Source organism: Pithys albifrons, chromosome 4 (genome assembly GCF_047495875.1).
Source record: "Pithys albifrons albifrons isolate INPA30051 chromosome 4, PitAlb_v1, whole genome shotgun sequence".
Lineage (NCBI taxonomy): Eukaryota > Metazoa > Chordata > Aves > Passeriformes > Thamnophilidae > Pithys > Pithys albifrons.
Window position 1 is genome coordinate 88727374 of NC_092461.1, and position 72089 is coordinate 88799462.

At 38.7% G+C, this 72089-nt stretch overlaps 2 protein-coding genes across 3 annotated transcripts; one reads left to right on the plus strand and one right to left on the minus strand.

Annotated features, from left to right (window-relative positions):
* Window positions 1-23020: 23020 nt before the first annotated feature.
* On the minus strand, window positions 23021-48543 carry FBXO15 (F-box protein 15). Its single transcript, XM_071554915.1, has 10 exons — window positions 48510-48543; window positions 45414-45527; window positions 43481-43585; window positions 39016-39258; window positions 38545-38754; window positions 36326-36455; window positions 33927-34009; window positions 32708-32853; window positions 27140-27264; window positions 23021-23332 (listed from the first exon to the last, which is right to left on the minus strand). Exons 1-10 carry the CDS (start codon window positions 48527-48529, stop codon window positions 23063-23065), a joined length of 1446 nt encoding a protein of 481 aa, XP_071411016.1. The 5' UTR covers window positions 48530-48543; the 3' UTR covers window positions 23021-23062.
* A 1460-nt stretch (window positions 48544-50003) lies between these two features.
* On the plus strand, window positions 50004-56306 carry TIMM21 (translocase of inner mitochondrial membrane 21). Of its 2 annotated transcripts, none has more exons than XM_071554917.1 (6): window positions 50004-50455; window positions 51700-51762; window positions 51861-51958; window positions 53347-53420; window positions 55592-55697; window positions 55790-56306. In XM_071554917.1, exons 1-6 carry the CDS (start codon window positions 50200-50202, stop codon window positions 55880-55882), a joined length of 690 nt encoding a protein of 229 aa, XP_071411018.1. In that variant the 5' UTR covers window positions 50004-50199; the 3' UTR covers window positions 55883-56306. The 2 variants fall into 2 exon arrangements, with proteins under 2 accessions (XP_071411018.1, XP_071411019.1); XM_071554918.1 differs by having other exon boundaries at window positions 55768-55882.
* Window positions 56307-72089: the final 15783 nt, after the last annotated feature.

Consider the following 72089-nt stretch of genomic DNA (forward strand, 5'->3'; position numbering starts at 1 on the left):
TAACTGACAAATCAGCTGGAAAACTTGATAAAGCAGTCATGAATGGGAAGGCCAAAGAAACAACTACCTTCTCTTTCAAACAGTGGTAATGTCAGAGACAGAGGTGGGTCACTGTGGAGAAATACACAGCTACCATCACCTGCTGTGCCTGCGCTTCATTAATGAGTTTCAAATAGATTTTAAATACTTTAGCTAAATAATTTTTTTTAGAAGACAAGAAAAATGGGAGGTGTAAATTAGCAATTCATGTTCTGATGATGATCCAGGTAGAAAAAAAAATAAGTCCTTTCAATTTGTATTTAATTGCAATTAATTTGCTAGGAAAAAGCAGGGCTATGAAATCCTGCTAGTTGTGCTGGTTTAAAGGTGAACCAGCAGGGGAAATGAACTCACCACAAGAGAGATTATAAGTCAGACCTAAAATTTATTAATAATATTACAATAAATACACTGACACACAAGGGAAATTGCTTTCAACTCACAAAACCCCAGCAGTATAACCCAGTGTCCTGGGGCACAAACCCAAGGGGGTTTGTTTGCCCTTGTGCTGAGACCCCTGTGGCCCCCTCAAGTCCAGAGCAAAAGGAAATGAAAAACCTGTTGGTGCAGGTGAGGGCTGTGGTCTGGGCGAGAGCGGTGATCTCCTCCTGTTGAGGTCCTGCTGCTCCTCTGGATCCGATGAGAAGTTCCAGAGGTCTTCTTACCCACCACTTATGTACCCTCAGGGAGCACCCAGTCCCTCCCCCTGGCCGAGGACTCACACAATGGGTGATTAACTCTGGGAGCCAGGGAGTATTGAACTGTTGATGGCCCATTAGCAGTCACACCCCCCCTCAGGCTGGGTGTGAAGGTGATAATGACTCCCTGGGCAGCTGCTGCTAATGGTCCATTGTCCTTGGGGAATGAATAGAGGGGGTAGAATACACAGCTTTGATCACCCCACACACAGTGTTAACTGGTCCCTCCTGCTGAACTAGGACACTAGTGGTGATCAGGGAAATAACCAATTAAGGTAAATATCTGATCTGTCTGAACTAAAACGTTTGTCTGAAACATTTAAATCAACTGTGTTCTAAAGAGAAATACATACCTTAAAAAACTCCTATTTTTGTAAACAACAGCAACGTGTCAACATGTATTTTAATACTCCTTTCACTGACATTTCTTTCCCCATACCAGTAAGCAAGTAAGCAGCTGTGTAGCCTTTGGGGTAAGATTTTATTTGTTTTTAAAGAATCAGTAACCATCATTTCCTCTCAAATAAGAGGTTTCAGGAAAGAGGAATGTATGCCATTTTCTTTATAGATAAGCCCAAAGACTGGCTAAAATTCACTGCAATCAATGTTGTTCTTGGAACTATTTGAACTCCAACTACTTAAGTTATAATTTGCATATTACTTCAAATAAATAAACATAACATTCTAGAATGCCACTAATAATGAGAAAATCAAAAAATCATGGTCTAAAAACTAATTGATTTAGACACATTTTTGGCTGTTAGAAAGTGCATTGTTACCTCGTATCTTCCCTACCAACTGCAGTGATCTGCAGGATAATGAATCCAAGTCAAAGATGGTTCATTTATTTCTAGACTAGCAACTGAATGGTTGCCTTGAGCTCATGCAAAACAGCTTTCAAAGGAAACCCCATTGAAGTGGAAGATATATTAGTTGTTCTTACATATTTCTAGCAACACGAAATTCTAAGTTACAATGCTGGCTTTAAAATGATATATTTCTCATGCTTCCTTCCTCCATCTCTCACAGCTTGTTTTGTAAGGCTAAAATAATCCTATGCTCAGAAAAGGCAGGAAACTTGTAAATTATTGCTAACCTGTAAGTGAGGTTATCTACAACTGCTTTCAAAAGATGCTAAGTTTTCTCTTTTCCAGCTTTTTCAGGAAGATTTCCATTTTACTGTTTAACCCTAGTGATACATAGGGCCTGCCTTTGGCACTATACAGATGCCAGATTGCATCCACAATACCTTCCTGGAACCACTGAGCAGAAAGATTTAGGTTCCCATCCAGCCTTTCAGAAAATGAGTAGTGCCATTAACAGACAGCCTGTGTGCTTAGACATGGGCATGAATATGTTGTAAAATCAGACCACTAGTCTACTTCTATAATTTAAAAGTAATAAACTCCTTTTTTATTTTATGTATATAAGCATCCTCACAGGGTAAAGACAAAAAAAATCCTCAATCCACTGCAGTAGTGCATATATTAATGGCACTTATTATTTAGAGACGGTAACTTTGGAAGACTTCAATACCAAAGAAATTCAAGTATCTGTTCCCCTTCCTAAATTTAAGTATTTTTGTCATTCTTTTTTCTCCAGAAAGAGAATTAAGTTTAATAACTCAAAATGGGATTCATTCTTCTTGAAACTGCTGACATAAGGCACACCAAGTATTTCAACCTTGCTCTACTTGCATATGGCATACAATTAGATACTACGATAAAGAATGACAGAACACGAGCACCATACTGCATGCACTGCATAATTCATTGTTTCACTGTTCATTCACTGTAAAGATGTTTTTGAGGGTGTTTACTGTTATCTCTTTCTTCTCCATTCATTGGCATATGTACTGATATCATAAGACTCACAGGGGAGGCCTTAAATATCAGAGGAAATCGGGTTGGTGTCATTTTCCTCAGAGAAGACCTGAAACCAGAGGTGATGGGAAATACTGCTTGAGCAATTACTCCCAGGTTGCACTGGAGTGAGAGACTTAAAGAAATCTGCAACAGAAGGCACAATGACAGTAGATCCTCCATAGACAGTTCCCTGACAACAAAACAAGCTATTAAATGAATAGAAACCAAATTCAGCTTTAGAAGTCCTACAGTGAAAATGGTTAGCAGGTGGGAGAAGGTTCTGTCACATAACCATTCCAGGCTTGCTCTAGTCTTCTGCTCTTTCCAGAGCTCACCCTTTTAGCCACTGTTGAGGAGAAAAAAAATAGAAGAAAAAAAATAATTCTCAAAGACAGCCTGCTGAAAAAGACTTGGACTGTAGCCAGACAATTCACTCCATGACCATCACCCTAATGTCTTTAAATTCACATCTTATTATTTTCATTTTCTTATATTCAGAAATTATTACTTTTGTAATAGATGCTGAGCAGGAACACAAATTCCACCTTTGGCTGCCACATTCTAAGACATTAGACTTGTGCCTTAAATATTATGGTACAAGTTTATTAAAATGGTAACTGAGGTCAAAGAGGTTGTTATTACAATTTAACAAGTATTATAATAAAAGCTGAATAAACAAGCAACACTCGCACAGAGTACATCAGGACTGCATAGTAAAATATTGTGATGCATGTACAAGACACTAGTAATATGATCAGGAAGTCTAGATACCAGATAAATGGGGGGGTTGCATTAAGCTGTTTAAATTAAATACAAAACCCGCACTAGACTCTTTAGTTCAACTTTACATAAACTGATGGGAAAAGAAAGCAAACTCAAGAGGAAAGAAAGCAAACTGGAGATGAAAAAAAGCAAACTGAAGAAGCAGCAATGCAGTTTAGGAAGGTGTGAGAGAAATTAGCAGAAAATAATTATTTACAGGTTCTAAGTATTGTAGGCCCTAAAATAAGTATTTATGTGCTCTAAGACTCAACCAGACTCAGACTAAAGTTCAGCCAACCTTACAAGCAAGTTCTGCACTTGCACTTTTATTGGTAAGAACAGCTGAGAGTCTCATCTACAACTTTATAAATGGCAATCCTTCAGTCCTCTTCCACCACAAAGAGGTCCTACCACAGTGTCAAACAACCTTCAGTTATCTGTCTGCCTGCTTACATATTGCTTTCACTCCACTGGTTCTCCTATATTTGAATGGTGCTTGAGACTCTAAATGCAGCAGAAATGCTGTCACCACAGTGAGTACCTTCCAAGGGCTGCAGGAGGCAATGATTTAGGATATGCAAGGCCATTAACTGATTATTTTACATTTAGCTCTAGTAGGCAATTGCAGCTACATGCTGAGTCACAGTAGTCACTTTCCAAGCAAATACTTCCTTAACTGAATACCCCTATACTTTCAAAAGTAACAATTTCTGGTTTAATAATCTTTTAAAAGGAAAAGTTGTTTCTTCTTTCAAAAACTATTTCTAGCTGTGAAGATGTGACATGAATTATAAATTCACTGGTACAACTACTGCACACAAACCATCCCATTTCCATTCATGTTTGAAAATATTACCAGCTTCTCTGTAGGTGCTGTTTCCAAGTACTAAAACAAATTCACAAGGCAGGCATCTTTTGCTATGAAAAAAACTCACCTTGCTTGTAAGTCTACGTCAAGGCTTCTCTTTGTGTTTTTACAATTTCTTTTAACTTTTAAAAAGTATAATACTGCATTTCTATGATAAAAATCTTAGAATAATGTAGGCTAAGTTTTCATTAAAAAGTCCCACAAAAAACCAAAAAACCCATTCCATAAGCTATTATTTTGACTTTAATTTTTCAAATCCAGCTTTGATAATTTTGAATGTATCTCCCCCAGAAATTTCCATGACTGAGCTGTCATGAAAACCTGTGGCAAATTTGCATGTCGCAACTTTGGAATTAACAAAGGATATGAATAGTACATTTCCATCACTTCTACATCTGCAGTATCCTGGTACATCCAAGTTGTCACTCAGAATGCCACTTTTAATCCACTTTACTCTGTCACAAAGCAAGCCAAGCCAACAAAAACTCAACTGGTCAAGTTCACAGAAGAAAAATACATGCATGTCTAAGCAGCTGTCATAGTGCTGGGCATTTAGAATGTTTCTGAGTTGAGGGAGTTTCAAATAAACTCTTGTGACAGCATCTCCTGTGGGGATAGCTGCTGCTTCCACATTCTTCATTCCTGGTTTTATACTTAGTTGCTAATACAACATATTTGATCTCACTTGAACAATGAATTTCCAGTTTACAGAAGAGGTGATGAGAAATTTCACAAATAAGACTTACCTGTGATTTTTACAAAAGCTGTACAGCAAGCAGGTACTGCAATCCCATAGTACTTACAGCTTTCCCACTTAATCAGGTTCTGTAAACTACAGGGTCCAATCACAGCTGATCCTATAGAAGCTACACTTGCTTACTTCACCCTTACTAGACAAAGTTCATTAACAAAGTTGGGATGGGAAACGAACACTATGCACCCTCCAGAAAATACTGAACTTTACTCTGAGAAAAGTGGAAAGAACTTTGATCTTTATATAGAAAAATTAGCAGACCTTGGCTTTCTTACAGACTTATTGTTTTATATAAAGTTTTGATCAAAGCAATATACTATAGGTGGCATTTAACTATTTATTACTTTGATTGTAATCTCTTATACTTTATAATGAGAACATGAGAAACTTTGTCTTTTCCTTGAAAATCCTCCTTCAAGTGAGATCAAATATGTCGTATTAGCTACCAAGCATAAAGCCAAGAATGTGGAAGCAGCAGCTCTCCCCACAGGAGACACTTTGAAATCTGCTATAACTGCAGATTAGAAGTAGTAAAGCACCAAATTAGAAAGGGTAGCAATCTTCTTTTCTGTTGAAGTGTTTTAATTGGGAAGGAGGTGAGGAAGGGATATAAGAGAACAGGAATGGTTTCAACACTCAAAGTTTTAATTTAGTCTGGAGCTCAGAAATACCAGTGGTGTGAGTGGACTTAAACCTAAATGGTTTCCCTGAAATTTCAGGAGGTATTTTTGTGTAACCTCTGTGACCTACTGAATCAAAACCATGAATTAGTCTGGTCAAAAAAAGCAAATTTTCTATTTGTGCATGAGAAAGGGAAGTCTCCTTATTTTTTCCTAGGCAAGCAGGGGAATACAAGCACTAAGACCCTTGTTTCACTCACGATGTACCCCCTACCCCTTTATTATCCAACAATATGAATGACATGACATATAACAATTTTAGCATATAGTCCTCAAACTCTCAATATTTGTGAAAATGCCTCTGTAGCAGAAAAAAAGATTTGAAATCATGGTCCAAATTTTAAATTTTCCAGGTGAGATCAGAAACTACAGACAAATAAGCCTGACATCGAAACTTCTTCAGAACAGCCTTAATGGGCATGTGAATCAGCATGACCCACCACAGAAGAATTGGCACAGCTTTTGCCAAGGGCAGTCATAACTCCCAGATTTCTACATTTGAAGAAAGAATCAAGGAGCAAATGGACAAAGAAGACCCAGCTGACAACAGTCTACTAGAATTGCTGAAGACCCTTCAGAAGAATCTGTAAGGAAAACAAACAGCCATTAGATGAATCATTTACATAAAGGTGGTAATAATAAATAATCATTAAATGTTAAAAGACAAAGAGCAGCCATTTCTTTGCCTACTGTAATACCGAGGTGGAGGGAAGGACCTGGCAGTCCCATATATTCATAATTAACCTAAGAAAAAAAGGAGAGCCTAGGACAACCATACACAATTGGGATATGCTTCAGTTTTGTGAATTTTTTCCAGCTGTTTATAAATATTTGAACTCTGAATCAGAGCAAGCATAGAAAAATTTGAGGAAGATAGGATATTGTGCAGGAAGGACACACATGAGAAAAAACATCTTCCAAATGTTCAGTGAAAAAAGTGGCAGTGAAGAAAAGGACCGAAACCAGAAAAAAAAGCAGCCCTCTGATGTCCACTGAAAAAGACACCCTTCCAGTGCTGAAATAAAAACAGAGAAGAGAACTAGGAAAGAAGGATTGGAGAACCACCAAACAAGGGATAAAAATTTTGATAAGAAACTAAAGAAAAAAAAACAAAACAGCCCCTCCCCCCAAAAAAAAAACCACAACAAAAAACCCACCAAAACCCCCAACCAACCAACCAACCAACCAACCAACCAACCAACCAACCAACCAACCAACCAAACCTTCACAACTTTCTTTTAGCTCTCGCATTCCTTAACTGAAATTGCAGTAGTCCTGATGTGTTGTTACAGTAAAATCAAAAGTGAGCAATTCAGATCTATAGAAAACCCTGTGAGACTCAGCTATCAGCCAGAAGCAGCAAAGAGCTCAGCTGCTGCTGGCTGATAGGCAGGAGGTTACTCCCCAAGAATTCACATAGTAGGAATTCACAGGACTCTGCAGGGGCACGAAAACAGTCAGGATGAAATAATATAAACATGGGACTTGTGAGAGATAGGCTTTAACCAATTGAAGTACCCGTCGTGGTGGTGTGTTAACTCTTTTAGCCAATAAGCTGTAGTCCAAACCCTGTATCAGCTGTGTGCTTTGTGTAATAAAAGGTCTTCACTATAAACTTCATAAGCTTGTTGGTGAAGTCCAGTTCCTCCGCCGTTTATAAATTGTTTACTTTACTGATGCAAATCCCTTTGTATCCAAGAAAGCAACCAAGAAAGATAGGACAAGCCATTATACCTGAAATATATGAGACTGTGGGAAACTACTACCAGGAGAGAGATGTAAGGAAGGCTGAGGGAAGAGAGGGAAATCCACGAAGGAGAAGAGCAACATAATACAAGAATCATCACAGCATTTTTCTTCATTCTGTAGGTTCATGATAAACACATGCTGGCATTTTTCACAGATTGGATCTTCAGTGAGCTTCAGGCCCAGTTTAAAACCTTCAAATACTTCCAGAAGTCACTGTACAGATTGAAATAAAACACAGACAAGCAGATGTTTGAAGCCCTCATTCAAAGAATGGTGCAGATTTTAGTCAACATTTAAATCTGAAGTACAATTTAGCACATATCAGTACCTTTGTGCAGTATAGGAACTCAAGAAGACAGTGATCAAACCCTTCATTCATCTGATGCACTGAGACGTAAGATGTTTTTGCAGCCATCACCAGTATAATCTACATTGCCCCTAGGCAATGATATATCAGTGCCATCTTACATTTTTTATACAGAAATTATTATATTATTAATATAACCCAAGAATTATTGAAGGGAAAAGTCATGATGCCTGAATAATGAATCTGCTCGGAAATAAAAACTTCTCAAATTAGCGCAGCAGTTTTTGAGACTAAAATTCTGTTTTTCATAGGAAGAATTTGAGTCCCAAACTATAACAATTTTATTTTGTTTGCCTTTTTAAAGAGGTAACTTCAGGCAGAGGTTCACATCTTGCTCATACTTAACAAAAGTTTTATTTGTTAAACATCAAAGTTTCAGTAGGTCTTGGTGGTATAAACGAGAAAGAAAATGTTATTAGAAGTTGAAAGAACTGGGAAAAAAAAGCAGTCCCTACCAAAAATACCAAAGAAACCTCCATTTGCATACAAATAAGATAATGCAGGAACACTTATCAATATTGAGAACAAACTTCTAATTCTGCTGGAAGATTCTGCTGAAACAATAAGATCTGACAGAAAAGGTCAGAGTTAATGAAATAATAAGGCCTCAAGAAGGAAATAATAAATAATATACAATTTTATACATTATGCAGTTCTGTACAATATGGCACTTTGTAGGAAAATTGATTATGACACTACATGAGAAAGTCATAAACTATCAATCTGGCACAAAAATGAGAGATTATGATTTATTTTAAGAATATTCAGATGTCAGCCAGATAAGCATTCTGGGAAATGTAGTATAAAATATCCCTCAGCTAAAGTCTTAATGCTGAGTTGAAAGTCACGGAAGTCATTCTGAAATTCTAATTGGCATAAAGATGATGATCTGCACAACAACCTTTAATCTTTGCAGTTACTTCTCATTCTAAAAGCCTTTGCATAAAATACTGCACTGAAATATGTAACTTATCAATGAGCATTTCCACAAGTTCACTCTTTCTGCTCAACTATTACAACAGGATAATGACAAACAGAAGAATGAATCTGTCACCTGCCTCTGTCAATGCATCACTCCTGCAATTCAGTTCTAAAACCCACAACGTATTAATCACTACAAGAACCTATCTCCATTCAAAGCCCTGATTCCCTGCCACTGCTAAAATACTCATTTTAATTGGAGACAACTGCAGGAAATGCAAATAGAGGGTCACAAATAAAAGCAGTAAGAAAAGATTTAGTTGCATTGGTGTCATGTACATTGTACTAGATATAGATGATGTCTTTTTTTTTCCCCTCCAAGTCAGACTCCTTAGAATCTATTCATCTTACCAGAGCAGATTTTAACAGTTGAGGGTTTTGAAAGTCTTAATTAAGTTGACCTTCTTGTATCAAAGTATTTTTCTGTTCTGACCACCCACATTTTCAAAATGTCAAAAAGTACCTGCTTGACAATGGCTTTCTCTTTTTTTTTTTTTTTGGATGGGCGAGGGAGCAATTATTTCAGTCATTTGATTGTAAAGCACCTTGTAAAAACAAAAAGGCAGAGTTGAAAAATGTTAAAAGAAACTCTGTAATATAAACTTCTGTCTTAACATTTCAGAAAATGGCAAATTTTAAGAAGTGGCAACTATCACCACCAACTACTCTTTACAAAACTATCTGTTTGAAAAATTTAGGAGAACTCAGGTGTTTTCTTTGAGGACACCATAACATCTTGAAGGCATCAGCATCAGAAATGTGGTAATGCAGAAAGAGTTAGCCTTCAACAGAGCTGGCCACTTGATGCAGTGATCAGATCCGAACACTGCAGTTATCAGAACCTTGAACTACTTTCCTTCTAGAACCATGCATTACTACTTTCTTAGGAGTTAACTGCAGATCAGCTTTTATAAAATAATTTTCAGTCATCTCCAGCTTCATCATGCCTCTCAAGGAGATCCTTTCCTCCCACAGATCCCAGAACAGAGGGGACAAATGCAAGGACCAAAATCAAGAATTACCTGCATTCAGTGTGTGAGAAAACTGCACATCCACTATTATTTTAGAGGTAAACATTACTAAACACAGCTCCCTAGATAAAGAAAGCTTTCCAAAAAGTGGAAATGGGATATTATTACTCTAAAATAAGAAGGCAGTTCCTCTTTCCCTCTCTAGTTTTTGCCAGGTGGGGAAAAGACTACAAAGTACACTAAAGAAGATGCACTATGCATTCACATTCTAAAGAAACATGACAATTGCATAAGAGACTTGCATTATCAGATTAACTCTTTTGAAGCAGTAATTTTTCATCAAAGAAATGACAAATTGAGTCACCCCCTACCCCTGATGAAGTTTTTTGTTCTTTGCAAATACACGCTTTCCCAGTTGGCCAAAGAGTTTGCTTTGTGCTGCAGTTTTATCTTTATTCCCTGCAATGCCTGGCAATGGAGCTTGAGACAATATTCTTTACAATGACTCATGTAGTGCAGAAAATTATGAGTTTGCATGAGTCTGTGTTGTCCATATCTATCCATTTATTTAAATACATACCAAAACCAGTAGGGTGCACTTACAAGATCCAACTGAGCATACAAGAATGTTATTCTACCTCCCCTAGAATAAACATCTACTGCTGTGAACAATTCAGTCTTTAAATGCCATCAGCATGCAAGAAAATAGAAAATTACAAATCAATGTATAACACAGACTTAAGTGCTTTTCCAGCTGCTAAAATAAATTACTCTCATATGCACAACTGAGAACATTTGAAACAAACTGTGCCATGCAAATGCCTGATTAAAACTATCTCCATTGAGCAAAGCATACAGCATGCAGTGAGTCCCTAACACTAGAACATTGAATATGTCATTTTTTGAAGCAGTGCAGCCAAGCAACGATTATAATTTACTAATAAACAATGAAGTTTATAATCTGTTCTGCAACCAGATCATTTTCTGTAGCACCATAATGAATTATCCTCAATTATCCTTAGTAAGTTTCCATTTTATTAAAACTGTTGTTACAAGGCACATCTTGCTTCTTACTTCAGGAAAGCATTTATTTCTTGCTTTACTGCTAGAATCATCTTTCAGCTCTCACTGGCATTGCATACTACTTAAGCTTAATCTACTTACAGCAAATAACATCCAATTGCATATTACTGGACTTCAACACAAGCTGAACTATCCTTGTCCATCAGGTGTAAGAAATACTGTACAATTGTGTCACATTAGGGTTGTGTCTCGTTCCACCTCATCACATACACAATAGATTGGTTCTTGGCTACCTTCAGATACTGAAAATCAATTTCAGAATCAGTGTATCCTGTACATTTCATTTTTTTTTGTTAATTCAGGAGAAGGACATTCTGATAAATCAGAATGTTTACAGACTTTCAGTCTTAGGGCTGCCTTTCCTTTTTTTTTTTAATCAAATAATTTAACATTTTGTTGTGTGCTATGCAGAATAATTCAGAAGAATAGCTGAGCTAACACCATGGTTCTAGTTCCTGAATAGTATCAACACAGTCGTATATGAACATATTAACTCTGTGTTGCCATAGCTATATTTTTCTTTGAACATGCAGATAGTGCTACAAACCTACACTAAGGAACCACCTTACCAAAGGTTGCACTGTCAAAAACATAATATAAATTATCAGATCTTCCAAAGAATATAATAAAAATAATATGTGGGATTACTCCTTAAAAACATCGCCTTTTTGAGGCAGAACATTTCTGAATCTATCAGGCTTCATGTGGTACAGAAAACTGAGCAATTCTAAGGGAGAACTAGCCAAAATACTGTTATGATATCAAAGACAAATATATAAGTCATTTGTAGAGCAGGGGCAGTGAAGAGTTTTAAAATCTATATGAATTATTGCTTCTTGGTTCCTTGATAAAAATCTGCTGGCATAAGAAGCATTTCAAAGCAATCTCTTGCTTTGGCTTAGCTGAACAATTATGTTTCAACCATACAAATTACCTAAGAGGAAGTGAAATACAAATCACTTTCTATGCAAACCTTAGCAACAAAGTCCAACTCGGACTCCACTTACACATTTTACAGTGGAACCATCCTGACTCTTCCACTCAAAGAAAGTTACTTCATATACCCTACAGAAATTAACACAGGAGGATATAGAAACACTGGAATTGACTCAGGTGTAACAAATATAAGGAGCCTGGAACAAAATTCACCGAGGAGACAGGAGCTGCTAGTTAGGAGCTGGATTGCTACTGAACAAACAGTTGGTTAGAGCATAGTGCTGGTAACACCAAGGTTGCAGGTTTGATCCCCGTATTGGCAATTCACTTAAGAGTTGGACTTGATGATCCTTGTGAGCCCTTTCCCACTCAGAATATTCTGTAAAATCTGTGAAAACATTATTCAAGACAAAAAGTGAAGAAGCCCCAAGGTCAACAATGATGATGAACTAGAACTGCATACTCATTAAACAGCTCTTCAATGAGTGACTGTAGGGCAGTGATAACCAAGCACGTATCATTAAATGAATCCCAACCTACAAATTAAAGATTGCGCATCAGTGCGACCTCATGGGGAGACCAGTTATGTAACCACATGGGGAGAGCAGATACTTGGAAAGGACATTTGCGTGACTACTCCCAGATTTACTGCCACATTCTCAAGATACATTGGCTGGAAAGGGGAAAAAGGAAAGGACGTGAACTTCACTTTGCTCAGCTAACCCAGCAGAACTGGAGCAGCAGTTCAGCTACTTTTAGAATTCTTTTCAGCATCCATTTCCAATCACTAATCTTCACTTTTAGGGGGAAAAAAGTGTGTTTTTCAGAGACTTTACAAAATTGTCTTTCTCACACTAATCTGATTATGAAGCATTACAAGGAGATGCAATTTACCATTCATTACATTACAAGACTGCAGGTGCTTCAACACAAGATCAGTGCTTCCAATGTAATGCTAGAAAGACATAGAAAGAAATTTTGCAAAAAGCACAGGGTTACAACCTTCTCAAAATCCAACAAGGAAAATGTGAACACAAAAAGTAAATTTTGTATTTTTTGCCTAAAACTGAGGGGAAAACTGTTCAAGGCAATATTATCTGGGTAAAGCAGAGAGTAGTTCTTTACTGAAAAGCTTTTCAGGTTCACAAAGTGCCCTGCCCCCTCTGATGGCCTCATGTTTCTTCAGGTGGGATCTGTGGGTCTCCATGGCTTGCCTGGGGGAGGAAGAGGGATCCGTTCCAGCTCCATCTTCCCCCAATCTATGGATGTGCCAGCATGCAAGTGCAGACAGTACATGGGTGTACACAGCAGTATAGGGGTATTACAAATTTATGACTACTTAATTACAATAACTAAAGGTTACATCCAATCCAAGACCCCCTCACCCATCATACTGCTCTAGTACCATGCCCAGAACTGCCCTGGTGAAGCACCTCTATGGTGCCTGGGTCCTCTATCTTGACTACTATATGTATTGCTATTCTAGTCCTGGTACATATGTCCCAAACAAGATGTTCTAGTTGCTACCTGACCCTCAACACAGAAATTCACAGGAATGTAGCACAGTGACAGAAACTGTTAGCTACTACCTCAAATGTGAGAAGCTATACAGCTATATAAAAACCTACAAATATATAAAATCCTAAGGCATCATATTGACTGAACATGCAAATTGCAAATGTATGCTCACATGTTTAATTATGCTTAGCACTTAAGTCCTGTTGGGATTAAACCCTTTTCTGCAGATATGCTTCTGTCAATATTCTCACTGAAAGAGAATCTGGGACTATGGGAGAAGCAGTGGTGATTTTATTCACAAAAACTCAAATTAGATGTATGTATAGATACTCAATGAGAGATTTTGTAGAAAGTACCTTTCAAGTCACTGGTTAAAATTCAGTCAAAGAAATTCAACATAGCTTTCTTTCTTTATCAGATAAGATATGCTACCTTATAGACTTCAAGGCAGCAGGATAAGATCAGCCACGTAACTGAAAAGCAGGCAACACAGACAGAAACTCCTTGCATGTCAAAACATATTTCTCCCTGTATTTAACTGAAGAAATGTGAAAGTAAGGAAATTGTAGGTTTATGCTGCTGCAGGGTGGAATTTCTGGATGATGCTGATGCTAACTTGCTGCATCATCCTTAGTATCTCTAGAGGAAGCAAAGCTGAAAGGACATGACTGCAGAGCTACTTGCCTGTGTCTGGAGGTGACATTCCCAGGGTAAAGTTGCTGATGCACCCTGCACCATTCTTGATCTACTTAGAGTATCTCTGCCTAAAGGAAGTACTTTCCACAGTCTTAAATTCATTTAAAATGCAAACTAGGAAAAGCATCACCTATAATATCAACAGGAGTTTTCTAAACCCAATGCATAAGATTACCCAATTTCAGTGCAAATTACAAAAGTCCTTTCAGTTTAAACTAACTCATTAAACTCACTTATGTGCTTTCATTAAATTCCCCTTTGTGCTAACATTCTTCAGTGGCACAAACACATACACACACACACACACACACACACACACAGATACACAGAGGTCCAGAGAAGTTCTGGACCATCAACATGCATGACCATAAGCCCCAACCCAGCCAGGTTGTACACGGCATCCTGCCCAAAAACCCCCTTGACTGTGGTTTTCCTGGGAGCAGTGGTCTGTGAGGGAAAGGTCTTCCCTTGAACCTGGGATGCCAGGCAAGTACAATTCCTGGGACTGAGTGCCCTCAACTCTCCTCCTGAGGGAGTGGCTATTTTTCTACTGGACACCCTTGAGTGATCCTTTCACTCTGTGGGTGAAGAAAACTGATCTGTGTTCCCCTGAATGGCAGTTGGTAGTTGGGGTGGATGTAGTTGTTCTTGTATTTATAATCAGTAAGCTGCCAAAGAAGTTAAACTGAACATGTTCACAAAAGGACCCTCTCTTTCTCCCCCTCCCTGTTTTACACCCTGAAAGTTCTGCTAGCTGAGACAAATCTCAAATGCCTCTGTGACTTATCTCACTGCCTCTCATAAAGTTATGGGAGTGTAATGTGAAAATGAGCATTAGTGAAACTGGCAGGGGAAAAGTGCTGGTTTATGATTTATGTCCTTTAGAGAATAGATGAGTAAAAAGTTCACTAAATCCCTGTTGCCAGATTGTAGCTACGATACATATTAAATTAATGCTGCAGTTCACATTTTTCTTACAAATGGCTGAAACTTTTCAGTTCTATAACCTGTCCAGTTTTGCCAGTAATAAGCAGATGCTACCCAAGAGACATACTTTACTGTTTTACAAGTGTATATTATACTGCAATCTTCTCTCAGTTGCTGTAATGTACTGGGCAGCTACTGTCGTTTTCATCTAGAACATCAGGATTTGCCCCACAACTGTGTAAGACAGTCAGCTCCATATTTGTGGGAAGAGATGAAACAAGATTTGTGGTAGTCACTATATGGCAAGACAATTTGCCTGACACTGATGAGGGCTGAAAAAGCTAAGCCAGCTCCCTGCAGCAAACCTGCCAAATACTCAGCAGATAAATTAATCCCTCTACGATCCCCTCTATGAATACACCTTGGATTATAAGAGAAGGGCTGCATCTGATGTAAAGCATGGGAAAAAAAGTTAAAGAGGCAAAAGCAACAGAACAAAGTAAGAAAAAGAGGTAGAGGTTGAAGCCTGAAGCATAAAATTTTTTTCCACCTTCAGCTGCAACCCTTGTATGGGCTGTTAACGCACAGCGACCTGTTATCTTGTGGTCTCCTTCTGCAGTTTCCAAGATGTCAAGAGCACCGTTTTTTGGCTACATTTGTTGTACCAAATGTACACTGCATTTTCTGAACCCTCGACAGTGGTCCACAGCACAGGAGACTGGTATCATAAGTAACACAACTACACAACAGAAGGGCTACTCCAAAAAATCCAGTAAATTATTGTTCAGTTAACTGCTCATGGGTACACTTTGCATTCAAAGAGATATCCTGGAAATAAATGAAATTCACCTCTCCATAAGAATTACAACAAATCAGTGGGTTCCATGGGTAATCCAAAATTACTTTCTGCTTCCACCTGAACTCCATTGCTCTTTCGGGACTTGTCTCTATAAGCTCTTTATCTTAGTCCAAGAAAATCCAAGACTAGAGCTCGAAGACTTTAGATTTATCTCACCTGCTTCTATGCACCTTAGCAAGTTCCTGAGGGTAGGAATCCTGTTACTACAGTCACTTGCTACCTTCATGTGAAAGGAATAGGTACATGAAGGAAGCCAAGGAGGAGGAAGCTCCAAGAGAGCAGAACACTGGAACTTGAACTCTTCAGTTCAAGTCTTAGCCTGCCACATGGAAAACACTGGTAGCAACCTGTGCCTAAAAGTTAGCAGTTGTTGCCTACCCTACACTCCCTTAGTAATAAATTTCTTTGCTTTCTCATACAAACACCTTCACATGAAATAAATATAGCAGGGAATGAAAGGAGAGAGCAGGCAAGCATCTGCAAGACAAAAACATTCAATGAAAACAGATTACAAGGATGGCCACACCACCAACTATTTTGTTGTCTTGAGAAGAAGCACCAGTGGTACAAAAAATGAATGCTTAACTGCAGGTGACCTTGCAGATGCCACCTTTTGCCCGTGTCAGACCCAGAGTGAACTGTCATGGGCCATTCGCTATGAGCAAGACTTTAGATGCAAGTTAGTGTATGTTATATATCACATTGTAACAAGATAAAGGAAATTAAAGAAATGAAATTGCTCTACATGGGAGCTGCCTGGAATGTCAAATGCCTGGTACTTCCACATGATGAGGAAAAAAATCATCAATGGAGCAAAATGAGAATTTGCTGCAATGATGTGACAGAGGCCTCTAGAGATAAAAGAAGAAAAAAAGAAAGGTAGGGCTAGGGAGGAGACAGACATCTAGGGGCTTAAAATCACATCTGTATTTTGAACAAAACTTCCAAAAAATCAATCCTTAGAAACAGATTCAATTGCAGATGTAAAGGAGACAGCAAATTATTCACAGGTAGAAAAAATTTACGATGACCTGCTAAGTAAGTTTTCACACACAGATAGATGCATACGCTCTATTTAGATGTCTATATTACAAGTAAATGTAACAAAAGCTTGGCAAAAATATTATATATTTATTAATTAGGGGTACATCAGCTTCTGCTGTTCTTAACTGTAAAAGGGAGTAAATTATTTTTTCAAATAAGAATCTCAGAAGGAGCTACAGTAGCTGCTGCAACAGCTGAATAGTGTGCAATATTTTCAGTTGACTAAGCAGTCATAAATTTGGCGCAGTCTGATAACATCTGAGAATTAGTTTCTATATAAATTCTAGCAAAAAACCCTGCAAGAATCAGAACTAGTTTTATGCAACTACTAAAGCATTAGTTGAAAACAGGTCATTTGCTTAAATTGGACTTTTAATAGTCAAGACAAAACCATCAACACAAATCAGAAAATATAAAGCTTTTTCCTCTTACTGAATGTAATTCTGTCCAGTTTCACTACTAGATAATTTAGTTCAGCTCTCACAGAGATATGAGATTATAAAGAACATCTACACTGCAAATCCTTACTGAATTAGGAATAAACATAAAAGAGCTGAGCTAAAACACCAACCCAAACTCCAGGTAAAATAAATCCTGGAATAAATGTCCCATGTAACACAAATATGGATATGTATCTGACTTGCAGATAGAACTGTCTTTGGACTCCAAAACTTTTAGGCATTTTCCTCTTTGCACTGCAATATTACAGTACACAATTTGCACAAAATTACTGCAGGTGAAAAATGAGAGACCAAGGCACAGCAGAAGAAATAAAAGAGTGCTCTGTGAGAGTAAATTAAAATTCCACATATAAATGCATTGAGTAGCTTAAATGGAAGGCCCCATGTACACTAGAGATTACAGTGTACTTTCAAACAGTGATTGTGGCGAGATGCCAGAAAAAAGCTCTGTCTCTCAAAAGTGATAAACTTTGTAGGAGATTTTTTTCCAGTTTTGTTTGCTGGCTAATGAGAATGAGGCAATGTATAAGTGCACTCATTGGTGCATTCATGTTTTTGATAAAGACCACCCTGCAGGTTGGCTTTTAATAAAATAGAGATGCATAAAACGATGTCAACTTTTTCATGTGACTCTTGGGGATGGTCCTGTGCAGGGCCAGGAGTTGGACTTGATGACCGCTCTGGGTCCCTTCCAACCCAGCATATTCTGTGATATACAGCTCAGCAACAACCTAGTTAATTTGCACTTCAATTCAAAAGAGTACCCTAAACCAACCCACATGTAGAGGTCTCCAGCTGCATGAAACTAGAGTCCCAATCCTTGCCTTTTGATCCTTCAGGAATACTGAGTAAAATGGGCAAGAAACCCTGTGCTCCACGAATTGCTAGAGTTACAAAAATCAGGGGAAATTAAAGGCTGTCAATTACTTCCACTAAGTCCTAAAGACTGTATTTCAAATTCAGTCTTTACCATATGTTCTATGATATGTGAAAGCAGAAGCAAAACCTGAAATTAAAAAATTACTAAGTAACCGCATTATTCCATTAAATGTTCATTAAATGTCTTTTCAGGAGAGCAGAACACTCATGATACAAAGTTCTGTCCTTCCTACCACACAAATATTCTGCCGAATACTCTACAACAGAATTAAAACTGTAATTTTAAGACCCTTATTTGTGTATATCATTAGAACAAAAAAATGGTGGACATATGCCAGTTACTATGGTGAGGTTTTTTCTCAAAAACATTCTTTTACCTAACATCTCATACAGGTAGCAAATCTAGAATAAAATTATTTTGTTTCAGAGTACTTTGACTCTCTTTCAAGGTTTCTGTTAAATGTTTTTACTCTTTGGACATTTCTATCAGAAAAGTGGAAGTTGTAAATCAAGGTGTTAAAAAACAAAAATTAACAAAGAACTACAGATGATCACAAATAAGAATACTTACTTTATTCATTATTTTCAGATTTTTCCAAGCATGGAAAGCTTCCAGTAAATTTTCTAAGGGTTTGGTTTTGGTTTTGTCTTTAAACATTATTTCCAGATTCTTCTGGATATCAACAGGGGTTTTTTTGCTCTATTTGTAAAAATGTGGTTTGTATCTTTGGTACAGAAGACAGACATGATACTGAACTCTGATATGCTAAAAAGCATTTGTGTTAGCTTGAGGGGTTTGGTGGTGGTATTTTTGTTTAATAGTTAAATACAATAACTGCAGATTAAACAGATTTATAGTATTTCAGGGAATAAATAAGACATTACCTAGCTATTACATTGTTCCCTACCTTGCATTTTTTCACATAAGTTTTCATCAAAACAGCTGAATTTAACTATATGCATAACAGATTCAGGAGGGAAATAATCGTTAACACGTATTCTAAGTGGTCTTTATGCTGAACAAAAGTTATTCCATCTACCAAGAGATAATGTCTGACTCATAAGTGCATTTCCCTTCAAAAAGTTCATCTCTCTTCAAAAGAAGATGAACAACTTAAATAAACCCCGACAAAGTAACCTCGGTTTTAGTTTTTGGTGTGTTTAAAAGCCCTACAGTTTTCAACTTCATTATAAATACTTCTACAACTGAAGCAGCGTTAATACTAAATAGTATTATGTCTTTTTCACAAACATTTTAAAAGAGGCACAGCATGAAAAAGTCTCCTAAATAGTTTATAATTTGAAGAAAGAACAGAATATGTAATGCTTTGATAAACTGCTCAGCACACTCAACTCATGAGTTATCCTTGTTCCCACCATTTCCCCTTCTGATTTATAGTGGATGCAAGAGACAGAAAACAAGGACAGGACTTAACTTTTCATATTAATGTCCCTAGAACTCACTACACACAAGCAGAGATTAAAATCCATTGCTTGTTCTCATTTTAACTTCTTGAAACACTGTTTTACCTGTGCAGTTTCAAATACAGCTATGTTTGAGCTCAGATTCAGTTATCAGTTAGACCATGTGTATCAGCTGAGCTGTACTAACTGCCAGAAAGGTAGAAGAGCAAATGGTTTTACCTAAATCTCCTTCTAATCGTTTGAATGTGTTAGATCGTCTCATAAATACAAGGTGGGCTATTACATGGCTATTGCTGGACAGGCATTCATTAAGATATAAAACTTAATCACTTCTCTAGGTTCTTAACATGAAACAGTATTAAACCATTTCAGCTCATGCTGTCCTTATACCATACATATATTTTTGCTAAGTACTCAATCACTAGCATCAAATAGCCATGTAGCTGAATAAAAAAGAAAAAAAATTAAGAAAGACAGTCCTTGATTAAAAAAGCAAGCATATGACAGTGAGACCAGTTTCAACCAAATCAAGACCATACCTAAATATCTAATGGATGAATGCAAATCAAAACATACCTGCTAACAGAGAGAGAGAGAGGCCAGGCAAGGAAAAAAAATCTGTGATGAGACTACACACCACACAACTGCTTTCTGTATTAAACCATATGTACCAAAACCACACCAGAACAGAAATGCATTGTGAAAACAAAGATAGTTCTCTAATAGAAATTGCAAAAAGTGAAGAAGAAACAAAACATCTGAAAGGCCAATTTGAAGAAAAATACTGTGATTACTCGCCTACACGACAAAGACTCCAGAAATATATAGCTGCTATTAGCTCCCCACTAAAGTAAGCTAACTGCAGTAAAGAGCAATGATTCCTGAGTGGCAGTGTTAAAATTAAAGACAATTGTTCAGATGACAGAAACCAATGCAGTTCTCGCTTGTATCAACGGAAGATCACATTACATGCCCAAAAATATTAATTGATTTCTGACTGAAGACATTTTCTCTTCTGAAACATCTCTTAAAAAAACATATAAAAATCAGGAACACAGAATATGGAAGCATTTAGGCACACAGCAGGCATCCGGCAAAACTAGGATAAGTGACAGGACTAATATTTACATGTAGTTCCTTTAGAAAGACAACTCCTCCACTGTTGGAATAATCTCATAAATACCATTTCATTAAATCACTTTTTCATACTGATTCCTTTCCAATGCAATTTAAACTCATTATGTTGCATGAGCACTATATATTTGCAATAAAATATACGTAAGTACTCTTTTTATGCTTGCCGACCGGGTAAATCACCCTTTAGAAAATATTACAGTTCTGTCTGCTGCAGACTACTTAAATATACACATTTAGAAGTTGTTAGGGGCTGCTCTCCTTTTAACTGGAGCATTGCTACCTGAAGCACACAAATACAAGTAAAACCTTTAACTTCTATTTTTTTCCAATTCCTCTCACTAAGGCATTAAAGGGAAAACGTGCTTTAAGGCTTAGTGTCACAACCAGCTGTGTATTTTGAAGATCAGATTTCAAGTAGTGCCTCCATTTTTCCTGTTTGTTCTAATTGTCTTTTATACAGCTAAAATCCTTTATTGCAGAATGGAAGATGTAATTCATCTTACTGCCTTTTGCAACATTCATATAAAAGGGGACTTAGAAGATTCTATGAAGATATTATCAAAACATGTAGCCTTTTGAAACAGATATCTTCTTTCATGGAATGGGCCAGCGCAGTTACCTAATGTAATCCCTTTTCTTTCTGAAAGTTCAGTGTATCTCCTTTCTTATACAAAGAATGCAAGATGTTGAAGAAATGCAAGTTTGAGTGAAGGCACATATAACTTTCCAGGTTTGATCATGCAGGTAGTCACTACTGAGTTTATTTCTGCTGTGCAAATTGAAAGCAACTGTCAGCTGAAATCAAAGAAGTGTTCATGTGACACAAATACTAAAGCAGGTTTAGGTCTGTCTAAGGCCTATCCCAAGACATAAACAGGGATTATTAACCTTCGTATCTTCAGAAAGGACATGACTACGGTCCTTTCCTTCAGCAAAGATGCAGGAGAACAGATCTGCAACAGTTGGGTCCATTTTCCGAGATCTTCAATCAGTTCAAAGGACCCCAGGCACCATCAACACTCAGAAAGAAAGGAGATAAAATGCAGCTGATCATGCTTGTTAGACTGAGTAACAACCAAACACAAACACATTTCTTCTTCAGGCAAACCAGAACTGTATCAGCTTCAGCTATAATTTTGGAAAGTTACATTAAGAAACAACTCCATGGTCATGGTATACATTCCTGCTGTCTCTGCAGCATAGAACACAAGTGCTTACATAAGAACATGGCTTGTACCAAGCAATTAATGCATGTAAGCAAATAAAGAGAGACTTTATTATTAAGGAAATCACTACTGTAATAAAGTCACAGCAGTCAATAATATAATTGTCCTTTTTTCTTAACAGAATATTGTGAAACTGCACAAATTTGCTGTGGTTTGTAACATGATGGGAAATGACAGTGAAGTACCAATATCATGTAATAATTTTTTTTAATAAAGCAAGTAAAACATTTGGTCCTAAAGTTACTTCAAGGAACCTGAAAGATCAGGCACACACATTTGATTTTCATACAAATATGTATTGTTAGACGAACAGTATCAGATATGCATTGTTTCCAAAGAACTGCATATGTTTACATACATATTACATACATTCAGTAACAGCAGATATCAGCACAGCTGGGCTGATAACTGGGACACATTCATAAGCCAATATGTGAGGCAAGTATCTAGGCTCAAATCAGACAGAAGGTTAGAACAAGGGAAAACAGAACAAACAGGAATTTAAAGAAATGTCAGAACAGATATTAAAAGTGATTTTCTTGACAAATGTCTTGACTGCCATATTGTTCAGATCTGTGACTTCCTATCTACCTTTTCAATCCTTTACTAGAATATATTTAAGCATTTTCTGGGGGAAAAAAAAAAGGAAGTATTACTGCATTAAACAAAACTTGTCATTTACCAATAACACTCCAACGAACCTGAAGGCAACAGCACACATGCTGTTTTATTACTATGCATAAAAGTCAATGTTCTCAAAAACTGCAGTTTACATCATGTAAGGTATCTTTTAAGTGTGGCTCTCAAAAGAAGAAATTCCTTAACCATAGTAACAAGTATCTACAAAATGCATAAAAATAATTTCAATATATCCAGTATCAGAAACAGACTAACAGAAAAACTCTTGAGTTATATCAATATGTACCTTTGATCTCTCCAATGCCAATTAAAAATGATGTAGTTTCACTTGTTACTGAAAAACTTGCAGGAACAGTTTTGCTCATTGGTGTCAATCTTAAGCATCAAAGGTTTAGTGTGGGTTTGTTTGGGGTTTTTTTGGTTTTTTTTTTTTGGGGGGGGGGGGGCGTGTTTCTTTGGTTTGGTTTTTGAAGCAAGAAAATTAGTGACCTAATTAAGTCAGTAATTTGTTCTATACCAGTTATTTACCTTTTCAATGCTCACATAAAGCACCAAACTGACTATAACATACTTCTTGGTTTCTTCCAGCCATACCAACTCAACACAAACTTTACCCTCTGAATCTGCGTATTCTGTGGTATAGATATGACCTATGTAATCATAAAGGCCAGATGTCTTAGAAGACAGTTCCATGTAGACTGGGGCACTGAAACACCAGAAGGGCTTTCCAAATTCTTCCAAGAGAGTAAGATCCATCACACAGCAGTCCTACAAACACAAGCAGAAGAGAACATTTCCCTGTGCTGTGGCACAGTAAGTAGACCTGTCCCTGATTTTAGCAGAAGTATCAAGGGTTCAGAGAGTATTTTGTATGAAAGCTAAAAATTCAAGATGAAATTGATAGTGTTCTGCTGATTGCTGCAAAGCAACGAGCACTTATTTAGATGTTTTCTGTAGAAATCACGATGGCAACCTACAGACATCAAAAACTGTGCTACCAAAGGTAACAGCCAATCCAAATCAGACATTATTTCTTGAACATTCTTAAGCCTTTAATATCTGCATTTCTCAATTATTAGTTACCTTACCATGCAATCAATGACAGCCCTTTCAATATCAGAAAGCAACTTAAGATTAAACTCAGGCAGCAACGTTTGCAAAGATACTCAGAGACAACCCCAAGTGTACACACACACAATTACCCTTAACATCTCAGCTCTAAAAAGTATATAGCACTTTTTGAATGGCTCCAAGATTTGGTTCCCAAAATGGTGATACTACTATGTCTTTCTACTCTCCATATAATTCCTCCTTTTACAAATCATTGAAAATGTTTCCTTAAAATATTACACAATTAGATCATTTTATAATACTGATGTCAGGAAGTTAATTCCTAGGCACTTGCAAACTCATAATTACACATGTCACTCAAAACCATAGGAGTTGTGTGTCACTGTTAGTATCAGCTGTTACTTATTGTCATAAGTTGTAAATCACTAAAGTAATCAAATTATCTTAATTATGTTGTATACATGCACTACTTCCAGGAGTAATGCTCCAAAAGAATAAACAAACCAGCATCCCATATTCCATGCCAAAAAAATTATTTGGAATGCTTTATTTCTCTGTACTACATAGTTGTGCTTCTGTTGCTTTAACACTGTTTTCAATATTACTTTATTTCAATCAAACAATACAGAGCAGATGGCACTAACATCAGGCAATACGATACATACACTTTTCCTAAGCTACTGTAGACTATGCAGAAAATACAAAATTCAAACCAAAACTAATGATGATATAATAAACTTACATGACCTATAAAATCACTTGAAACAAGAGAGAATTACTATTTTCTGGTCTGACAACTTGCATATATGGAAGGTCAATTATGAAAAGTAAAGTGGGGTGGTGTTAAGTGTTGAGATGGTGGGGTTCTTCCCATGTATTTCTGTCCTGGTTCCACCCCGGACAGGGTTACTTTTTGCAGTAGGCAGGAGAAGGCACAGCCTGGACCCAGAGGGTATTCTGTACCACCTCATGTCATTGCTGGAGCAGAGGAAGGACTTGCTTCCAGGTCAGCGTAGCTTGGCACAGTCAGGTCGGGTTCCACAGTGAGCATTTCCATGTGAGTCACTCGCCTCTCTCTTGTACACTTTTGTTATCAATATTGTTGCTGTTACTGTTCCTTTTCTTATGTCATTGCTGTTTCCAGTAAATTGTTCTTCTCTCAACCCGTGATCTTTACCTTTTGTGTCTCCAATTCTCCTCTCCAGCCACCACAGGGGAGGGGCAGGAGGACAGAGGAGCAACAAGCAGGGTGTGGTTAGGAGTGGTTTCTGCTGGAACACTAAATTATAGGATACCATTCCTAAACCATGACAATTTCTGTCTGTACTTCCACAATTAATTTTTTATAAAAAATGCCTAGAAGTTCCAAAAACAAGCCTTTGGGTTTTTCTGTTTTTGTTAGAGAATTGAACAAAAATTCAAATAAATTCAAAGCAGTGACATATCCTTCTCCTGTGTTTGATATTATTTGGCTTTCACATGTCTTAAGAATTTTACAGATTTATGTTAAAAAACACACTGAATTCTACCCACAGCTTTATGCTGACCTGTTCAATCTCTCACCACAAAATAAGGGGTTTTAAAAAAAATTATATTCTCTATTTTTTCCTAGAAACAAATATTCAGTGTAACTTATGCTGTAAGCACATAGGATAGAAACTAAAACTACAAACCTAAAGACTACAGTCAGAGCTCTCTCTTTCCTCTGACAGTTAAATTCCCAAATTCTTTTGTGCTACTCATGATTATTTTCATGGAAAAAAAAAAATCTGACAAGCAGGTGTTAATATCAGAAAATAGTTTGAGTTGGAAAGTACCTTCAAGGACCATCTAATTCCAATGCACCTACCATTGGTAGGGACACCTTCCACTAGACCAGGTTGCTCCCAGTCCCATCCAGCCTGCCCTTAAACATCACCAGGAATGGGGCATACACAGCTTCCCTGGGCAACCTGATCCTGTGTCTCATCACCTTCAGTGTAAAAAAAAGTTCTTTCTGATGTCCAGATAAAACTAAGCTCTCTCAGTTTAAAAATGTTGTCTCTTGTTCTATCACTACAGACCTTGGTAAAAAAGTATCCCTCAACCATGTTATCAAAGATTACTCCATTCGGCATTTAACCAGGATTAGCAGGAATCATAGTTTTATTAATTCTTAGGTTTTTTTCAAAACAAGTGTCAAAATTGAAACCAAGTGCTGAACTAGATAATTTTTCAGTAGTGCTTAAATTACATTTAGCAGAAATTTGTAGCTTCTGAAACATTTATGTAGCTGAAATACATTTAAAAATACATGCCTCTGTCACTACTGCAAAATCTACAGAACTACTCTCAAACTTCCTTTGAAATAATTCTTTTAGGAATTTTACCCAGTGGAATGAGTGAGCATTTCCCTAAAATACAAAGAATTAATCGACCTGACCAATATATATGACTCACTGTGGTAGGTTTGGCTTTAGTTTTAGCTAGGCCTGTTTAGTAGGCGCTGAAAATGCTACGTAGATTAGAGGAGAAAAGCATCACCTGACTTAACAACCAAAGAGATATTTCATATCATCTGACATCAGAGCAAGCACAAAAACAGGTGTAAGAGGGGCTTCGGACAGTCACCTTCATGGCAGACACTGAGTGAACATGTTATCACCATGCCAGTAGCGCTTGCCTTGCCACCACTTCACAGCTGTTTAGTTCAGGAAGTGCACTTTTTTTTTGTCATTGGTTTTTCTCCTCTCTTGCCAGGTGTCCTTTGTGGGGAGTCTGTTGGGGTGTTTTAGTGGGTGGAGGTGGTGGAGATCTGTGTTGTTTGGGTGGGCAACTTGGTGGTTGCTGCTGCAGTTTTTTTTACATTTGAATATATATGTGTTATATCATATTGTTTTTAATTGTCTCTCTTTTGTATAAAAATAAGAACCTTGCCGGGTTGGGCTGGGAGGGGGGGAGAGCATTCCCCCCTTCGTTTTTTTCCCTCCCTCCTTTTCCCTTACTGGGGGGTGGATTCTCTCTCTGTGTTGGACAATTGGCATTTTGCCAGCTCAACGTAGGATACTCCAGCTAGGTGCTGTCTGTGTGAGCAGAGACTGCAGTTTCTGCCTCTGTCCACTGGCATTTTAACATTCTCCAGCAGTTCCAAACTTTCACTGCATAGACATACTAGCGCAGAACTCCAGAGTATTTCCTCAGGGGTTCAAGGCTTATTGCTTGCAAAAAACCCATAAACAAACAAACAAATAAAAATTCCCACACCAAACCAAACAAACCCACAAAAAGTACATCTCCATTACGGTATTTTTGTCCAGCATTTCCAAGCAGGGCTGGTCAGTCACAGCACCTTGCTAAAGGGAAAGCAAATATGCAAATGGGTCTATCATGCAATCAAGACTCCAAGAGACAAAGGATAAAACTTTTTTCTTCAAATTTCACATCTTTTTTTGCAATATCTGAATAGAGCGTTTTTTCCACTTAAAGACACCTTTTACATTTCCAGGAACAATAAATATTTCTGACCTTTACATTGCCTTTAAAGACATCTGTTTCCCAGGATAGGCCAAGCGTTCCAGTAAGAGGCAAGTGCTTCCTATTATCCTTTAAGCTTACAACTGTGAGCCTCAAGTATCCATTTGCAATATCACCTGAAAATACAAACAATATAAAACATTATACCAGTACAAATCAAGTTCACTGTAATGTTCTCTTATCTTCACTCCATGTCTTTATTTTCTTCCCATTCACCAATAAGGAACCCTGACATACTCCAACAGCTACATATCAAACACATTACAGAGAAATTAAGTTGCAGTTCAGGGCATCAATTCTGTGATCCACAGTAGAAGCAGCAACTAAAAAGTCTTTTGTACTTTTTTAGTATAAAAATATGAATGCCAGCCAAAGAACTTACAGAAGGACGCCATATTTCATTTTCATGCCACCAGTGCCTCCATCACTGCCCACTTCCCAAAAGTCAAGCTCAACACATAACATGTGAAATAAATTATGAGATACCTTCCCCGCCCTTTTAAAAAAATTATTTAAATCTCTCAGCTCTGACTGGTAACTCATGCAACACAATGCAACAGGGTATAAGGATAATTATCAATCTGCCTTGGAAAGGATATTGCATCATTTAAATTGACATGCAGTATGCTTTGTTTTGAATCAAGTTTTTAAATTACGGATTTTTTTTTAAATAGCTTTTCAAAGGCACACCTTTTTTTTTTGACAGAATTATTATGAGAAGTAATTTTGTTATTACTACATATAACCACATTTCTTTGGTATCTCTTCCTCTCATCTCAGAGGAGATGGACTTCTTATAATTGTTCTTTTTCCCTTGCTATCAGAGAAGGAAAGTTAACCAGGGAGTCCAATGGTCTAATTATAACTTGGGGTACATCATAGTGAACATGATCACTGACTACAAAAAAAGAAAAAATAGAAGCACTACATTATGATAAAAGCAAATTTCTTAGTAGGACATCTCATTTTTAAATTAGTTTCCTTGAACAAGAGACATTATCTAAAAAAAGCAAACAAAAGCACTAGAGACCTCAATACAAAAAAAGGAAGTATCTAACACTTGCAGAAGACAGACAGAAAGGGAGAAAAGAAATTCCCAGAAACATATTGCTTGTCAGGATCCAGAAGCAGGATGGTAAGATAAAGACGGAAGGGGCTTGTAGAGGTTTAAGATACAAGCAATGAAAGTGACAAAGGAGAAGCATTTTGCCTATGATTCTCCTTCAAACAAGCTCAAGTAGCAGCACGAGGCTGCAGACAGAAGAAGAAACATCAGAAAGGCTGGCTTGAGTTACTGTAGTCTGTGCGTAGTGGCAGTAAAACCTTTGCTTGGTGGCTGCTTTAAGCAGATAGCTGACAGCAGTGATGGAGAAAGCAAGCCTACAGTTTACCACAGAAGCCAGAAACAACTCTGAATTGGTACTGTGGGGTCAAGCAACCCAAGAGATGCCTGGCCACAAATCAGTGCTGGAAAGGCATCACTCCCAAGCAGGGAGTCCAAAGCATACTTACTCTGGGGGAAGGCCACCCAGAATGACAGAGGACAGAAGCTGCAGGTTTTTCAGCATAGACACTGTCAGGAATAGGAGCATGAATACAGTAAACCCAGCATGACTATGTTGAGGAAATATTTTGTATGGTTGAAGGAATAGGCAATGCTTCAGACAGTGATACCCACTGGCCTTGCAGTGAAGTGAGAATTCAGTGAGGAAAATGTAAGCAGAATTCATTTCCAAGATCTAGCTCAAAGCCCCAAAAGGTTATTAGGCTGATACCTGCCCAAATGGTTGAGTTCCAAAGCTCAGTAAACCAAATCCAATTACAAGATTTCATTCAAGGTAAAAATATTTTAGATAAATAATCCACTGAGTGAACACTAAAAGTCCACATTTAAAGTTGACCTTTTTTACAATGGACTTGAAAACATTGGTCAACAAGCATTTTTTTCAAAGGACTATTCAGTTATCTGCAATTCTGATTTGAATAGAAGCAGCTATTTCTCTCACTCATTCAAAACAAATGAAAATCTGAATGGAATAAAACAGACTGAAAAAAACCATACTGCTAATAAATTAACAAAGCCCAGGACATCACTACTGTAGCATGGCATTAATGCAGCATTGTTAGATGGGTCACTTGGTTAAGGTTATAAACTCCCTATTGCAGTTACTTCTTAACTTTAGCCAGAGCAGATATAGGCAACAGATCAGGAATCTGATGGCTAATTATTCATTTTTTAAATATAAATGCTCCGTTGCAGTCCTCATATCCACAAGAAAAGCCTGTCTAGAAATGAATAAGAAGCTGAAGGCTAAGTACTGAAGTCTTCCCTTTCTCACACCAGTCAGAAGAGAAAAGGAAATTAGGGGCAGAACAAGCTATGTTAAACATACAAGAGAAACAAAGAAGAAACAAATTGGACTGGGCTTTCTTCAGCTTGATCTAGACTTTGTTTCATTGCCCCCTCCTTGTAATATCTACAATCCAGGGTTTATGCAAGACACATAAGGCAGCAAAGCAGCAGAATAAGTTATAGGAAACAAATATTTCCAAATAAAGGTAATACCAATAAAGGGAATATGTATCATGTAGACAAACATCAAGGGAAAGAAATAGCCCAATAGTTCCAAGGCACTTATTTTAGTTAAAAGCCAAGGAAGTTTGTTTTGTTAACCAAGCCCTTGTTGCAATTTGTAATTTGATTGGTATTTTCAGAGGAAAGGTTGTGCTTAACACTTCTTTGAGTGCCAACAACAAGCCTTTCCATGCTGCAATGGCCGTTTAAACTTGCAAATCAATCTTCAAGGTCAAGCAAAACATTTGAAATACATGATATGAAATTTTACAAACAAATCTTAACAGCTTTTAAAACAAAAATCACCCCTTATATTTTGCAAGCACAACACATCAATTTACATCAACCAGAAATAACATTGAAAAACCAAAGCTTAAACTACCAAGTGCCTACAAAGCTGTGCTTAAAGGTTGAAAACTTAGGCAAATACATTCTTGAAATATTTATTAAGAAGCTATATTCATGGCCCATTGTATGAAAAGCCTGTAATAGCTTCCTGAAAACAAGGTAAGTTTTCTACATATTTTCAATTTAACATGAAAGTATTTAGCATATTCACACTACAGTATCTGTTAACAAGACCATATTACCAATGCTGCTTACATAAAATAAAATGCTAAAACCTAACCAAAACAGAGTGACAAAGTAGCTAGTTACTGCAGTGTAAGGATTAATAACAAAAAAAAAATCTGAAGTCATATACACTCCATCCACTTTGTTCAGTGAAGTGTGATAGAACTTTTTTAATTTAATAGTAAGAATTCTGCAAAAAAAAACCTGCAAATAGAAAGAAAAATGAAGTACAACATCAGTAAGCTCTAAAAAAGAGCAGACAAAAATAAAACTAAACTTGAACAAATAAAACAGTTATTCTGCAGAATAGGAATCGATATTCTCTGGTAAACTAGCAACGTACAGATTCCTAAAGGAAGCCAATAAATAAGTAAAATAGTGTTATAACTGACATTTGATCTGTGTCTTATGTTGTGGAAAATGCCAATGGCATGTCACATCCATAACTTAAAATAAATCTGGATTGAGTAGAGAATTTTATGGAATAGCAAGACTTCTCAGTATGTCAGACCTCCCTCCATGCTTCATAGTGCTCCCAGACACTGAGACAGAGTATTACTAGAATGGAGCCTAAAAACAAAGCACAAAACATCAAACACAACCAGCTTGGACAAACCTACACTGTCAGCCACATTCAGAAACACATCATTTACCAGAAAGAGGAAAACCAAAACCAAATTATAAGGAACATATGTGAAAGCAGAAATCTATAAGCTGCCTCACTAAACCATTTTTAGAGAAAGTCAAGCATTTTCCAAGAGTAACTATTGTGCAAGCACATGGAAAGGACCAGATGACAAACAAGCTTATAGTCTGCAGAACCACAGCTTCATCTGTTTTGATGTGAGACCAGAATCTAGTGGCTGCCACACTGCTGAAGGTCACAAAACCAAAACAATTCAGAAAACACTAGTGATCATAAAACAGATTCCATAACATGCAAAATGAGATGATGCCACAACTGTAGCTCATGGAAATCTGCTACAATTGGCAAAAACATCAGCATAAACTTTCATGGAAGTATCTTCTAAGCGGCAAAAATGTGATACCAAGAAAGTAAATGTGCCACATGCCGCTTTTTCTCATGCAACTGAATTGCTAGAAGCATAAAATTTTAATTTTAGAAAACAAAACATGATATTCACCAACAAAGAAAACCCAGAAATTAAACACAAATCCAAAATCCCAACCACTTGGCCAATTTAGAATTATTTTTTGAGAGGATAATGACGACTCCTGTATTGCACAACAGTTCAGGTGAGATTTCTTGCTACATGGATAGACTTTCACCGAAGTTTTAGCCTTAGAAGTATTCCATTATTTCAAACTTGAAACTTCTGGAATTTGTAAAGATGTATATTTCAGATTCAAGGACTACAACACTCTACAGTGTGCAAAAGGCTGTCGTTTAAATGACAGTTCTTGGAGTCACCAAATACAAGTAAAATGAAAAAAAAAAAAAAAAACAACAAAAATCACAAGGAAATTTGTAACCTTCGTAAATGCACTCGAGCCTGACAATATCGCCCTCTACTGTCTCCAAATCCAGTATTTTCTGAAATCCAGAAGGCTCAGTAGTGCCATTATCACAAAAACACTGCGGAGCAACAACTAATTCACAGTAATAAATTCTAATTGTTCAATTTTAATATTTTAATCTGCATCTGCTGACAGAAAGACAGTCATGTAGCTGTAGAAAGGGTTGTGTTCAAGTTACATCAGAAGAGAGATCACCCACATATTTTGCAAAACCCTTATGCAATTATTGAGCTGGGCTGTATAAGAACACAGATGGTAAATCATGTCGCAGAAAAGAAAAAAACACTGAGAACCAAGAGAAGCAGCACAGTTAAAAACAATTACTAAAACTGTTTACTACAAAATGAAAAGCTGTCAGAATAGGCAGCCATAGGCTGACTGAAATAAAAATTCTAAATCTTAAAGTTCACAGTAACTTCTTCAAACACATTTAAATATTTAATCTGTCAATGCATCTAAAGTATACTTGTGGGGAATTCTATAGAAATAGGCCTCCAAAACACATGAGGACAAACTGTCTCTCCTGTATAGTATACAAGTGCAAGGAACATCAAACTGTACCAAAACTGTGCCACTGCATTACTAACACATCACTGAACCAAAGGAAAACACCTGGACAATCTGCAGAACTTGTGTCTCAGGCCTGACACCATGTCAATGTAACAGCAGGCAGAGTTCACCCCGAGCAGGCTTACGATGCCACACAACGCCCCATGCAGATACAAAGAATTCACACAATGAACAGAAAGATAGCTTACTCTCAGAGATCCATTTCAGTTTCTTCCCTTAAACAGAGACACTGGATACAAGAAGGAAAGACATAACTAGCAGGGATCATTAAAAAACAGACATTACTGTTTTGTCAGCTATACCTTTTCTGCAGAACAGGTTCTTGAAGCTTTCACACAGGTAGGTGCAGTTTCTACCGTGCATGTCGAGATGCAGACTGTAGTCATGCAGTCCATATTCTGGGTCAATATCATCCAATATAGGTTTATTAGGTGGAGGAGAATATTGACTTTAAAAAATAATAACACAATTAAGCAAGGGGAAATTATTTAACAGAAAGAGATATAATACACAACCCTACACTTGGATTATCATCTCCAGAGAGTTTTGAAATCAAACACCTCTAGTTCATCATACTTGTTTTAAACTATCTAATGCAGTGTCTAATACTTCTAATCAGCTATTCAGACTAGCCAAAGGCAGAAAATAATGGCACTCAACTTTAAAAGGTACATCTGTTAAACCTCAAAATATGGCCTTGTCTACAAAAAAGCATCAGCGTAAATTCAAATCTAAAAGCCCACTAACTAGAGACTTCTTTGAAATAGCAATTATTGGAATAATTTTGTCTGTACCTAACCAAAAGAAAACCTACTGCACACAAATGACCTGAAGAGACCAAATGACAGAGGCAACTGAGCAGCTTCTGCTTAGAATCCTATTTGGTACTACAGGAGATGGTGTTAAATCTTACCTTTTGTATTAAAAAGAGACACACTAAGTTTGAGCGGGCACACAAGACCACCAGTAGATACAGCAGTATCTGAGCAGAAATCCGAGGGGAAAATTAATTCCCCAAATAATATTCTAAAGCTAAAAAACTCCATCCTTTTAAACAGTTTACAGTGTATAAACAAATACTTCATAGAAAATACAGGTAGTTTCTCAATACGACTGAAAGATAAATGCAGGCCCTTTACCAGTTTATCAGAACAGCTAAAGATTACTTTCCTACTTCCTAAAATGTCTCTCTCTCTTCTATGTCTTTCAGATTGGAAGAGGGAATAGAGAGATGCTTGTGAAAAGGCAGAGAGTACTGGCAGTGTATTTCTAACCTTCTCAATACAGTAAGTACTAGTACACTTATTTTATCTCCTTAATAGCATAACAATTGCAAGATTTGAGTATGAAAATGCTTCTACAGTCTTGTATATAGTTGGCGAATTGTTGTTTATATTAAACAAGTATAGTGAACTACTGCCTAAATATAAACCTCTTACTGGCAGCCAATTTTAACTGTAAAACTCACATCTTTATTCAAAAGGTTATCTTTATTACCCACAAAGGGGAAACCAAACTTACACAGTAGCAGAACCCAAAATGCTTCTCTCAAGAAGTTGATGATAATGAAGACTCACCATAACAAAGGCAATTTCATTTTTCTCCTGAAAAGTTAATTAAAGTAGATGTATTTTCATCTTGAAATGCTTTTTTTCACAAAGCCTTTCTAAGCATTAAAATTCATAGATAAATGCTGCTGCTTATTACTCTGCCCATTACTGTAATAATGTTAATAATGGCTTCCTTTAACAGTTGGACTCCTACAACTGCTACTATCTTTTCACAAGAGCAAAGAATGTATGTAAATGATTACGGCATTTCTAGGGGGAAAAGATGGAAACTAGCTATGTTAGGGCAAAAGTTATCAGAGAAATCCATTAATTGTACTTCTCTAGCCTCTACTTACCACTTTAAAACAGGTACCTAAAGAGAATCAAACAGGACTTACTCTCAACTACTGAATACCTAAGCACCAAGTTTATTTTCATATGTAAGGAACCATTCGTAAAGTGGGCTAACATCAGTGAAGAATACTGAACTATTCAATAGAAATGGTGACTTTCAAAGTAAAGCTTCACAGGTCTTCCCCAGCTTACATACTCATGGGAAAACATTAAGACATGACCTTCTATAATGCCCAATAGAGCTCAAAGAAAACATCACAAGTCAATGTGAAAACTAAATATAGAAAAAGGTATCTATTTACTTGAAGAATATAGAATGCTAGGATTTCAACTTTTTTTTTTTTTAATGCATTTTTTGAGTCCCACATTTGCAAACACTTAAGTCAATAGCAAAACTATTCACAGCCAGCAGCCTATTACTGTTCTGAAATGTAGGCAACTATGATTTTTATTTCTCTGGGCTACCAGAAAATGACATTCTCTGTTCGAACTTTTGGGTTCCTAACTACTCCTGTACTTTCACAGTGCAAGACCACAGCACTAAAAGATATAATAACAGAGATTTATGAATCACATAATCTCTCACTCTTCCTTTATCCAAATACCAGAAGGACCATAACCTGTTCTTAGTTGCCAGAACTACCAGCACCAACAGTTTCTGCTATGCAGCTAAGCTATGTGTAAAACACTAAGGTGTAGCATTTGCAACTACTACACCCATCCACAGTTCACTACCTAACATTACTTTGCCTACACAGAGAATAAGAACTGCTTTTCAGAAAAGCTTCTAGAGTGAGGCACTTGATGCTAAACAACTATGTGGAATTAGTCATGATTGAACCATTTCCAGGTGCTGAAAGAGTTCTTTTTCCAAGAATGGGAGGGGGCAATGCACCAGCAAGACCATAGGGCCAACAACACAGGGACACAACCTATTAAACTTCTGAAGACACAAAAGAAATTGCTGTTAATTTACTGGAGCTTTTCACAGACTGAGGTAACACATAATAGGCTTATGCAGGTCAGACAGTTTCAACTTTTCTAGGAAATGGACTTCCACTCTTATCTTTAAGTAAAAGAAATACTCCTTCTGTCATTTTAAACAATGCCTCTGGTGACTGTGCACATTTGAGGTAGCACATTTCCAGATGGAAATTAGAGACACCTTTGAGAAACTGTTCACAGGCTCCCGGAGGGAAGTTCTTGCCAGTGCAAAATAACATAAGCCTACGTGAATAACATGGCTGAGGGAGGAAGAAAGGACTGCCACCTCTGAATTCATACCAACGGCAGAACCCCTGAGACAGACTTCCATAGCACCAGCCTACGTAACTTCAGGCAGACACTGAGGTCCCAGTGTATTCTCTTCAAAAATACAGATTCCTTTTGTGTAGAAGTCTACTTCAGATGTTCTGCACTGCTCTGAAAGATATTCATCTCTACACACTTCCTACAGAGACTAACTGCTGAACTTAGACACTTAATGCTAAGAATTTAACACCCCCAAAAGGCCACGATTTACAGCATTCCTACTGCTGGAGCAGGATACAGCCACCTGGTGATGTAGATTAAAGCTAAGTTGCCTTGTGGGGACTCATCACTTTGAGCAATGTGGACAGGGCATGGCATGAATCAGGACAAGAAGCACATCTCTCCTCAAACCATTTTATTTAAAATGACTCTGGGATATCAAACTTTGCCATGAGAAGACTGCAAACTAAATAAAACTGAACATGGCATCTAATATAGTATGATACATAATTGTTTTTTAATTAGAGGTGGATTTTTTTTGAAAAGTACCAATATTCCTGTGACAGCCCTTTAGAATACAATGCATCATCAACTAGCTATCCCTACCTGCATTTTGTTGTTATTAGTGTAGACAAGATCTTTCAAAACACAAAGGAAAAAAAGGAAGATTAAAAAACTTGAAACCTTCCCAAATCCCAAGCTACAAGGCAAAAAGATCTGTTCCTTCAAGTCGTAATAAAATACTGAAACAAAATGTTATCTTACCTTCCAAATTCCTACTAAGAGTCCTGGATTAAGACTGAAGAGCTGGACAAGCTTATCAGCACCAACTGCTATGCTGCTTTCAGTCAGGTTAGCAAGATGGTATTCAGCAATCAAAGAACGTTGATGAGGTCTTTGGAAAGAATATAAAGAATGTAGCAAAAAGGCTATGTCTCCTTACTTATGACAAAGTTCAGCCTAATTTCATTTTTAACTCTGAAATCTGACCAAAAGCATGCAAGGGAAATGGTTTTGGCATGCACAGCCTTAAACTATATTTTCAAACAACTACAGTGTACTAGCAGGATCTCAACCCCTCACCAGAAAAGAAACAAAAACCACCATAAGATGCCCTAATATGTTCCTAAAATAAAGAACAAGAACGTATGTGCTTGCTCAGGTTTTCAAAATAGCAACAAAATTACTTCAAAATTTAGTTTTAATGCTATGTTGGTACTAGATGGAATCACTGAACTTTTGTCAGTCTGAAGCCAGCTAATTATGCAAATTCTTCCCCACAGAAGCAAAATACAAAGGAAAGGATCAAACTGTACATATAATAAATTAAAAGCTTCTGTTAGAATTTTTCTACATTTTGCCTGAAATTAAAGATATTTTATATATCTTTATATGCCTTTATTTTATATAAAGATATCCATGACACCTTTTAACTAAAGTTCAGGCTTCACAGACATTCTTATTAACTAAAGATGCACTAAAAAATAAAGAGCAAAAAGCAGAGTCTTGTTATCTATTCAAAATGGAGAAAGAAGCCTTTCTAAAACCTTTTGCAGACTTGGGCTCTTACTACATTCAAAACAGGTCCTAGACTTCCCAATAGTATCACTGTAGTGTCACCTACCACAGACTGCTAGGAAGGCAGCAACCAACAGGAACTTCATCACATTACCTCGAACTGTAAGATTTGGGGAAGTGATGGGACATCAAAGAATCACAGATAGAATGCTAAGGGTTGGAATGGTCCTTAAAGATCATCTGGTCTCAACCCACTTTGCCATGGGCAGGGACACCTCCCACTAGACCAGGTTGTTCAAGGCCTTATCAAACCTGGCTTTGAACACTGCCAGAGCTGGGGCATCCACAACCTCCCTGGGAAACCTGTTCCAGTGTCTCACCATCCTCACAGTAAAGAATTTCTTCCTAATCAACATCCACCCTTTCCATCTTTAAGTCAATCAGGCTTGTATCAACACAGGAACATTCCCCAAGTCCCCACACTAGCTCCATATGGTCTTACCATTGACATTCTGATATTGGTGAAACCATTACCTTCATGTATATTCCAAAGCTCTGAAAACTTATTCTGTGAAATAAATACACCAACTGTCTGCAAGTTTTCTTTTAATATTTTCTACATATGAATCATCGCCTTGGTAAAGCAACTACAGTTCACACACAATTTTCCAGCAGACTTTTCAGCTGACTTTATACAAAAGGCTTCTCTTGATTTCTTTCTTTTTTAAGCAAATATTTCACTTCTGCTCGAGGTACCAGGATTTTTGTAGGTGAACAATTCTTTGCAGAGCTCATATGGTGAGGGGCTTTGTTTAAGCATGCAGCTGATACTGCACATACTATACACATTGACACAGATGTCCTTGACAGCAACCAAATACCTCAAAAGACATTTTTCATTTAAATATCTTTTCTTAGAACATAATGCCAGAAAAACACTGCACACACTTAAGTTACAAAACAACAGACATGTTGTGGACTGCTTTTTAAACGTGCGTACTTAGATTGCACTCGCGGTTACACACCAAGTTCCCTACATGTGCATACACACTTATCAGATAGCAAATAAATGTTAACAACAAAGATTACCTGATTGCAGCCATATAAATACTGATGAACTGTTCCAAGCTAAATGTCTCACATTAAATTCTCCTAGATTTACATGCTTCTTTCACACTTATTTGTACCCATGCCTTAGATTCAGCTTTCCAGGGCAGAACCTATCAGTCTGTATATCACATGCCAGTAGCTATATTAACCTACATGTCATAGCTTGTTGGATTGTACTATTTCTTTCTAAAAAGCTCTACCAATGAAGAGAAGAACATGGGATTTGGAAGAAATACTACAGAGAGACTGACTAAGAATTAACTTGTTGAGTTAAACCAACATCAGATAGCTTCTACAGACACATTATCAACCAGATACATCCAAAAAGGCCTAAAAAATCCTATGTTAAAACTCACCCATAGTTGTTGGGAGGTTTGCTTAGGTCAGGAATCAACGGCATAACTCCAAATAGTTTTAGGGTTGACACAACGTCTAAGCCTGGCCAGTTTGTACAACACCAAAGTATGGTAACAGATGTGTCCTTAAGTGACAGGTTTGCCTTCTCTATTACATATTCTTTTCCATTTTTGTCCTTTAGAACAATTATCCAACTCAAGCCAGAGACTCTGTTATTTAGGAATTGAGAAGGGAGAGGGACATTAAAAAAAATACCCAAAATTTAAACTATGGTTTCAATAGAATTTTAAAATTTCTATTAGCTGCTACTTACATTTCTCAGGCTCAGTCATCTATAGGCTATCATACCCATTATGACACACACTTTACAGCTCTATTTCCATACCCCATCCCCAGCTTTTCCAAAGCCATTATTAATATTCTGTACATTGTTCTCAAGTAAACCTCTTCTGTGACAAGGCATTGCTTACTTCATAGCTTCTTTGATTTTAAATGGAAGACCTGTATAAGGATCTAGAGGTTTAACAAGTCCCATTACTCTAGTTTTGACAGCAGCTGTTTGTTTCAAGATGTATTCTTTCTTCCAGTACCCAGGCTTTTTATCATGTAGAGCAGCACAGCCCAAGGGAACAGCTTCTGTTTGTTCAGACTTCATTTTCCAAATTGTCCTTTTTGCCTGCAAACAACTGGAACAGATTTTCAGCCAAATTCCACTGAAAATAAAATTAGAATAAAGAGGAAAACTACATAAATTTCAAGAATAGTCACAATATTTTATATGCATATCTCAGCCACCCTTGAGTATAATGTTAGTGGAAAAATATAAAGTCCTAGATTATCAGAAAACTGTATTTGATCTAAGTTTCTAGAAGAGCAGAAACTGGAGCCTCCTTGCTAAAAGTGAAGAAAATACAAAAGCACAGTTGTACACTTTTCCCCATGTTGACCTTTCAAAAACTCATATGAGGTCAGTTTCTCTGGTGCAAACATGAAGGCTCAGGAACCCAAGGATGTTAGATGTCACCATTTCTCATGGGCTTATTAGGTTATCAGAAAGACTGTGGAATCTCTGAACACATCTCTTGTTCTGGATTATACATACCAAATAAAATCCACTTATGACTTTCTGCTCTACCACAGGGGGGAAAAAAAGAAAACGTTTTTCAGTTAATTCTTACATTACTTCAGTAAGATTTATAAACATCTCAACTACATACACAGAAAATGTTTGACTAGCGCTCTAAAAAGTAGGCTAATCGGATATAGAGAACTTCCCACTGTTTTACAGCTCTCAATAGCACATTAGAGTAAGTGGTTTTTAAAAAACCTTCCCCTTATGCTGCTATTTCCTTCATAGATACTCCCAGAGCAGATTTAAAAATAAAAAACTTAAAAACCCAAACAATAACAAAACAAACAGATCTGAGAGAAAGCTATCACGGGGAAACTAAGAAAAGGTAGGTCTTGTCTGTCTTCCCGAAAATATGGGATTTAGGATGAAGCTCAGAGACAGCATTTAATAACTGAAGTGAAAACTGATAAGGGTTAAGGAGTTACTTTTGAAAGTTCCACCCCAAAACAATGATGCATCCTCCTCACACAAAATCAGCTAGTGGATAAAGTGTTTTAATACCTCTTACTCAACAAGGATAATCTGTACCCTTCAAATTGTTCACACAGCTGCAGGTGTGGCGGAGAAGGAGAATCAAAGTCACCTATGGCAGTACCAGTGTCACATCAATTCCTTCTGCCCTCTCTTTGGAAAATCTCAGAGAAGACATGCCCTTCTGAAGACAAAGAAATATGTGACAGGAACAATGGGTTCATCTCTTTGATGTCAGGAAAACTATGAGATCACATTTCCTCCCCCCATGCCCCACTATCCCTAGGACAGTTTATGGAATATTGAGTACAAGAAGTTACAAGATTTCAAACAACAATCTGTGAATAAAGGTTTCCAATCATTTTCTAATTTTAAAGTGCTAGCCACACAGCCTACATAACTGCACTAAAGAAAATTAATAGCAAGAGTAACAAATTCTCAAGAGACACTTTCTACCATTTATCAGCAAGATTACCAATCCTCACTTAACCCCAGGCAAACTTCCACTACCATGTTTTGTAATGCATTTTCCCTCCCCTTAAGGTATTAAAGCATTCAAGGACTGAATCCATCCCACACTGACTCCTACCCATCAAAACCATTCTCAATTCATCACCTGCTAAGAATAAAGTCCCTGTATGCTGAGAGCCAGGCTCTGGTTATTGATGCAAACATACTAAGGAATTTTGCAACCTTCCAGCCTGCTGCTGTGCAGGTATATACAGAATGCCCTGATGCCATTTTTTGAGACAAAGCTGTTTAAAACACACATACCAATAAGCTTCCAGGACTGGTAAAGGTGGATTCACAGTCAACATGAGCTTCTGACTTTCCTTTCACCAAAACTGGGGCAGAGAGGGGAGCATGAAGAACAATCCCATAAGTAAAACAAAGACTTAAGATACTTCTATTTTAAGACCAGAAAAGGCAACCAGGTTATTAGATAGTATAAAACACTTCTGACAGAGGGAGAAAATTCTTATTTAACTCCAAAGCAGTACAAAATTGTAGGGTAATGAAAACAGAGGAGAGATGTCCTTGACATATCATCATCAGAGGAAACAGCTGTGTATCATCCAACTGGTCTTAATAAGCCTAAATAGTCCAGTAAGATATTCTCTTACAGTCTCCTGTTAACCAGAAACCACTTCCCAAAAGAGACATTCTTTCTTCCATGGGGAGAGAACCTCTGCATCTGACTACATGATGCTGAAAAGACAGGGCTTAGCAGTAGGCATTTCCTGCATTTTGAAGGTTTAGTCTCAGGCAATATAAGTTGACTGAAGACAGACTTGCCACCATCCTTGTCCTCACTCTCAGCTACATACTGCTTCTTCTTTTTCCAAAAAAGCATGGTGCAAGCAGATGAGAAATCAGTCCAAGAAGCTCAAAAACTCAGTTTGGGGAGAGAGGCAGACAAGAAAAAGGAGGACTTGGAATCACAAGTGTTTAGGAAGACATCACTGCCCCTTCATCCTCAACTTCTGAAGAAGTCAGGGCAGATGAATGAAAAAGGCATCCAGCAGGAAAGCACATGTTCATCTCTTTCACAGCAGAATACATGCACTTTTTGCCACAAAGTATTGAGTACAATATTAATCTCAAGCCCTCTTATTAGATGTTACTACAAGCCAAACAAAGCCCTTACTGCTAACTCATACGCCAGAATCAGACACACATCATCATCATCAATCATCACCTGATCTCAAAGGCAAAGGATCTTCCCCCTGTACTCTGACTTCTCACCTCCCCTTATGCAAGCACATTCTGTGGGTGGCCACAATTCTCAGGCTTTCAGACAGACCATCTGTGTGAGCTTCCCACAAGGCATGACAGGAAGGCTGGAACAATACCACATGGGCCAAGGAGGGTGCAGAAAGAGGGCTCAGAACATTTCCTTGTTTTCAGTAGTTATGTTGAAAACATCAGTGCCAAGGAACTGTTCAAGCACAGACATTATCTGAAGAGTCCAAAGACTCAGCACTGCATTAGGCAGCACAGACACACCATAATAAAAGAAGGATGGTCCTGTTGCACCAACAACAGCACCCTGTATATCCAGGACATCAGAAATATTCTAAAAAAAGATATTCTGCTTTAAAAAAAAATCAGATTTGTCAGAGAAATATGCAAGAACTTCAATTAAAACTTCTGTTAATTCATCACAAGATCTGGGGTCTCAAGAAGGTCCATGGAAGTCCATCAGGAGGAAATGACCTGGTCTCACTGAACCAGTCAATCTCCCAGTTAAGGGGAAGTATCTCTTCCCTGAATCCCATTTGTGCACATACAGTAATCTCTGTCGAGACTAGAAAATGAAAAGAGACACTGTTGAGATGGAGACAGATCAATCATCTTTCCCTGTACAGCCACAGTGATTTTATCTTATCTTACTAACCTGAAGTGGAAAACACAAACTAAGACACGTAATTTTGTCAACTATGCAATTTTTATCTATGCTTACCTGCTGACACCTGAAAACATGAATCTGGATTACAGTCTTCCCTCTAAATTAATCAGTTCTAAAGGTGCCAGTGACAATGTAAACCAATTCACCGTACAAGTTTTGGCAAATAAGGGAGAAATGGATTCATACCAGATGCAGCAACTTTCTATACCAGAAGACATTTTCTCATTGAAACAACACTAATGCAGCAGAATTGAAATTAAAAAAGAATACCCAGACATCCTAGTTATCCCCCCAGGTATCTCCTCTTTATCCTTTCACAAAATTATCATGATACTGGTAGGAGCAATTGTGTAAGCCTCTGCATAAGCAATGACTTACAAAAAATGTGTCAGTATTTAACTTCAACTCTTTTGTTTTCATTTAGAAGTCATGAAAATTTGACAGAAAGGGGAACAGATAAAATCCACTAGTAAATCATTTGATTAAATCAATCCCTTTGCAAAAACATGATGAAAGACCTAATAAGTGGGACTTCAAAATTATAAAAGCTATGACAATTCCACAAAACCACTGGCTACACACCACTAAGGACTGTCCGATCCAAAAAGCTTGTGCAGGTGCATGTGAATACAAACAAATATATGTAAATTTTACAACACAAAAAATGCAAATAGCAACATTCAAAGCACTACATTTAGTTTTTGCCTCATAACTCTCATTAAACAACAGGGTTTGCACAGCAGAATTCCATACAACACAGTGTACTGTGGACTATGCTGTACATTTTCAGCAGAGTAATTGCCCACAGGTTCATGCATCAGTTCTCTGGCATCAGAGAAACTAAATTAGAAAGACTTATAACTGAGGTAAACTCAACAGCTGACTGACTGAGACCAGCACTTATACCTTTCCTCTTCCTTACTTGTTATTAGCCAGATCATAGAAGAGTTTATTCACACAACCAACAGACAACAGGGACCCAGCATCCAAATATGAAAATATCTTCAGCAACACTTCTGATGGCATGCTGGAAAACAGGAGAAAGAGGAACACTGTTAGAGTTGCAAACTCCAGAAATTACAAGGGGAAAGGATTTTAAATTCAAACCAGAGCAAAACAAAGGAGATGGAAACTATCAGCTTGTAAAAACACAAATTAAAAGTCACCTGAAGAGTCAAATTGCAAAGTTTGGGTTCTGATTTCACTCTCTGATATACAGCATTTGCATAAAGCAATTCATCACAACTTTTTCAAATGGCACAGCACAATTACATGAAAAGTTATGGGTTTGCAATTTCACTAACTGCTTGTACCAGGATTTTAACCTTTAGTCCGTAATCACCAGTATCTGCCAAAACTGCAGATTTCTTTTCTCCTGGCTGTGGCATCAGATCTCAGGATACACCAGGACAGAAATGTCCTAGTCAAACAGTAAGATCATGCTCTATTTCACCATAATCTTCAACCTTTAAGTTCTCAGGGGTCTTCTGCAGTTTTCAACAGAAAGACATGCACTCCAAATTAAGAACCAAGTAGCATCTTGAGATCATTAAGGTTTCTGTGCATCTGGAAGACTGCCTGAAATGCAGGTGCCTGTCTAAGCATGATAAGCCCAAGACACCTGGAGATGAGCCACCGTGATTTTATTAACATACAGAAACCTCATACCCTTTGAGTAGTGCCTCTTAACTGCACAGAGTTTAAAAGAGATGCATTTTATACTCCAATTTTTTGGAGCATAGGGTATGGTCACATCAAAATCACCACTAAAAATACAAAGTGATGTGAAAGTCAATGCCCCAGCTGTGCCTCATCCTTTTACTACTGTGTCATTTACAACAGTTGCTGTTTTATAATACTTTATTCCAAGAGCACAGAGCTGTCAAGGGTGGCATGATAACACCATTACTCCAGTGTTTGTATTAAAACTCAGAATCTTAGCTGCACTAACATAGATGCAACAGGCCAAAACTTACATGGTTATTATGCAAAATTAGTCATAAACTGAAACCCCAAAGTAGTTAGTGCATTTACTGCAGAGAGAATTCGGAAGTGATCCCTTAAAAGGCTGCAAATTAAATAACACACTTGATCCAGAATTCTCAACAGCAGTTTTTGCAACTGTATTATTTTTTCTTTGAAGGAAGATGAAAGGATTTTTTTTTCCTTTTTTCTGTCATCTTTCACACCAGACTAACAGCCAGCATAAAGGTATGGAACTGACCATCCAATGCAAAACAGAGAAATCATTACACAGGAAACTATCAAATGAATAAAACAAGGAAAATTAATTGATCTTTTGGGTAACATAGTCTTAGGTTTGTTGTTGTTTTTTTAAAAATGCAACTAATTCTCAAAAAGAAAACTCACGATTATATTGAAGTACCCATTGTCTGGAAGGGAAACATTTACCTTGCAGCAAATATGTAGCACCCACTTATTCCTCCCCCCTCATCCCACTCCACCATCCCCAGACTCTGTATACAAAGTAACAACGAACAATCAAGAGAAAAATGCAAGTTTAATTCTGAACTGCCTTTTACTGAAGTAACATAGTAACAATTTTTATTCTCAAGGAACAACACTGCCCATGATGCGGAAAGGAGTTGCTGAAGGCTTCATACAACTTGGAAAAGCTACATCCTTTATATGAACTTAGAAAAGGAGGCAAAGGAGAACCACGCCAGCAAACATTAGAAGGTGAATACAGGACCACAGAGCAGGCCAGGAAAGCAAATATTTTCAACTCAGAACATCTGACATAGAAATCTCCAAAATATAAACATAATTACTGTAAGCAGTCAAAAGATGGCTTAAAGTCTGCAAGGGGTCTTCTAAACTGAAGACGTACTCACCTCTCAATGCATACATTTGGTTTCGGTTTTACAGTAGGTGTCAAATACAGACTTTTAATTCCAGCATTCACAGTTTCAGAATATTTACCAGGCCTGGCAGCAAAAGTCCTTAGCCTATTTTCAAACAAAGAAAAGCTGTCAGGAGTCACATCTTCAAAAAAGGAAAAAAATAGACATATTGCACACACCTGGGCACAATATTTTAACCAAGGTAGGATTCAGGGAGTACATCACAGGGCAACTCGTTATTATCTGTTCACAGATTTGAACAAGTATCACCAAATTAAAATACCTGACATCAGGAAGATGTTAGATTTAAACTCATGGCTGTGATTAATCTCTCACAGTAGTCAGAAGGGAATAGTGTCACTCCACCAAACCAGTCTGAGTCCAGCAGAGATCTATTAGGGTTATTCAGCTGCCCCACTGTGGCCACCACAATCAAACCCCTGCAGTGAGTAAAACTCACTGATTAATCTTCTGGTTTGCAACATTACTCCAGAGACATTTTTGAGCCATCCAACTTTGCCAAAGCTATTAGAAGATACCAAATAAAACAATACCTTGAAACTTTCCCAAAAACTTTTGAGGTTCAAAAATAATTTCCTTGAACATACAACAGAATCATATTTGAAACAAAGTTAGTCTCATTTCAGATTTTCTCCTGCTAAAATATTCACAAATCAGAGAGATAAGTGGTAGTTCAACAGGCAAGTTGGGTATCAGTGTTTTCATAGCTCATTAGCACAACATACTGGACAGAAATTACTTTCTTTTATTAAAAAAACAACTCTGCTTATTTCTAACATAAATAAATCATTAAAATCCAACTGGACACATATTTTTCCAAGTCTTCTGATAGCAAGGACTTTGTAATACTAATACAAATTTGTAATACAAATACTATCATTAAACCACATAGATATATTTAGAGTTTCAAGGTTAACCAAATCCTTACACTTCATACCCATGTATGCCACCAAGCAGGCAGAGCTCCCCATTCACTGCATTAGTGATGCTTTAAATTCTCAGCTGAGTTTCCAACATGTCATCAAACCACTTCTGGGTTTCTAGGCAACCAAGCAATATTGGGGGGGGGGAATACCTAATTTTGAAGTACATGGGTACCATGTACATTTAACACATGCTGTTTTTGACTTAGGATTGGTTTATGCTCAAAGGAAAATAAAAATAGAAAGAAAAGAATTGTTCTGCTCTATATTGACAACTGGGTTATATATGTAAAAAGAAAAGGTCCAAGATGTTTTACTGAGAATTGCTAAAAAGACATGCACGTTTTACCTTGGGTTCCAATCCCTGGTACACCAACTAAATTAAAACTTCAAAGAAGTTAATGATGTAACAAAAAACAAACTGGAGGTCAGGCATATGTTTTACTCATGCATTAGCATCAAGAAGTACACTTAGATGATAAGGTACTAAGCCACTGCATTCCTCAAAAGCCATTAAGGGGATTTAGGGACACAAGCCGTGTTCAACAGCAGCAGAGCTACCACTTCTGTACATTCCAGGGCAGCACAGCGCAGGCTATTCCACCCTGAATCCATGCTGAAATCACAGAGAAAACTAGTTTGAGCACAGTCTACAGGGACATAACTTCACAGACTCCAAGTATACATGAGTAATTCAGATAAGAAGCTGGGTCCTGCATCTTCAAACACACTTTACTTTGTACAAGCATAACCTGTATTGCCTATACTCAGTCCTTCCTGCTCTTTTTAACCACTCCTTGCATCCCCCTCTTCTTCACCCTAGGAAGGAATATCTGAAGTAAGAGAAATGTTGCCTACATATGCCTTGAAAACTTCAATGTAATAGATACTCCTTTTGTAAGTGTCAATTCAGAAAAAAAGTGCTGAATTTTTGCATCTTCAAAAAAAATACTTGTAAGCTGTGAACAACAGTAAACCCAATCCATAAACTATTTTTCAAGTACTGTGTATGCTGAGATTTTAAATTAGTATTGACCAAATACTTATACACCACACTGAGAAAGCTTGGGCAGGTTAGCCTAAGGTAAAAGACAACAATAGCTGTTACGTCCCCTTTTTAGACGCTTCCAGAACAGAGATACTTTTACTTAGAGGCACAATAACTTCAATTGCTTTTTCATTAGCTTTGAACTTGTGGGATTCAGTTTTGTACTTCCATACCCCATGGTATTTGCAATGTGACTTGGTTGTACAAATGGGTAGCAAAAAAAAATCTGCTTTCTCAACTTTGTTTCTAAAACTGACATTTTAAATTCCTGGAGGCTGAACCTGTGCTATAAGACTTAGGCTCATCACACCTTTCACGGTGAAAATCTCCCATTTATTACAAAGGCCTAACTACCCTGAACATACATTAGCCACTAAGATAACTAGTAGTTTGCCATGTATGAATGCATATATGGCTCTGCTTCGCGAATGAAGGTTTGGGCAGGGCTCTCCCCACGTGGGTGAGCCCTTCCAGCCTGCGCAGTGGATTTTTTAGGTGAGGCTCAGCGTGCGCAGAACTGGCCCCACCGTTTAACTCCTCAGGTTCATCTGCCACAGCCGAGCGAGCTTGGACGGTGACAGTGAAGTCTTCAGCACTAGAACCTACAACCCCCGGTACTCCCAGGAGGTCTCCCATCCAAATACTATGCAGGGCTGACCCTGCTTGACTTCGGCGATCTGACGGGATGGGATGTCAGGGAAGCATTTAATTGCTTTAGTAGTTTGTAATAGGCCACTGATGACAGTACCGCCTCCAAGCTCAGGGGCACACCCAAATGGAAGCCCCGTTCCCAGGCAGAGAGAGCGCTAACTCCAGCCTCCCGGGTACTGCCGGCCCTGCGTTTTCCCAGCGCAAGGAGTGCCGCCCCCACAGCGCCGGGGCAAGGAGCGGAGAGCAGCACGGCCGTGAGGAGGAGGGCGCAAATGGACACGGCCCTCGCCGGCACGAGTTCTGAGCTGGAAGCCAGAGCCGTGGGCAGGTGGATGAGGTTTCCCACAAGAGCAGCGAGAGTGGCGGGAGAAATAACAAACCACTCCCGCTGGGCAGGGTGAAGAAGGCCAAGGAGGCAGGCCCGGGCCGGCACAGCCCCGTTACCTGCCGCGCTCCGTCGCCATGGCAGCTCCGCGTGGTGCGGCGGCGGGGAGGGGAGGGGAAGGGAGAGGAGGGGCCGCCCCAGGCAGGCGGAGCCCGGGAGCGAACGCGGGGTGGCAGTGCTGGGGTCCCGGCAGGGCCGAGTGGGGCACACGGGAACTGGGAACGCCGCCGGAAACGGCGGCTCCCAGTCCCCACAGTGAGCGCCTCCGCGCCGGACCCGGGGGCGCGGTGTGCTGGGTCTCAGAGTGACGGAACCAATCAGTTCAGCCTGTGACCGAACACCACCGTGTGAACTAGACCTTGGCACTAAATGCCACATCCAGTCTTTACTTGAACGGCTCCGGGGACGGTGATGCCACCACCTCCCTGGTCCGCACATTCCAGTGTCTAATCACCCTTTCTGTGACGAACTTCCTGATGTCCAAGCTAAACCTTCCCTTGCACAGCTTGAGACTGTGCCCTCTTGTCCTATCGCGAGTTGCCTGGGGAGAAGAAACCAACCCCATCTGTCTACACCCTCCTTTCAGGTAGTTGTAGAGAGTGATGAGGTCTCCCCTGAGCCTCCTTTTCTCCAGTCTAAACAACCCCAGCTCTCTCAGCTGCTCCTCGTAGGACTTGTGCTCCAGCACCCTTCACCAGCCCTGCTGCCCTTCTCTGGACCCGCTCCAGCACCTCAATGTCCTTCCTGAATAGAGGGGCCCAGAACTGGACACAGCACTCAAGGTGTGGCCTCACCAGTGCTGAGTACAGAGGGAAAATAATCTCCCTGGTCCTGCTGGCCACACTATTTCTGATTCAACCTGGGACACCACTGGCCTTCTTGGCCACCTGGCACACAGCTGGCTCATGTTCAGTAGCCTGCTGACCAGCAATCCCAGATCCTTTTCCTCCGGGCCGTTTTCCAGCCACTCTGCCTCTAGCCCTGCATGGGGTTAGTGTGGCTGAAGCGCAGGACCCGTCACTTGCTCTTGTTGAACCTCATAACGTTGGTCTCTCCTCATCTCCATTCGTGGAAATGTCAACCGCAGCGCTTTCACACACCTAAGCGTGCAAAACCAAGAAAACCATAAATAAAAGAACAGCTCTAAAAGGGTGACGCGCAGGCGCACGGCGCTACGAGCAGAGCCCCGTGGTGCTCAGAGAAGACGGCAGGTGCCCGGCCCCGGGAGCGGGCTGAGCTGGGGCCGGGGCTGTCCCTGCGCCCGTGCCTGTCCCTGCGCCCGTGCCTGTCCCTGTGCCCGTGTCTGTGCCCGTGCCTGTCCCTGTGCCCGTGCCTGTCCCTCTGCCCGTGCCTGTCCCTGTGCCCGTGCCTGTCCCTGTGCCCATGTCTGTGCCCGTGCCTGTCCCTGTGCCCCTGCCCGTCCGTGCTTGTGGCCGCGGCGGCGCGGGCGCTGTAGTGACCTCGCTGGGAGCCGCTCCCGGCGGCGGGCGGGAGAGGGAGCTCGCTCAAACTAACGCTCCCAGGTCTCGCCGCTGCTGCTGCCGTCCCAAACATTTCCGCCGGGGCAATGGCGAGCGGCGCCGGTCGGCGGTGAGGGGTCGGTGCGGCTCCTGACCTAACACACGGGCCGCCCGGGGCCGGAGGCTGCCCTGGCCCTTCCCCGAGCGTCCCCCGGGAGCGCGGTGGCGAGCGGCAGGGACTCTTCTCTGGGCTCGGCTGCCCGCCCCGCACCGCCGTGAGGTGTGCGGGATGCTGCCCGCAGCGCTCGGGCGGGGCTGCCTGCGGGGCTGGCTGCTCGTCCCGAGCGGGCGGGCGCGGCTCGGTTCGGGCCGCGCTCCCTGCCTGCACTGGGGGCACCAACCCCCGCTGCTGCTCCGCGCCGCCCGGCACAGCATCGGGACCCGGGCGGGAGGGCTGAGAACCGAGAAGCCTGGCGATAATAGCAAAGATGTGTCCGTGCAAAGGGCGCACAACGAGGAGACAATGTTGTCGGCTGCTCAGAAAGGTAAGGCGGGCGGCAGGTACAACGAGGGGGATGCTGTGTGCTGCTCAGAGCCTGTCGCGGAGACAGTTCAAACTGCAGCTCAGTTTTGTAGTCCCAAAAGACAAATATTTTAAGAACCCACAACACACCAAATTTCTGAAAATTACCAAGCCGGTTTCTTTTAACTTTGCACTGTTTGCAGCAGTTGATACATTTCAGTGTACCTATTGTGCAAGCAGAACAAACTATGTGGCGTCTTCCAAACAGCCTGTTTGATTCAGTGTTTAAGTCACATCAGGGACAAGGTGTAGTAGCCTCTCATTCTCCTTTTCAGAAGGCAAACCTGTCACATGGAGTCCATCGGCTGTTGAAACACGTTCACTCCAGCAAAACTATGGAAGCTGGAGGTGATAATAGTTTCTTTATGGGATGGCTGCCACTTTGGGTGGTCTCATTCACTTCAGTGAAAAGTGGTTACTACACAATTAGCCACAGAAATTCTAAGAGCTATGACATGGTTTATGAAAAACACCTTCGACTGATTAGGAGACTGCAGGAGAAATAGCTATTAAAGTTCCCTCAGTAAGTTGTACTTCACTCAAAGGCACATTTATTGTTTTGAAAGATAGTCTCTTTCCAAGTTCTCAAAAAGTATTTTGAAACAGAGAATCTTATATGACTTTTGGAGTGTATACTGACACTTGTACTTCAGATCAAACTTGATAGATAAAAACTAATCAGATAAACAGCAGTTAATGATGTTAGTAAAGAAAACCTGGTTTGGTCTAATATTCGTCCTTTTTATTGTTCTCTTGATTGGTAATTCATAAAATCAGTGTGCAATCTGTAAGCATTTTTGTTTTTACTTCTCCCTTTCTGTGCATAAGGATTGCAATAACTGTGTGTTTAGGAGGTAGCTTGAATACTGCAGTGCTAAATACCTCATTAGGTCTTAAAAAATCTATCTCTCAGGTACCCAAAAAGTAGCAGTAAGTGCTGTTTTGGATCTTGAAATCATCTAGTAGGGAAACAGAAAATAATGAGGCCTAACACAGAGGTAGGAACATGCCCTGTACAATACAAGAGATGTTCCATGGTCTCTTTCTTGTAGTGATGAGGCATTATGGAAACTGTTACTGAAGTTTTTTCTTCTGCCAAAATGTTATTTAAACTGCAGACTAATAGAAGCACATTTGTATAAGAAAGCCATGCACGTCATCTTATCCAAGGTTGTAACTTCTATGTTGTTTTCTGTCTTATTTCAGTGAAAGAAGCTGGAAGAGACTTTACCTATTTTATTGTGGTGCTTGTTGGAATTGGTGTCACAGGTTATTTTTTAAATTACATTCTTTATTAGAAGACATTTTTCATTAATTCCATCTGGTTTTATAAGTTTTCACTCCGTTTGCTGTTGTTTCTGTTACAGGTGGTTTGTTCTATGTGATTTTTAAAGAGCTATTCTCTTCTTCTAGTCCAAATAAGGTCTATGGAGATGCCTTGGAGAAATGCAGATCTCACCCTGAGGTTGGTTTTTGGACTTTAGTGATAAGTTTAAGTTTCACAGTAGTTACTGTCTCTCTTCAAGTCAAAAGTTCACACAAGGAATCTCACAAGCCAAGGTACAGGAAGACCCATGTGGTGCTTAGCAGATGTGCCAGTACTGTCAGCTGGCTAGAGGTGGGTCCGCTCCAGATTGGAGTCTGTATTACGATAAGTCAGTGCAAGCATTGAGCCAATGTGAATTACCCTGCTGGAAATCCAATGAGTGTGCCACAGCACAAAATTGATGCAAAATACAGTCTGCCCTTCCGAGCATGTTCTTGTGTCAACAGTAGAGAGTCTTATGGGCCTACAGGAGTGCCTGCTAAATGTAGTACTTAAGGAGTTCTGCAGGTCAGAAAGACAACTAGTCCCCCTTAAGTTCTGTAGATCTAACCTGTTGCCTTTTCAACACATCCTTATGGTTTTGTCATTCTGTGAAGCACTGCACAGATATCCAGGAATTTAAACTTGTCATTCGCAACACATTCTTCCTGTGGCTAACAGGAAAAGAGATGCAGAATAGTTATGGGATCATAGAGTCATCATAGGTGCGTGTAAACAAAAATCAATCTAAACTCAGATTCTAAAAACCACTACTTCAGGTAAAATAAGAAATTCATGGAATAGCTTTCAAACAAAGCTGCCACAGATGCCATTGTGGATAACCTAGAAATGAAGGGACAAGCTGTCACTAGAAAAAATTGACAACTGCTTTGCAGCAAGTTTATAGAATTAAAACTTCTCTCCAGTATTTGCACAGTAAAACTTAGCCTCCCTTTCTTCTAACCAGCTTTAAAGTCAATTTAAAGCCGTGTTAATCTGCTCTGGCTTTATAGTTGTGAAAAGAAGTACTGAATTTCTTCAATGGTAGTGTTTTTTAGATAATGTGAAGGGGAATGCATTCGCATTTTAAACTTTGAAATGTTCTCTTGGAGGAGATGTGAGCAAATGTTTCATCATTTTTTTTCCTCTTTACACAAAATATTGGTTCACACATCCTCATCTCTGAGGACAGTACAAGTTCAGTTCAGTTGCTTAGAGCATGGTGGTGATAACACCAAGTTCATGGGTTCAATACCCATATGGGCCATTCACTTCAGAGTTGGACTTGATGATCCGTGTGAGTCCCTTTCAACTCAGAATATTCTGTGAAAGGGAAGCTATTAGTAGGATTTATTTTAAATGTTTAATATTTGACTGTAAAGAAAAGGAATATAGAGGAATTTTCCTTACTTTTCTTTCATATGCTCTTCTATTCTTGGCACATTAGACTCACAGGGGACATTTTGTTAAAATGCATTCACAGCAGGGATGTGAACTGAATATATGTATGTGATACCTTCTGCCAATGCTAGCTGCCTCTTTTGTAGGTAATTGGTGCTTTTGGTGACTCCATTAAAGGTTATGGGGAGGCAACAAGAAGAGGAAGACGACAGCATGTCAGGTACCCTTTGGTGTTTGCCCCATAGAGACAGCAGTTTTTGCACAGCAAAGACATTTTAGGTCACACATTGGATCTAGATTGATGAACTGTATGTGACATGAGTGAACATACAAAGTTTGCAGTACCTCTTATGTGGCATATACCACTAATGCCAATTCTGAGTACTTCAAAAGATTCAATGGTCATCATGGCAAACATAGAGCTGGTCTCTCCCAAAAACAGGATAAGTCTGAAGAGAGTAGTACAGAGGTCTAGACATGCATATGTGGAGCAGGAATCTGACTGAAGTTTACAGTCTGAAACTGTTCTGAGGTGATAGTCAGAACAACTGGCTGCCCATTTCTTATATTGCTTTTTTGTACTTGAGGCCACATCTCTATTGTGTATTTAACAGAACATCTCTTACCTAAACCCTTCATGATGTCTGTTTATTACTCTCCTTCTGAGAGAAAAAACAGAACTATTTCTTGCAAAACTTAAATCCTCTGTGTTTTGCCTTTATTGGGTTCCTTGACTGAAATATGTTCAGTGATGTTTCATATAGGATGAGACTCATAAACCCAGATACACAACTTGAACCATGAAACTGAAATTATTTTTTTTTTCCAGAGGAAAGTGACTTTTACTGGTCAAAGTTTAATCTCTTCACCAGACTCTGTGAAAGAGTGTTTAAAATGGAGCTGCTAAATGAAATGGATATGCGCACACATTTTAAGCTCCTCTCTGTAAAACAAACTATGTAGATAAGTAAATGTATTATCAATCAGCTTTCCTAGTAGTTCATTTCCATAATTTTGAATGTCTAGTATTTTAAATAAATTTTTGAGCTGAGAACTGTGTAATAAAGTAAACAAACTTTCGCGGAGAGAAAGGACTTCACCAACAAGCTTATAAAGTTTATAGTGAAGACCTCTTATTACACAAAGCACACAGTTGATATAGGGTTTGGAGGCTAAAAGAGTTAACACACCACCACACCAGATACTTCAGTTGGTTAAAGCCTATCTCTCACAAGTCCCATGTTTATATTATTTCATCCTGGCTGTTTTCGTGCACCTGCAGAGTCCTGTGAATTCCTACTGTGTGAATTCTTGGGGAGTAACCTCCTGCCTATCAGCCAGCAGCAGCTGAGCTCTTTGCTGCTTCTGGCTGATACCTGAGTCTCACAGGGTTTTCTATAGATCTGAATTGCTCACTTTTGATTTTACTGTAACAACAGTGTAAGATTGTAGAGTTTGCATCTGCAGTGTAAGGATGACCTTAAATGTCTCAAAAATGTATAGGTTTTTTGTGTATGAACATCTTGAATGTGAATTTACCGCAGTAAGACTCTTCATTCATCTTTGTTCTCTCTAACCCATCATGTCACCATAAACTGTAGCAGAAGCTTAATTCACAGTGTATACCTGGGCATGACTGATGGAAATAAGAGCTTGGTGTTAATGTAGCAGTTAGTGATTTCAGTGGTAAACATAATCTCATTTGATCATTAGTTTATGAAAGTGGTCACTTTGAAAGTGATGTGACCTTTCCATTTATCTGATACCTGTGCATAAACCAACTCCAATCTAAATATCAGCATTTAAGTTGGAGATCTGTTATCAGTGCCAAAGTTACATAACTTCAGCAGAACAAAATTATTGCCAGAGTAAGTAAAGCACATTGCAAACTGTATGCTTTGATGTGATTTAACCAACCTGATAATTAAGTTGACAAAACTTGCTTTGTGTGTTTTGACTTGGTAAATTAGTTTAAGTGCATTGAAAAAAAACTGGTACTCTTGGTGATATGGGTGTCACTTTCTAGATGTCAAGCTCCAAATCTTGTGGTGCTTTAGTATAAATACAGGGAATTTACAGAGGGTTCAGGTACTGGATTGCTTTTGAGCTTTGAGGGCAGGACTGGGGTGATGATGTTTAAGCATTTCATCTCTTAATCCTCAGTAGCTAATTAGCTCTTCTGACTCCGCTAGTCCTTAGGCATTCACAGTAGAGCTTGAGAAGAGCAGTAGAGAAGGAACCCATGGTAGCATAAGGACTGCATTGGAATACACTTTCTTACAAAATGAGGAAGCAACTCCTCTAAGTAAGTTTAAATTTGAAGTCTTAACTAGCATATAATGTGTATCCTTGTTGGGTGGTTAGGTTTTTGTTTTGTTTTCCTGTTTTTAGTCATATTGAATACATAAAGGACGGAATGAAACATATGCGTTTGAAGTTCTATATTGAGGGCACTGAATCAGGGAAACAGGGAACAGTCCATGTGGAAGTCAAAGAGGTATGTGCAATTGCTTGATCTAGCTCACAAGCTTAATCTTGAAATTAAACTACCAAAGAGAAAAAAACAGCCTGAATTTGTTTTTCTTACAGAATCCTGAAACAGGAAAATATGAGGTCCGCTACATATTTGTGGACATTGATACCTATCCAAGAAGAACCATTGTCATAGAAGACAACAGATAGCCAATGATCAAAGCTGCTGCCTTATCTAATTGAGTATTGGATAATACTGATGTAGCCAGTCAACGCATGAATTGTTTGGTGTTCTCAATTGTGTCTCCCAACTTTGGGGTTGTGGTACAGCAAGTACCACAGGGCTTCTATTAAGGACTTTTGATAATAACAGATATGGGATTTAAAGTGAAACCAATGAAATAGTTTCACTGTATTTCAGTATCTGCTGTAACTGTATTCAGATACAGCAGATACTCTTGACATAGGAAAGTAATGGCTCATAATAAACAGTTTAATGCTGGATAATACTTCTGCACACCCAAAAACTGAGTCTTCCAAGTTTTTAGATTTGGATGGGGAGTTTTTGTCTTCCTTTGCTTGGATTTCCCACCATGAATTCAATAAAGAAAGTGGTATTTTAACTGTAGACAAACTCTACTGTTTTCATTCTAGATGCTTCTGTAGGAAAGAAGGTAAAATAAGAATGTTAGTGATGCATAACAGATCTAGCCCAAAGGCATGTAAGCATATGGACAGTGGAGGCACAGACCCATGACAAACAACTGAAAATAAAGACTTAGTATTTGTGTCGTCTAAATAAATTAACAGCATTCAGAATGTCAGCACCATCTGCTCCTTCCAGTGTTTGCCATGCTTCTCCACATGGTTGTAGCAAGGTGGGGGTTGGCCTCTTCTCCCAGGAAACTAATGACAGAGGAAGAGGAAATGGCCTCAAGCTATATATACCAAGGGAGGTTTGAGGTGGACATCAGGAAGAATTTCGTCACTGAAAGGGTTATCAGGCATTGAAACAGACTCCCCAGGGAAATCGTGTAGTCACCATCCCTGGAAGTGTTCAAGAAACAACTGGACATGGCACTTAGTGCTGTGGTTTAGTTGACATAGTGGCATTTGATCAAATGTGTGACTTAAAGATCTTGGAGGTCCTTTCCATCTTAATGATTCTGTGAGTCAATGAATATAGCAAGTCAATCAGTTTACCCCCTGGTGGGAAGGGGTGCAAGTGCTTTCAGGGTGCCTTCAGTCATCCTCTTTGCTGAAGTTGAATTACACGCCATGCTATGGATAGGTCTAAAAGTCAGTCATAGACAAAGGGAGCTGGAGTCCTTGACAGTCACGTTTCCTCTTGGCCACCTCCCTCAAGATCATTACCCACCCAACGAAAAGAGAGAAAGACCCCAGTATCTATAACTGACTTCTGATGTTCACATACTTAAAAGTGGTGACACGGGCCATGCCCCTGGATGAATTGTGTAACACAGGTGGTTTTTTTACTATGCGGTGCTAGTTACTCTCCTGTTGGCAAAAAGTCACATTTATGGAGGAGATTTTTATCTCTAAAAGTGTTCTGTAGTTTTAAGCGAACATTTGGTATTTGCTTTAAAGCTGCCTTTTCTGTAGAATATCTAAAGTGTCCAGGAAGTAGTGTACTTCACTGTATTTTGTTTTCAAGCCCTGACACCCAAATGCTAGCTGAATGCAACAATAAGAGAGAGGGGCATACACATGTAAAATGTTCGTGAAGCTAAATGGTAGTTAAGGTGTTCACTGGTGTCTCTTTAAGAAAACTATTGAACTCTAGATATCGTTACCTTCCAAATGTTTTGAAAAGCAAAACATTCCATTTAAACTTCTCTCTTCCCCCCCTTGTCTACGTCTAGAAGTCTTATTTATGAGGGTGTGTCCTTCATCAGTAAGGTGCTCCTCGTTTTCTTTTACTGCCTGCATCACCTTGCTAGCTAAGCAGATACACAAGGTTGCTTTTCTTCATTTCTTGAATTGGGGACATGACTAAAGCATGTCACTTCTCCAGCATTGTGAAAAAGCTGACAATATACTTGATAAAATGGAGACAAAAGAAAAAATCACCTTTACCCAAGCTTATATATATCAGTGGTCTTAATTTGGACAAATGGCAAATACAAGGCTTAAATGCTATCCAGTCTCAGTGGAGGAAAGCTTTTGGTAATTCTTTTTCTAGGAACATCTCTTCAATGAAGGAAAAAAAAAAAGAACTTCACAGCTTGATTTATCATTCTCCTCCTAGCTAGATACCTATCACCAGCAAGATTATTTAAGTCTCATGAGATTTCAAGGGTATTAAAGTTTTATATGTATGTAGTTTGGCTGCAGAAAAAAAGTTAAATGGTTTTTGCTAACAGAAGTCTTGTAGGAACTAGTTATTTCTTTCCATATTCCTTCTGAGGCTGAAGTTCTGTTGGTCCTTATGGACCAGGCTGGCACTTATGCTTAAAAATTTTTCTTAAATCCTTTTTCATGCAAGCCAATTCCTTGAGACACCATAATCAAAATAAGGTGAAAATTTGTCTAGCAAGATACCTGGAATAGAGAACATTGATCTCTTCTCAGTACCACTCTATCTGGTAGTAGTTTGCACTAGAGGGAAACAGATGCATTCACTGAGTTTAAACATAATGTTTTAGAACACCCCTGTCCTAGTTCTGGAGACTGTTATCCTCAAGTATTCCTTATAAAGCTGGCCCTGCTTCAGTGGATTTTTGTGCTACCAGTAAGCCATGAAGAGATCCTTCTGCATGGCAAGCAGGTCAGTGTTCCATCTTCTCACTGGATGATGCTTGGCTTGGGAGACAGCAAAGTAACTGGAAGGTTCACCTTCACTTGTTAGTAGACACAAACAGTAACCATTTCAGTGTTTCTTTTTTAAAGGTCTTTCTTCTTTTTCTCTGGAAAAACAAAATTACAGCATTTGCTAGTTACTTTCTGATATAAAAGTGTCATGTTATTGTTACTAAGGAAGTAGAAAAAAAAATCACTGCCAGCAAGTCAGAGCAAAAACAATGACATTTTCATGGAAATGAATTACATTTACAAGAGCTTAGTTTTGATGGTTGCAGATTAAAAAAAATTATATATGCTGAAAACCCCCTTTCACCTTTAGGGCATGAAAATATGTCATTTACCAGTGTAATGTTTTTCCAGAAACACCGTGTGGCAGACTACCCAAAATGTATTTAAGGCAGGTGTACAACTTGGTCTTAACTTTCCTGTCTCTGCATTCAGCCAAAACTTGTGGGTATTGCATAGGCAGCCAACATCCTCTGAGCTGGTTTGTCGGAATAGTAATATTACTGTGTCATCTCTGTGACCTCTGTTCGAGTCCCGAGTATACTTGCTGTATAGTGACAAAAGGAAATACCTCTTCAGGAAATTAATTTAGTGAAAACTTTAAAATAAAAAAAAATGATTACTCTTTTATTAAGCTTCAGTAAGCAGAAGATCTTGCAAAGGAAATGTAACTTTAGACTGGGAAGGAAAACTGTTGTGCATGATTGAATTTAAAAATTACCTGGATACCTAAATATTTCCAGCATGGAAATGTTTCTGATTTAGGCAATAGAGTCATGATCTTGGAAATGGTTGCAAATAAATGCATGTCTGATAAAAGCAACTTCAACAAACTCAGTTAACAAGCAGGGAAGACAGGAATGCTAGTAAGACAATTATTGTATCACATTCCAACAGCAGAAATAAAAACCCAGAGAAGACGTACTGGGTGTTTGCACAATTAATTTCAATTCACTTTGCTCTGTCTCATTCACTATCACAAGGGATGATATCCATGCTAATATTCGTGGGATTATTCCAATATGTAAATTATCAGCAACTTAACCTGTTAACAGATTATGTCTAAAAACATTGAGGACACATTTTGAGTCAAACCCCACTTTTAGGATCCATTGGGACATGTAAGATGGTGGAAATACACAGGGTAAGCACAGAGATTGGGGGAAAATTTAAAGGCAAAAAAGTTTGAAGGAGCAAGCTTAGAGATGACAGTAAGGGCACATAACTGGCCTCTGTATATGGGTTTGTAAAGTCTGCTTGGAGATCTGAAATACAGTTGACCCTGAGATTAGCTCAGTTGGTTGGTTGTAATAATGCCAAGGTCATGGGTTCAATCCCCTGTATGGGCCATTGACTTGAGTTGGACTCAATGATCCTTGTGGGTCCCTTCCAACTCAGAATAGTCTGTGATTCTGAAAATAAAAATTTGAAAGCCAAAAATTCTTCCCCCCCTTTTTTTTTTGGATGGAGGAAAAAAAATTTATTCTCTAGAGAGATGTTCACTTGCTCAGAATGGAGAATAATAGATCAGCAGTAGAAATTCTCCTTAGGCAGCTCAGAATGTATATCATTATGATATACAGTGATTCCAAACCGTATTATAAATAATTGAACAGCAGACATATTTGATAGTTTTTCTTAGTAAGTTCTCAGGGTTTTTTCATTCTGTGTGTGCTATGTAAAATAATCTGTAGGAATTACAGAAAAATGTGAATACCATCCTGTAATCAAATTCAGTATATTTGTGTTTTCTTAATAATTGTATATAGTTCAAAGTTGAAAATGTAGCAAAACCATTTTGCAATTAAAAGAAAAGAAAGGAAAAGCTTTTATGTAAGCCTTGTGGTTGTCCTAAGAAGAATAAATATGATCACTTCATCTTCTATATATTATTGTGGAACATTTGTTACTCAGCAAATAAAAATACTAAGCACAAAAACAATTCAGTGTGGAAAGCTTCTATTTGCCCTTTATTGTTTAGCATCAAAATACTGCATTTCATTGTAATAACTATGTAGAAAAAATTATATCACTTACAGAAAAAGCATAGTAAGTAAACTTTTAATTATCTACATAAAGGACAGGGCACAATACACTTGAAGGAAAGTATTAAGGATTTTAAACTAATGGGAAATCTCAGTTTTAGATGTCATATATGGCAACTACAACCTGTCTATATAAAAGTTTGCTCTATGTACTTTGGCACAGGCTTGTGCAAGAGGTGGCAGTGTGGGGAGAGCACACACAGCCCTTTCTGTGTGACCGGAGGGATGCCCTCCACTGCGCCAGCCCAAATCCATCCTGTGCTTGGCCAGCACCCAGAGCTGCTCCCTGCTCAGCAGTATGGGGATGGAAATGGGGAAAAGCAGGACCAAGAATTCTTCAGGTTTGTGATGAAGACAGGGCAATCACTTGCCGTTTACAATCACAGGTGGAATAAACTTCATCATTAACTCAAATCATTACCTCTTGCTGTCATTGTTGCCCGTGTTGCCACCCAGTACAGTAGCATAGGCAGTGTGCCGCAGTGGTGGAGCACCCAGTGATGTGTCTCTACTTCCAGATCACGTACAGGCGTCTGCCTCCGCATCTTAAAACCTCCTGGTACTGTGCTGGGAAACCTTTTCAGGATAATCGTGTTTATCCAACCTCTATTTAATTACAATTCCCCTTTATCAGAATCACAATTATGTTCTCTAGCATGAGTTGCTGTCTTGTATTACTCCCCACAATTAACTCTATTAACCTTTTAACCAAGCACATTTTCACTCTATAGGAACAGGGTTGTTTTTCAATTTCAATCCTAATTCTTTTTTTCCATTAAAAACATAACAATCTCAGCCATTAACAACCTTTTATTATAGTTATATACATACTAAATCATGGCTATATATCCCTGAGATGTGATTTGCTTCATTAGTGCTACAACCTTCCTAGAGGAGGTGGAAATGAATTGCTATATTGTACTCTGTCTGAGGCTATGCATTATCCTGTGTTTTAATAACATGAAACCACATCCCAGTGTTGGAGTGCAGATTTGCAGAATGCCACCAGTTGCTTTTTGGTGTGATACCTGGCGAGCTCTAGATGCCCTCTCCTCTGGCTGCAAAGCTGCCATATTCAGTGGTCTGATACTGATTAGCATAGTAGTGGTGGAGGAAAATAGTCAAGACATCTCAAGATTTAAAACAAGATTTCTATCTACTGCCTTGAGCATAAAAGCTTCATAATAAGTCACAACTATTTTTCCCTGAAAAGGTCCATGAAAAGGGTCCTGCTATCCTAATTTTGTGTATGCATGACACTTATTTTCCCCTGAATTTCTCTCCTAAAACCTTTTTTGGGGGGAATGCTTCTAGTCTCTGCATGTATTTCTCTTTTCCTTCAAAATACTAGGTCTAACTTTCATGTCTGTATGTCTCTTCTTTACCGATATTTAATTTTGCAGAATAAAGCTAAACTCCCACAACCACTCATCAGGCATGTTTTCTAGACCCTTCACCAGCTTCATTACCCTTATACATATATATGCCTCTGCATAAAAACACTATAAAATATATAATGTAGAGCATATATATATTATAACATGGTTTATGTATACATAATACTACCTATCTGCGTACTTCACCTTGAAAACTTTACATGTAACATCAAAATAAACCAGATGTTGGGGCCATTTGAAAGCAGACACCTACCATTACTGACAAGGTCATGTTGCAGAGATGGTCTCCGGTGATGTTCCTGAGATCCCTGTAATCTATGCCAGCCATGTGGAACTACCGAGTGTTGAATTCTGGATGGTGAGTCTGATTGATACCTTCATTTTTAACTGATATTCGGTGCCCCATCCAAACCTTCAATGACTGATATGTGCAAAAGCCCCAGACATCTCTCAGTGGCAAATACTTGAAGGTGAATTAAAAAGAAGAAATCAGATAAGCAAAAAGATGTGGCTTGTGCAAAGATTAGAGCCAGTCAACTCTAATCTTGTCTGTATTGAGTAATTGTGATGGCAGTTTCTTCTTGATAATCCATGGCTCCATTCTGCATTGTAATGGTAAAGGCCATTTGCTGGTAGTTGTCAGCCTTTGGCATGGATTTAAAAGTGGAAGTATATGGACATGGGTTTTGTGGTTTTGTAAAAACATGCATTTTTCATGTTGAAAGTATTAATTCTGGACCAACTGCTGATGACAGGTTCAGCCCTGTTTACTGACAGGCTGGCCATCATCACACTGTACCACCCACATGAGGGATGTGACAGAGGGATTCCTGGCTCTTTGCTTCCTAAGCGAAGAGTTTCTACATGACGTCTCCAAAATAATTATCGTCTGCAACATAAATATCAACACATACAAACACAAAACCAAAGAAAAACTAATACTCTAAAAGTGAAACCATCATATCAAAAAAATGAGCATGTCTTCCATGGGCTGAAGTCAATGTTTTTAGATTAAGCACACTTCTATAAACATTTTCAGGTAACCAGTAAGCAATCTTGCTGTGTAAGAGTATCAAATTCATTAAATTCTTTTGCTCTGCATCCAGTTGAATGGGGTTACAGGGCTGTACCTTGTGCTAGAGTTCAGGAGCAACCAGCACATACATATCGATGTTCAGGTCATTGTAATGACTTATAAAGGGTTCTGCTGCTGTGCCCACTGGTGTTGTACTCATGGGAGGGAGTCTCTACTTTTCAAATGGCAGACATCTGATGGCTTTCTAAAAATACATTCTACTCAGTGTAGGATCATTCATCTCTTCCCTGGTAACAAAAGGTCATTTGCTGGAGGCCAGTTGCAGGCAGGTCTTTTAGACCTCTGCATACCACACATGTTCCTCAGGCCATGCTTTCTGCAGCAACTCCATGCAGATCTCACTGGAATTTTAAAGACAAGAAATAATGTGGTTATGTTTGAAACTGCCTATGCTTCACTGCCACATTGTACAGGGTTACATGAAAAGCACACTTTCACACTGAAATAATACTTAGTAGAAATAAGGACATGTTAGTAATGATACAGATATTTTTGTCATCACATAAATAGGTAATGAGCATGGGGCTGGAACTCAGGAAATACTCATAGTATGATAAATTCTATCACCCTTCTCAGAACCTGGAGTGAGTATTTTGGTCTTTGTCTCTGCTGTAATAATCACCTGCCCCAAGTGAGTGATGTGAGAATCAGGTAAGGAACTGAAGCTGCAGACAGCCTGGGCAGGTAGGCAGGAGCCCTCAGAATAAAACTGAATTTGAGGAACTCACAGGGCTGGGATCTCATCAACTCTTGAGCACATTTCCTAAACACATTTAAAATCAGTCCTCAAAAGCATATTTCCAGGCAAAAGATCTTATCACTTCTGTCTATTAACTGATGAGTAAAAAAATTACTATATAATACATCATGATATTAAAGAAACAAATGCTAACATTTCTCTCAGGTCATTCCTCAAAAAATCCATGATTATACAGGAAGTTTCATGGGAAAGTAATAATATCAGCCTTGATAAAGAAGGGTCAAAGTGTCCAGTAGCCCAAGCCTGGTATTCCTAGATGTCCCACATGTCTACACTGCAATTAATTTCTGGTTTCAGTGAAAAGCTCTTCAGACTTGAATCTGACAAGAAGCAGAAGCTCAGTTTTAAGCTCAGATTAAAAAGCAGCAAACCAGAGTTTTATACATAACAGAACAAAACCCATTGCTTGAGGACAGCATGAAATTCTTTATGTATATGAAGAATAAAATACGTTTCTCTGGGCTGGATGCAGGTTTTTATAATGCAAACAGCAGCCATAGCAGTATGTGAACACACACCTCTCCACTATAAAATGGGCTGTGTGGCTAAAAGCCACAAAGTTTAGAGCAGATCTTGATTCTCCTAATAAGATAAAAGTAAGAGACGCTGCAGAAGGGATTTAGCTTTTCTAACTCTGAACTGGGAATTTTTTCAGGAGATCATAAATAATATTATCCTAAACCTATTCACCTACTTTTTTGACTCCTACAGCATTACTTCTAAAATCTTTGTGGATTTTAAGAAAGGATAACAACTGTTAGCAAGTTCTTTCACTGCAGCGAATATACACTCCCACAGCTTTTGCCATAATTTGTAGTTTAGCACCACCTTCCTAGACACCAAAGAATAGCAGCTTTGCACTGCCAGAACGTTTGGCTTGACAGGCTTCTAACAAAAGGAAAACTGCAAAGAAAGGTGGTTATTTCCCTTTCTGTTTTAATTACTAGACATTTTTAATAACAAGATGGCATTCTCTGTCCTCAGAAATTTTTGCCTCTCATCAGTTTTTAGAAACTATTCCATAGACTAGTGCTCTCTGTAGCACTTCAGTCTTGGCTTGTAGCTGTGGATCTGTGCTGTCACAGTTTCAGGGCCCATTTCTTCAGTTTCCAAATAATGAAAACTGAAGTTTCTAATGTAAACTGTATTTTATGCTGAATATAGTGCATTTTAGTATTTCAAAAGGAGCTTGTGAATGCCTGATATGAACATGATATTTTCACTCAACATTTGTAGGCAACAAATTTCAACCTATTTTCTGTACTTCACCTTAAGAGTTTCAATGCCTCATTGAAAAACAAACAGAATTGGCAATGGTAGCTCATAGCCTCAGAGTCCAAAATATAAATATATTCTTCCATAATCCAAGGAGTTAGTAAGAAAAATAGCACAGGTGACGGACATGTGGATAACTGACCTGCATTAGCATCAAAGACAAACTCATACCTCAAAAAAATTCAAGAAAAGTATGTAGATTTTTTTAATTCAGTTTTTACCCTCTGCTTGTTTCCCAGCATGCCCTCACTTGCATGGGGCCTGCCTGTCCAGGGTCAGCTACCCAAGAAGAAGGTTAATCACAAAATTACCTTACAGTCACCCTCTGCATAACCTCCTTCTAGGCTGAGCTCCTTAACTTGTGACCCAGAAGCTGCAAATATCCCCTATGATATGACCTGTTTTACAAAATTCTCATATAGTGATACCTGAAAAAAACAAAGAGGTCTGTGTACTTGGTGCTTGGCTTGGTGCTTCCCATTAGTACTGTACAAGGTAGGAGATGCTTCCTGAAATGTGGTCACAAAATTCTGGGTGGCACATGGCCATCCTGCCTGTGGTTCTCATGACAGTCAGGTGGCTAAGCCGCTCACTGCCATGCTGGATGCTGAAGCTGCATCCCCTATTAAGTCTTTGCTTCCTTCTTTGTAAAATTATTCTCCAGAATAGAAAACACTTTGAATATGGTGGGAAACCATCTAGGCCTTTTGTTCCTTAGTTCCTTTCCCTATGCAATAATTCAAGTGTAATCTGACTGAAAATATAAAACAATCCCTCATTTTTGTCTCTTTGGTGGAAGAAAAAAAGCCCAAACGTGATACTGCATATTAAGCAACCATTATATTTTCCCTGCTAGGTATCCATCCTTCTATCACATCCTTAATTTCCCAAAATCAGTACCTCCGTGGCAAATAATGGCAGTTTTAGTTATGGCAGTGAGTTGCAGAATGGACACACATTTACATCTGCTGACTCTGGGGAGCAACACAGAGTGAAAATAAGATGATAAATAAGAAGAAAGGAGCTATAGGTGTCAGCCTTTGAAATCCTACCTGACCTCCACATGTGAATTAGGCAGGGTTTCTGCAGGCAGACTCAAGAAAAGGCATGTAAATTAGTTTTTTAAGGTGTATGTTTAATTTCTTTACACTTTTGTCTGGATAGTCTCATTCAGAATTAAAAGAAACTAAAGTTGCCTTTGTTTAATTTATTTAATTTCCAAGAAGAACTAAAGCAGGTTGAATTAAGGACACTGACATTCTGGCTAAGAGGGTCTGCATAATACTCCTTAATGCAGTTTAATTCTTGCCTTTTCAATTCACATCTTGTTTGTTGAGGCTGCATTTCCAGTGTGACCTTGGGAAGGCAAACACCAAAAGCATTATTGTCTGAAGAATGTCATGATATTGTGCAATGCTCAAAAAATACATTTTATTTTCTGGTCCCAGTTAATGGATCATGCACATATTTCCATAGACATTGCTACTCAGTAGAGATAACTGCAAAAACACATGCAACTGTGTGCTCATGTTTCACATAATTTTGATGCTTTCGTTAAAATTTCGATTTTACTATAATTGCACCTGGAATTTGCATAGAAAATCCATTATAGCACAGCATTCTTTTAATTGTATATGCTATTTCCCTTTGTAGGAATTACTGGGTTTCATGCAAACATGCCCAATGTAAACAGAGTAGCTCCTATTTAGCAGGCAAACTATTTTTAGATGTCTGTACTTCCTTGGCTCTCCAGACCTTCTCAGACACCAACTGCTAAAATCTCTGTGAGATTGCCCAGTATCAGATCTGGACCAGTCACAGTGTAGGACAGGTAGCCTAGTCAGAAAAGCCATGGGGAGGACTCAAACACCATGGCTTTTTCTAGTCATAGTGTTTATATCCCCAGTGCATTACATTGATTTCTCTTTGGAAAGCATCAGCCCTGTGAGTAAGCCAGCAGGTAACCTCAGAGGTGTTAGTACTGGATTACAAGCCCTTTACAACTGTGGTCCATCAAAAGTCACAGTCCTGGAAATCACAGCCAGCCAAGCAGCCAGCAGCCCTGGGCTGGCCATACTTCCGTGTCTTCATCCCCATCACCCATGGCATTGTTGGCAGTGGCAGAGGCCACACAACAGCAGTACCTGGGGACCTTGGGGCATTATGAAAGAGGAGCCTGGAGAAGGGTCTGTGTGTTGCCTACCAGTAGGAGTTACAAACTCCAGTGACTTTGATTTAGTGCTTTTCTGCAGCGTAATCCATCCTCCCTCTTGAATGACAGATGAGTAAGTCAAAGTATTGTGGGCAGTAATATATTTCTACCTCAAATGTACTGGCCTGGAAAAGAAGTTTGTCTGACAAGCAGTTTTCCATCTTTAAGATAAGTGAACTTTGCAATTAGTTCCCAAGCATGGTATTTACATGAAAATCATTTCATTAACGACACTCTCTTTGTCTCCAGATGCTGCACTTCAAATTCGATGGCGTTGCTGTGTTGTTAGAAATTTGAACAGAATTAAGAGCACACAGAGAGAACAGAAGGCACACAGAATTAGCAATTATTGTTTGATGAATATAAAGTGATAGCACTAACTATAAAAGCTGAAAAAGTTCTGCTTACTGTTCTTTAACAACTTGGAATTAAATTTTACAAGATGAACATCTGTTATCAGTTGCTTTTCCCCCACAGTCCTTAACCAGAAGCTTCAGTCAAGATAATTTGCCCATTTCTGTGGTCAAGGCAGAACAAAAAATGTGTCACCACTTCTTGTCTACTTCATGCAAAGTACCAAGACCTTCTTGTGTCTGTTTTAGCAATCTCCTATTTGAAGCAGGGATTTTGAATTTTCCTGGAGACAGTTTGTGTGGCAGAAATTTGGACTTTTATTTCCATGAAAATCCAGACAAAATTTGTCAATAAACAAAAAAGTGATAATTGCACTTGTCTGCTTTGCACAGACCAAGGCCAATGCCCTCTGCCTGCAGTTACTCCCCCAGCAACTGGGACAGGACAGCCATCGAATGCCTTTGGATGCCCAAGCCCAGGCACCCCAGGGTGACCATGCCCCATGCAGCCATGTCTGCTGGGTCATATCCATGTGGACACTCCACTGGACAGCTGGAGATCCCCTGGGACCTTGCAAATAGCCTCTTCCCGGCATCTCACCCTTTCCTACAGCATTTAGTGCAAGCAACAGGGAACAGCTTTCTTGTGAAACTTTTCATCATGTTTTTAAAAGCTAACATCTTACTTATTGTGCGCCCAAGGCATGGCCCCTGATTAAGCAGAGCTGTGAGATTCTGTGAGTAGGGAATAACACCAATAACTAAAAGAACCCACAAAACCTTATTTAGAAAATTAATCTGACATGGATTTGTTCTTTTGATCTTCCTGTATATCAAGGGCACTTGCCACTTACTCTCCATATTTGCAGCAGCCCCAGCAGATGTCCTTGACAGGGGTGGGGACTGACAGATCTGGTTTAAGTAGCACATCCCACCTCACTCTGGGGGCCAGTGGCTCCTTTAGCCACCACATTTCAGTTCCATCTGGTCATCTCCTTAAGTCCTTAAGTTTTTCTTATTGCCATAGGAAAGATGATAAGCAGAGATGGAGCAGAGGTCTGTAGAAATGGAAGAGGATGTTTTTCCCAAGGCAGTTAGCAACAGGTCACATTGAATCTTTGCAAGCAACCATGCACCACTGGTTGAATAAGTTATCAAATTGTTCTACGTCACCTTTATAAACTGTTTAACTTTGACAAACTTCACTCTGTTGGTATGCTGCCGAGGACACTGCCAGTAGACAGCAGTGAGGTCCCACTGGGATCCATCATCTCTTCCCTTGATACACATAGGTCAGGAAAGGATTTATTTCCACAGGCTACTGACTGAAACTCCTACTTTTTAAGCCCAGCTAAGACTTATTAAATCCACTCTTGATGCCTCTAACAAGTCTCTCTTTACACTTCAGAGTTTCTAATGTGGTAGCTGGATTATTCCATGTTTACACAGAGCTTTGTGATAGAAAGGCTTGGTAAAATGTGTTCTGTAGATTTAGTGATTTTCAGACTATGGATTCAAAAATATTCAGTGCAAAGCCATTTAAGGGTCCTTCTTCAGCAAAATACTTGAAAGCTTGTTTAAAGCAAAGTATTTGGGTTAAGAACTCCACTAACTTCAAGCCTAATTTTCTTAACTTCTTACACAAAATGAGGAGTTTTCCATGTCGGCATGAATGCCAGATTTCAATAAGGTTATATTTAAAGGTGTTAGGAAATTACATTTTTGTCAGACATCTGTAAATCCTACTGAAAATTTATCTAGTTATTTTTCATGAATAATTTACAAGTGTATATTGAGAGATTTTAAGTGTTTGGAGACAGATGCCTCTTCTACATACCTGAAGAAAAAAATGAGAATAAAAGTTTCTTCAACTGCTTAGAACAGATTGTAGGGCAGTAAAAGTGCTGAACAGCTATAAAGCAAGCATCAAATTATTACATACATCAGAGAGGAGCTGTTAGCAGTAAGATGCTGAAGACAGGCTCTTTGTCTCTCCTGGTCTGTCACAAAGTGTGGCTTTGCTGTAAAAAAGGATCATAGGCATCTTCTGACGTGTGGTGAGTGGTGGCAGAAAGAAGGGTTATACTGTGTCTGCTTTGGACTATGTATTCATTCCAGAGTTGTTCTAGGGACAGAATTCAGATGCCATAGTATTTTAGGATACCTGAGTAAACCTGATTCTTGCCTTAGTGTCAGCTTTAACTCAATGACGTTCTGTGTCCACAGCAATTACAGATGACATGCTCATAACTGTGAGATGCACAATATCCCATTCCCCAAAGTGGGGCTAACTAAAGAAGAAAAGAACCCAAAGGAATGCTGTGTCTTTTTGGATGCAGAGGACCCCAGAGCACCTATAGTAATTCACCTTAGTGAATTCCTTTAAGGAATTCAAGGAGTCAGGTAAGCTCAGTCTCCAGAACTACATACTGTGCTTTCCCCCAGTATGTTTCCACTGATAGCAGGCAGAAGAGCAATTTCCCTACTCCTAATGGTCACTCTCCACTTGCAAAGGATGAAGGATATAGTCTGAGGCAGCTTGTTGCCACTTAGTGTTGGAAAGCATTGTCTAGAGTGGATGGATCTCTGGTTTTGGGGAACAAAAGAGACCACCCCCTGGAAAACACCAGAATGTTTTTGGAAGGCAAGCTCACCACAGCACTCTTCTTGCCCTCCATTGTTTCACTGAAAACTCTGAAAAGGAAGATTCTGCACAAGGAATAAATGTTATGTTTCAAAGGACAGTTCCAGGTTTTGCAACCCCAGAATTTAAGACTTGGAAAAATATTACACTTTTAAGAAAATGGAGCTTTATCAACCATAGTTTTTATGAAGTGGTTGTTTTGATTTGTCATAACCAAACACCACCTATTCACAAATCAAGCATCCTGAAAAATGTTTTTTATCCTTTTTTTTTTCCTTATTCATCTCCGCAGGGTTTGAATTACATTTCAATATGCTTTGATTTTCATCACACTCACAGAGCCTACAAACCCGTAACTGAGAATCTTGGATAAATCAGTTGACTCCAATAATGGGAGATTTATGCTCATCTGTCAAAAAAGAGTAACACTGCAAGTAAAAGCCTACAAACTAAAGGAAAGAAAGGTTCAGGGCATAGACAAGAAAATAGAGTAGAAAAAGTAGATTAGATGCTTTAAGACTTTCTTTTTGCTCTAAGAACTCTTAATAGACAAGATGGGGATTATTTTTAACTGAAAGTATAATTTAATTGTTTAATCTTTATTGTTGTTCAGCTAAGAGTGCTTAATCACATGTTGGCCATGGAACGGGGGGGTTTGAGGATGCACAGGGCAATGAAACTTGCATGGCAATTCCTAAAGAAGTGGCGGGAGACTTCTTATAAAAGAGCACTTCTAAGCTCACTTCTCTAGAAATGAAAAAAATCTCTTCCCTCTAAGGTTTCTTTAGAATTTATGACATGTGGAAGAGGGCTTGATGTTTATTGACAGTAGGAGGGATCACATCAGCTCTAAACATTGAGGTCTGCTGTCTCAGATCTGCTGATGCTCCATTTTTGGGGAGATTGATCACCACATAAAAATCAGACCTATGAATTATGTCTTTGCTTCAAAACTGTTTTGTGGTTATCTAATGTTTCCCACTACATTGCAGTGTTGCAATGACAGGCATTTTATCCTGGATCAAAAATAGATGAAAGGTATTTGGAAATGCAGTTTCTTTGTCGTTGGTTTTTTTTTCTTTCTCAAATAGACCTGAATTTTTTCTCTACTCATAACCTAACTTGTTCAGCTGACCTTTATAAAGAGTAGGTATGGGATTTTATAGCGCTTTTGTCCACATCATGCATTGGCACTTTTTACATAGCTACAATGGCATACTATAAAATACGAAAACAGCTTCCAAACAATGCTGACAAGTTTACAAACTTTTCTTGATAACTAGCTGACTCGGTTAGACTTTTAGTGATTTTCTTTTTTTGCTGTATGTCAACAAACTATGTCTCATACCAAATTCATGTAGCCTCTATAAGAGGATATGCAGTGATCCATTTTTTAGACTATTAAATACCTGATTAAAGCTAGAGTATTTTCACCAACACAATTCTATTTCTCACCCACAGCTTTTACTGTTATTATTTTTCACAATGAAGCCATGCAACCAGCAGTCCCTTGCCTCTACCTGTGAGGCTGTATACCTTTGCATGGCAGTAGGAAGAGGGAGTTTGCATGTAGGCAAGTGAAGTGTTTGGTCTTCTGCTACTGTTTATACTGCCCCCGGCACTGGCATCATTGGAGGCCACCAAGCTGGGTGCAGAGCTCCACATTCCTCCTTCTTTCAAAAAGAAGAGCAAAGGAAAATTATTAAATTCAAATTCCTTTTGTCCTTTTAGTCTTTAGACAGACATTGTATAAATACACAAAGATTGAAGGTTATTAGATGGCAACCTTATAAAAAAGAGTATTGT

Excerpts from the sequence above, each read along its gene's own strand:
- FBXO15 (XM_071554915.1), bottom strand. The coding sequence starts at position 48,529 with ATGGCGACGGAGCGCGGCAG. Across the intron at positions 45,528-48,509 it reads ATGGCGACGGAGCGCGGCAG|GCTAAGGACTTTTGCTGCCA; the intron begins GTAACGGGGCTG and ends GTTTGAAAATAG. Across the intron at positions 34,010-36,325 it reads TCTTAGTAGGAATTTGGAAG|GAGAAAAATGAAATTGCCTT; the intron begins GTAAGATAACAT and ends TTAACTTTTCAG.
- TIMM21 (XM_071554917.1), top strand. The coding sequence starts at position 50,200 with ATGCTGCCCGCAGCGCTCGGGCGGGGCTGCCTGCGGGGCTGGCTGCTC. Across the intron at positions 50,456-51,699 it reads GTTGTCGGCTGCTCAGAAAG|TGAAAGAAGCTGGAAGAGAC; the intron begins GTAAGGCGGGCG and ends GTCTTATTTCAG. Across the intron at positions 53,421-55,591 it reads GGAAGACGACAGCATGTCAG|TCATATTGAATACATAAAGG; the intron begins GTACCCTTTGGT and ends TCCTGTTTTTAG.